The 72,089-nt window shown below is 35.0% G+C and overlaps 2 long non-coding RNA genes across 2 annotated transcripts; both read right to left on the reverse strand.

Moving 5' to 3' along the window:
- Nucleotides 1–21,396: 21,396 nt before the first annotated feature.
- Nucleotides 21,397–21,961, reverse strand: LOC122514103. Its single transcript, XR_006302942.1, has 3 exons — nt 21,909–21,961; nt 21,628–21,828; nt 21,397–21,447 (listed from the first exon to the last, which is right to left on the reverse strand). It is a non-coding gene; the product is annotated as an uncharacterized LOC122514103 (long non-coding RNA).
- Nucleotides 21,962–48,451: 26,490 nt separating this feature from the next.
- On the reverse strand, nt 48,452–49,734 carry LOC122514104. Its single transcript, XR_006302943.1, has 2 exons — nt 49,679–49,734; nt 48,452–48,516 (listed from the first exon to the last, which is right to left on the reverse strand). It is a non-coding gene; the product is annotated as an uncharacterized LOC122514104 (long non-coding RNA).
- Between the last annotated feature and the right edge of the window lie 22,355 nt (nt 49,735–72,089).

Consider the following 72,089-nt stretch of genomic DNA (forward strand, 5'->3'; position numbering starts at 1 on the left):
ATTTTCGTTTACGACATTACACCGTGAGCCTGTCCTTAACGACGAATCGGATATGTTCCTGTATGCGTAACTTTATATATATATATATATATTATGTATATATATATATATGTATGTAGAATCGGATGGAAGTTATATACATTGGTTATATACTCGAGTTTCCAGTTAGGACACGCGCGTTTACGCCGAACGATCGGACGAACTAATGGCCGGTGGCGCGATTAATCGAGCTCACGACTAATAACACTGCTTCGTTGAATGATTTAGCTCTACTACAAATGGCTAGTCGAGATATCGAATTTCGGAAGGGAGTCGGGAAATCGAACTCGAATTCTCCAATTCTCGAATCACTATATCGAAACAATAATTATAATAATGATGTTAATACGCTCTATCAGAGACAATTTAAAGGAGTAGGTGTATCATTGAAATATTTCATTATTCGAACGATCGTTTTTCATTTTATTAATGTGTTACAATCAAATTAGATAATATCGATTAATTGAATCTCGTAATTTGTAGAAAACATCGCGCAGAATTTGCGAACAACGAGAGTTTACGTTTGTTTCAATCGAAAGAAAAATGATACAATAATTAATTAATACTTCATCATCGTCATCGTATGATTACAAAAATGTATAAGAGAATTTACATAAGATATTAATAATTTCGTTCAAAGTATTAAAATAAAAAACTTTAAGGTAATATTAATTAATATTTACCAAAATACAAAAATGATATTAAGATCGAACGAATACGTAGTGATAGTGATCTAAGAAAAATCGTAAGTACAAGAAAGGATATGATAAAAAAAAACGAATAAATAAATAAATAAATAAATAAAAAAGAAGAAGAACATAATATTCCGTGGTAATTTCGTGGATGTTCAATAAAGCATCGGTCAGTGACAGTTGGGTTCTTAATTACCGGCATAGTCCAAAGGGACGGAAGATAGTTAGCCATAAATAACAGGGATGCTGTAGCGATGCACCGCTCGCATAAGCTCCCACGGTCGCACGTGCGACAAACTGGCCTCTCTCTAGTATCCCTCTCTTTCTCCCCCATGCCACCCCCTCTCTCTCTCTCTTTCTCTCTCTTCATCATGAAGAGAGTATAGTAGCAAACGATACGCTTTCCCTTGGTATAAACGAGCAGTAATAATCGCTCGTCGTGTCTTCGATAAGCTAGCTTCTCTTTAAAACTGATGTAGAAATACACCTACAGATACACATACACATACACACATATATACGACTGTGGTGATATATTTGTTCTTTTTATTGGAGAATTTGTTGAAAAAGTAACTATGCATTATATTTTCGTAAAATATCGTTGATTTTCTTTGGCGAAATAAGAAAAAAAAAGAAAAAGTCACGCGTTTATTATAATTCCCTTTTAGTACGTTTCGTTCTTACCCGTAGTTGCATCGGATTTCATTTTAACGATGAACAGCGATACACGTACGCACACATATATAGATAACACATGGAAAGAAGGTTTCTTTATTTTTCTTTGGTGTACCTTCGGTAGCTTATGGTTAAAGAAGTTGTACATTCGCGCGCAATTACGCGGAGTCGTGCGAGGTACGTGCGTTCGCGCGCGCGCGCGCACACATTTTATAACCGGTCCGGTCTCTTCCGTTCTTATGTCTCGTAGCATACTGTACAGTATGTATGTAAGTTCTATGTAAGTACTTACCTTTCTACGTAAGGTACCTACCAACCTACCTACCTAACTTCCTACGTGTTTTACCACGTGAAACTCAGTTTCATTGGAAAAATCGATCCCAGTGTACAATTTAACGCACGATCGGAGTCACATTTTCCACGAAATAATTAACCTAAGCTAACTGAGAGAGAGAGAGGGAGAGGTTATATTGCGTTGGATATGAAACGCCTTGAGATTATGATACTTGAAAATTATTCTTCTTATATTTTTCTCTTAGTTTGTGTAAACGTCCTTTGCTAAAAATCGAGATACCGTGGTTTAAATACAATCATTCTTTAGATGCATCAAGTAGATGCAAGTCGATCTGCATCTTATTATTAATTATATAAAATAATTTTATATATTTAAAATTAAATGAAACTTAGGTTCTATGTTTCTTGTTTAACAACATACATTAATAGTTTTAACATATAAATTATTAATTATATAAAAAAAACAAAATAATGCGATAGAAAAACGAATGACTGTTAATCGATTTAAAAAAGAAAGGGTAGGGAAGGAAAGGGTGAAAATAATTTGAAAAATTATTCCCGTAAGACCTTTAACGAGTTTAACCATCGGACGTATGTTTTAATTCCTATTTACGCGACAGAACGGTGGAAGTTCGTCGAACGAAATAGCCCAACGTCCATTTTGACGGTCCATCGAGCGAGATCGGCGCCATTACTTTGTACGAGAGGTAGAACCAACCCTCTAGGGCTCTTATATGTCAGAACGCGTAGAGGGAAAATTAAAGTTGGAGCCCTTTTTTTCCGAGGGGTCGGACGAGATTCATGTTTTACTGCTCTTTATCGTCCACCAACGCGTTCTGCCATTGCTGCCATTGCTGCCATTTCTGCCAATGCCACTAACACACCGAAACTGGCTTGCTGGAACGGTGCTTCTCGAATTACGGTGATCCTGCACCCGTGAGTGCATGAAAAAGGGGGGGATAGAAAAGAAAAAAAAAGAAAGAAAAAGAACAAAAAAACAAAAACAAAATCGTTTAACGAGCAAACTCGCGCGACATATACGCCCCCGCCCTGCCCCTCCCCTCCCCCTTCCTCGTCGTACGGTAAATCGATTTTTATTTTACGCGTTATCGTAAATATTTTTAATCTCACTTTCATTGGTATTTCATTCTTAACGCGCAAAGTTACGATACGAACTGTATCAGTGTGTAAATAATTAATACGAATAAATGCAACCTGTGTACTAACAAAAACGAGGGGGGGAAAAATATAAAGTCTAACGATTATTAATTAATTTTCTATCATTCTATAGAATTTATTCACGTCACTTCTCGTTAACTAATTCTTAATACAAGAATTCGATAATTGAATAACGAAAAAAAATACATTTCAAATATAACCGGTTTCCAAATAAAAAAAAAACAAGAAAAGAACTTCCGAACCACCCAAGTATATATAATAAATGAGAACGAATAGGAAATTTTTTTTCTTTTCTCTTTTTTTTTTTTCTTCTTTTTTAAAGTAGAATTTGACTAATAGGACTATCGTTAAAATATTTTCCAAACGGTGGATCATCGACGATATCCGTTGTCTATAATCGGTATAAAATCGTCGAAGATAATATTTTCTCTAGAAAACCTTAACACGAATTCCATTACGACGGTTGTTATATTCCAATCGTTTTTAAAGGCGCGTAGAAAGTACAAGAAAAGGGATCGTAAAATGTTCTCTCCCTGAGGAGGGAGGCGGGGAGGGCCGAGCAAAGGAGCCGAACTTCCGTTCCACGTTAAACGGAGAAAGAAAAAAGGTAAAAAAAAGGATAGATTAGGAGAGGGAGGGAGGGAGGGAGGGAGGGAAGATATGAAAAAGAAAAAGAAAAAATCATGAAAAAAATAAGGAGAAAAAAAAAGCAACCGAGAGGCAGCCGCCATTTTCGATCGATAAATAATATCGGCAATTATCCTTATGCTTAAACCTTAACGACAAAGTCTTCCGTTTGGCTTGCGTACAGGTACACAGGTATCCATGGCTATATTCTACTATAAATTCTAGCTCTATTACCTATTAGTCTAGTAATTATTTTCATGCCGACGGGACACCGGCTGTTCGATTCACCACAATCTCCCCCTTTCTGTCCCCCCCTCTCTCTTCGTAAGATCCCTAAGATCGCTAAGACCTCCTCCCCTCTGCCTTCTCTCCCTTCGCAACTTGCTTTTCCTCTATTCAAAGCGGATTTCCGTCGATCAGTCTCTGTTCAATCTTTCATAGTATTTTACTTCTTAACCGTACGATTATTATTATTATTATTATTATTATTATTATTTTACTCGGAACCGGCTCGGGGATATCTCCCCCCACCTGAGTTCGTTCAGTTTTCTACGTTTGATTAAAATAAAAATCTAAAGAAATATTTTATTATATTATATTAATAATATTATTATAATTATGTGTGTGCACTATTGTTAATGCAATCTTGTTGGTGCATTAATCGGTTCATTATGTTTTTCTTTTTGTTATATTGATTTCGACGATAGTTTTAATTTTCGAAGGATAATCGAATGTTAATTAAATATGTGTAATAATTATAATAATTGTTAATATCTGTTTTAAAGGATAAGGATGAGATATTTTGGGTTAAACACAGACAATATTATGAATATTGATTATATTTCGATTTGATTTATAGATTTCTGGTAAGATTTTACGCGTTCGAGATCGACGATATCGATCGAACGAACGTTGTTATTCGCGCAAAATTGCATCGAAGGCTCGGCCGACCTTTCTCTCTGTTTCACGCATTGAAAAGGCATTTCAACGGCTCGGTGAATCCATTTGTCTCGTTACATCGACGTTGGATTTCTTCTTATTCTCCATTACGTTCAACAATTTCATGAAATACTGTATATATATTGTATGCATGTGCAATGTGCATGGGTTGTGTGTGTGTTTGTAGAGTGTACGTGTATCGAGTGCATGTTCTTTCTCCTTTAAGATGTTTAATCATATTACGGTGTTTCATTAAGAGTCCCGGTAATTTAGTATCAAATGTGTGCGAGATCTCGTTCGTGTTTAAAAGACAAGTGTAGGGAAAAAATGAAAAGGAAGGTTTTATAAGCCTCGATCACGCGATCTTTACGACGTCATTCGTATCTCAGTGAAACATTTCATACGAATTCGATAATCATTTTAAATCATTACGGATATTTTGTATATTTAATTTTTTTATTTCATTTTATTTCATTCAACTTATATAGGATTAAATTAAAAAAAAACATATATTATTGTTTTATTAAAATATGACACCAAACTCTTTCGCGTTAGGATAGTTACGATGATACAATTAAACGCGAATTCATTTAATTTATCGTATCATAAAATTGGCAAAATGTTTTATTTAAAAAAACAAAAAAAAATTTTCTAATACGATTATAAACATTGATCAACATTTCGTTTATTCTTAAAATAAAAATATGATCGTGCTGTGATCGTGAATACGTTCAAAAAAAGGAATAATAAATATAATAAAAGAATAGAAAATAGAAACGTAGTAGGAGAAAGGGGGATGTAGAAAGAGCATAAGAATAAGAATAAGAAGAAGAAGAAGGGATTAAGTTGAAGAAACGTAAACATTTCCTTCCGCAGTAGCGGATCGTCCTTCGTGCGTGGAAGTTGAAACGTCGATAAGTTGCCGAGTGCCGAACGATGATAAGTCGCGAAGCGAGTAAAGCAGAAAGTCTTAGGGTTCTTCAAAGAGAACCACGAAGAAGAAAAAGAAGAAGCAAAAGAACCTAAAGAAGAAGAAGAAGAAGAAGAAGAGGTGGAGGAATCGTGTGTAGTAGTGGATTGCTGTAGAAGCCTGCGTTTCTCGCGTGAGAAAGACAGAGACAGAAAGATAGTCAGAAAGAGAGAGAGAATGAAAGAGAGAAAGAGAGAGAGAGAGAGAGAGAGAGATGAGAAGCATGATCGTAAATCTTTTACTCCGGCGGAACTGGTTATACAAAATAGGCTCCGCTCCCAGGAGTTATACCTGCCTACTCCGAATGCAAACTTCTCTCCACCGAACGCACGAATCGTTGGACCGACTTGAACCGTCCCTTTTCTGATATAGGATCAAACCATCTCTCTATTTTTATTCCCTTTTTTTTCAAAGTATTTTTATTATTTTTCTTTATAATTCTCTTTTTATTTCTGTTTGTTTTTTTTTGGTCCAATTTATAGTACGTATCTTGGATCTGTATCGGTTTTCTTTATTTTACATTTTTATACTTTGTTTTAAAAACAAAATTTATTTGTTATAGGATATAATTTTGGTTTGATTCTAAATTTTAGATTATATCATATATGGGAATATAATAATTCTATTAAAAAGAGAGAAGAATATATATTTGCGCGTGTATAAATTTAAAAATCGCATATCCATCGATGATCCGTCTTTTAGAATTTTCTTCTCTTCCCACCATAAAAGAAAAGAAAGAACAAAAAAATAACAGTTACACACCTCGCATTATCTCTCTAATTCTTTATCAACGATAAGTATCATACTTAATACCCCATCACACATATACATATATTCACATATACATATACACATGTTAGATTAAACGTCGACTGAGCAAAGTGCCGGTCATCGGTACCCTTCAATGACAGTTAATGCGTTAAAGTATGTTCCCCTTCTTGTTGTTGTCATTCCTCGTCTCGTACACACGTACCGTTAAGCTTCTCACGGTGTACCATCGTTCAAAAGAAGAAAAAGAAGAAGAAGAAGACTAGCAAGAAGAAGAAGAAGAAGAAGAAGAAGAAGAAGAAGTAGAAGTAGAAGTAGAAGTAGAAGAAGTTCAGGTTGGTGATGGTGACGGTGTGACGACGTCCCACGATGATGAGAATCTAACGGAGTTCTCTTTTGCCAGCACCACCACTCTCCTTTGAGTCTCTCTAATCGCGGTGAACATTAAGGCGAGCATTAGAGAGCCCTTCTCCCTTCTGTTTCTAGACCCCAAGAAAGGTCTCTCTCTCTCTCTCTCTCTTTCAAGTCGGAAAGCCGATCGAAACGAGTTAACGCATTTCGCGGATACGTCAAGCTAAGTTCTTCTTCCTGTCTAGTAGTGTCTGTCTAAGCTGAAACGTCTACTTCGATATCATTGTGAAATAATTCAAGAGGATGAGATTGCTTTAATCATTTCTTAACATTTCTACTACGTATTCGGTAGGGAATTATCATGTATTACAGTATTTTATATATAACTAATCGATTTAAAAAAGGCGTCTCAATTTAATATTTATTTTTATATTAGATTGTAACAGGTGTTAGAAATATATGTAAAACGATTTGATTTATTTCATTTCGATGTTACGAATTTAATATCGATGGTTTAGACACTTTCTAATAACAATTTTAATTGATTTGATATATTTGCTACAATAATTAGAATAATAGTATATAATAAATGTAACGTTGTTTTAAAATAATATGCAATCAAAGAGAGAGAGAGGTTGTTGTTAGATGTACATTTGAAAGATAATTATTTGGAAAAGTAAATAAGTGAAGGAAAAGGAGGAAAGATGAGAAGAAGGGGATTGAAAGAGAATCGATTAGGATGAAATCGGAGGAACCCCACCGAGTATTTATTTAAAATGACAAAAAGTCGAAGTTACGAGTGCAAGTACGGTAGGATCGTATTCGCATCGTTTATTCGCTATCGGAACGATTCGACGCGCAACATTTGCCAAGTATTCGAACGATTTGTCATGGACGTCCTGCTGCGTAGCCACGAAAATGTTCCGAGGACCCCTTTTTAATCGGGATCTCTCTTTCTCTCTTACAATTAGTATTATGGTGGTGTTGGTGGTGTCGGTGGGGGATGGGGTCGGGTGGGGTTGCCACCACTGCCACAGCTAATTGCTTCGGACTCGTGCGAACGTTAACATCGACTCGGAAAACGTACGAGACTCGTTAAGCTCGAACCCCTCGTCGTTTCAGCTGAAGTGCGATCGTTAAATCGTTCGCGACACCTTCAAATCCTAACTAAACTTACCGGGAATTAACTATAAAACGAATATTACTCATTTTTTTATTATCTACTCGTTTTATTTTACCAACATTTCCAGATCCGTGATTTTATTTAATATTTTTCGTCACGATTATTAGCTGTTGCAGCAGGTTTATTCGGATACTTTGATATTAAACATTAGAATTTTACGTTTTTTAATTTTTGTATTTTGTTTCAGCTGACGCAGAACGTTATTAAATTATTCGCGACATTTTCAAATCTTTAACGAAATTTATCGGTAATTAATTGTTTTTTATTATTTACTTGTTTTATTATATGATTAATATTTTCAATATATTTTATGCGTTCCTTTTTAAAATACACGCGATACACGTAAGAAGTTTCAATGTAACAGAATAATTGTCGATAATTTAATCGTTAAGAAGGACAAAATGTGAAATAAAATGAGAGCGAGGTCGTTTTAATGCAAACAACAAAAAAAAAAAAAAGAAAAGAACCAACTAAAAAATGGAGAGATAGTGAGAGAGAGAGAGAGAGAGAGAAGAGGCAAAAGATGCTACTATCTTTCTTTACCTTTATTTTTTTTTTGTTTTTTGTTTCTTACTCGTTCCTCGTGTATCCTTCGTGATAAAATTTACCGCTCGTAAAGTGCCGCTGCCGGATTAATCTAAAACGAGCCTTGGACTCGTAGTATACACGCGGAGATATTTTAGTTCGAAATTCCGCGAACGAAGTGCGAACGAGCAAGAAGAGATAGAAAGAAAAGGAGAAAAGAAGAAAAAAAAGAAAAAAAAAAAGAAAAAAGAAGAAGAGGAACAAGAAAAGATGGAAAAAAAAAAAAGAAAAGTTAGAGAAAAGAGAGAACGATGTTTCCCTTAGTGCGATATTATAACTTGGATTCCGTAGGCGAATACACCGTAAACGTAGGAAAGAATTATGACGAGAGAGCCTATTATGATGATACAAGTTCTCTCTCTCTCTCTCTCTTTCTTTCTTTCTCTTTCCTCCATGTATCGAGAAACTTGCGTGTATATATTCGTAAGAACGCAAGAACGATCGTAAAATTTTGTATGTTATCATTAGCTCTGAGCACGCTTTTACCGAGAAGAAAAACGGCATGTGTATAGGTAGATTAATGATAGTAAGGTATATTGGTCAATCATTATTAGAAAGAAGAAGAACTTTAATATATATGAATTATCTTCAATCCGATTTCTAATCTTATTACATATTTATTTTTTTCCTTTTATTTCATTTATTTTATTTATTTTATTTATTTTATTTAACTAGAGATTTGTAATAGACACGGTTGGATAAAAATTAATAATGATATCTTTTTATGTGCGATTATATTTAAGTTTAGAAATATTTTTGTAAATATTGGTAATTCGTTTTATCGAATAGTATAATGTAAAGTTGAAATAATCCAAGGTACTAAGAATAGAAGGTAAGATTACAGTACAGAGTGAATAAATTAATTCGATTATATCGAAATATCGAATATCTCGATCTGAATCGTGGAACCGAGCGTGTCGATGACAAATTAGCGATTGACGATTGCTCCCATTATACCTGGGAACACAATAGGGCGTGGGTTCGTGATACGTTAAGAGATCGTTGTTCTTTATTTCAATCGCAGATGTGTATTCAGTAGCACCAGGTAAGCGTTAAGATAATACCGTGCGATGAAAGGTTCTGACGCGTGCGCTAAATCGAAATTGCACGAGTCGTAATATCAAAGGTAAACGGCACGAATTTCTTACCAGCGCCACTTACGCGATCAAATTTTTTCCCATAATCGACTACAACCACACATACTTACGTGTATATATATATACTGTAACTCATATCCGTGCATGGATATGATCTAACAATAATATTTTGTCAACGGTATCTACGAATCATTATTCTTACTTACGGTTAAATGTTTATTTTAAATCGTATCTTCGTAAATTAATTTCTCTCGTAGAAAGTATAGTCATATAGATAAAATTGTTAAATTAATAATTATACAATTGCTTTTTTTTTTTTTTTATACGATATTAACACAAGTTTATTTAATATTATTTTGTTGAAAATATTTTAAGATTAGATCTTTGAGATTTTCTTCATTTCTTAACAACCATCGATTAAAATCTTTTTTTATGATTCAACTATTATTTTTCTTTGACGTTTAAATTTAATATAAATGATAGTTGGATTATGCGATAGCGAAACAATCGGATAAGATTGTGCGTGTACTTTCTAATGACACGTGTCTCGTTTCTTTTATTTTGCAGGTAAATCGTTGTCCCATGATCTCAATTCGTTCATCTTTAAATTATACTCGACGATCTAGGGGTGCCATACTTAGGAATAATTTCTCGAAGGATCATCATTCATCTCTACTGCAAAGTATTATAAATTTAAATTATGATCAAAGGATTACATGACTGATCCTTGTTACTTGTATAAATATCTCATTAGCGTAGTTATATACATTTTTCAATTAATCATATTTTACGATCAAATTTCTAATATTATCCGATATTAGAAATGATTTAGAACTAGTCTCGAAATTCTTTGATCACGCATAAATAGTAGATAGTTGTTACGTGGGTATAAGTTGCATAAAGATTACATCCATTTTACATTATAATTTATCATTAATCCAAGAATGATAAAGTTCCGACATTTGATAGCTAGGCTTATACAATTTGAACCAAAAAAAAAAAACAAATGAATATTCCTACATTTATACGTAATTTCAAAAGATTTTATTGGAATTTTTTAACTCGTATAAAAATTAATCTAAATTAAATATATATAATTACGTTGCAAATTTCAATTTTAAATCAATTTTACTTTTACAGGAACAAAAAAAAAAGAAAAAGAAAGAAAGAAAAAATAGACGAGTTCGTATAAATAGAATTACGTTAGATGAAAATATTCTATGGATATAAAATACGAGAGTTATAATTTGAAAATTGATCCTTAATTTTCAATGAGTCAAACGTTTATTCGTCATCACACAATAATATATAATACATACCGTATATCTATAAGTTGAGAAGAGAAACTAGAAATACAAGTAATTTTACTTATGACAAAATTGACTCGGAACGAACTAACTCATAGATATATGAGAGTGAAAGCTCTCGAAAGATAATAGACGAACGTAAGTGCAACGGGGGCTTACTTAACGATCCACGTCGTATTTTGCGGTGTAGGAAACCGCTTGCGGTTTTCTGTCTTAGCCGAAAATCCGAGACCGTGACGTCGTCGTCGTCGTCGTCGTCGTCGTCATCGTCAGTCTGCATCGTGCACGTTTGTGAACTTTGCAATTGTAGTAGTAATAGTAATAGTAATAGTAGTAGTAGTAGAAACGGAGTTTACGAGACTATGCGGAATTGAATATTAGCTTGCGCGTAGCGGAATGAAGGAAGGAAGAGAGAAAGAGAAAGAGAGTAAAGGGGGTGGCAGGGGGGTTGAAGGGGGAATTAGGGGGAGTCAGGAGGTTGGAAGGGTCGGCCGAGTTCTCGGTGCTGCGTTCACCGCAAAATGGATGCTCGGATGAATAGCGACTATGGTTATATAATTTATGCTCCCGTTCATACGTTTGCATATATCTCTAAGTGCATATGCATCTATGGATGCATGCATTTCTGTACGCGTGTGTATGTATATATATAATAAGTGGCTTTCGTTATTCCTTTTATCTTTAACAAAAGCGTCCAGTGGTTTTAAAATGAGGTTTCTCTGCTGTTACACTCGGTCTCTTTATTTTTCTCTCATTCTATTTAATCGATCCATAATAAAGTCCTTCCGTGTAAAACTAAAAGTTGTAATATAATTTCCAGAATAACGGATAAAAATATTTAATGGAGTAGGGGTAGGGAAAAGTAAATTGAAGTAACGATTTATTATTTGATTTTTAGCAATTACAACTAATATAATATCCGACGAATTAAATTGAATGAAAAAGTAATATAAACGAATTGAAATAATATTTCGTGAATAGATACGACATTTTACTATTACATCTTAAAAATATTCAATATAATATAATAGTAACATATTGGACAAATTAAAACAGAGAAAAATGTAATATCGTAATAAGTAAAAAAAGATAGAAACTAAAGAAAAGGAAATGTGATATAGTAGAAAGAGAGAGAGAGATAGAAAGATAGAAGGATTGTCCGGAACGGTGTTCCGGACGTTCGAGTAAATAACGTTACGAGATGAGGAGGAGGAGGAGGAGGAGGAGGACGGTAGTTGGGGAGAGAACCGGTTGGTACTTAACGGTGAAACCGTTTGCCGACTTCGGTCATCATTATTTTGTGACGCTGAAACAACCTACGCGTATTTTGCCCGTCCATCTACTTTATCGCGTGCATTTGCAATAGTTCGTTCACTTCGACTCCTTCGGCTCTGGTTTAACCTACCACCGAAACCGTGCACGAGTTTGCAGGTAAAATAGAGTTCAGAGCTTGGTGAAAACACATTCTATCTCTCTCTCTCTCTCTCATTTATTTTTTTATTTTTTTCTATCTGTTTTACATTCACTCGCTCATTCACTCGTACGTACACACGTACGTACGTATATACGTGTATATGTAGAAAATAGAATAAATGCGTTTATTGATAGATTCGAATAAATACGACTTCCTACGTAACTCCGTGTTGAACGTTAACGACCGAGTTGCGTTCTAAGTACCGTGTACCGTGTTATTCTAAGAGAACTTTATTAAAATGGTACTCGTGCATACGAATATATTCAACCATTCCTATGCCATAATTAACTTACTTACTAATTGGGCTATAAATTAAGATAGCTTCGAAAGGAGGCGCGAAGATAGGAAATATAGAAATGGCAATAGGATGAAAGAATAAAAGATAAGAAAAAAAGAAATAAATAAATAAATAAAGAGAGAGAATGAGTGGTATTACGAGTTCTAATGAATTGGAATCACTGTTGTTTTTTGTTCTACCTCTTTAATCTTCTTCTCCTTCTTTTTCTTATTATTTATGAGAAATTAAGAAGAAAAGAGAAAAAAGATTTAATGGGGGAGGGGGGAAATGGTATATTCGTCGTAGTTTCACAAATCTATGTTAACGGACTCTATTCTGTTTTATGATTGCTTCGAGCAAAATGTAAGTAGTCGATTATACTTCTGTCACGCATGTTGAATATAAAAAATAAAGAAAAAAAATATAAAAAAACCCACATGAGAAAGATAGTGAGAGAGAGAGAGAGATTGAATGGAAAAGAGAGATATGTACACACGCATACACATATACATATACATATAATATACACGGAGAGGATTATGGTACATAATCTATCAGCATGAGGAACGCTCGAAGGACGTCTGGAAACTCCGAAGGTATCGCGGTCGATCGTTTGCCGGTAGATCGAGGTGACGAAATTGTGAAAGCTCTTTGGCATTGTATTCGCGATAGGAAAATTTGTGACAGCGACATTATCGATCGTTTAACAATGAACAATCTTGACTTGTGTGTGTGTGTGTGTGTGTGCGTTAATGTTGGGTGACCCCATAGAAGTAACGCACCCACGATGTCAACGAGTATGAGAAATACGGCGTAAAAAAAAAGAAGAAATAAACGAGAGAATGAGAAAAAGGAAGAAAGAGAAAGTAAAAGAAAAAAACACACGCACACACACACACACGTGTACACAGAGGGAGAATGAGAGAAGTTGTGAGGAGGGAAGAGGGAAACGGAGAGAAATAATCTCGGTCGGATCAGCGCGAAACTTCGAGTTATTGCAAATGGTTATAACGATTCGAAGAAATGGTTTGATATTTACGAAGCCCCGATGATCGTCATTCGCACACGCGATTATTGTGAAATCGAAGAAAAGTACATCGTGTCTCGAACGAATCAGAAGGATTTACGTTGTTGAGACCATTTATGGGTCGAACGATGAATGAGAGTGAGAGAGAGAGAGAGGTCAGAACGTTAATTATCCTTATCGAAAAATAATCTTATCCTTTTTTTTTTTATCCATTTAGAAATAACTTTAACGCGAGTAACTTTATATATTTTATTTTATATATATATATTTCTACTGCACACGCTGTTAGGTTAGTAATAATCGCGTCGGTTGTTTCTAGTTAGATCGTTAGATTTTTTTTTTTTACGGAGTCATGGGGAATTTATGTCGACACAGCGAAACGTAGTAATACCCCGTGGTTTTGGGAGTTTGCGAACGAGGGACGACGACTACGATGGGTGATGGTGATGGTGATGGTGGTGGTGGTGGTGGTGGTGTTTGCGATGACGATGGGTGATGGCGATGGTGATGGTGGTAGTGGTAACACGTTGACCGAAGTGTACAACAACGTCGGAATCGTTCGCATCGACATAGCACTCTATGTGCGTTATTCCCCTCTTCGTTCGATCATAGCTAGTAAAACGTAGCGTACACCCTTGTCTGGTCTGCAACAACATAGTACGCGAGCAGGAGTATGAGAATGAAAAAGATAGATATAACCCCTCCCCTCCAACCCCCTTCTAAAATCTCCATAGCTCAGCAACGTTCCGTTTAAAGCTTCGCGAGTAACCCCCGCGTAACCCCTTACCCCTACCACCCCGTACGTACGCCCATGGGGTACGGTAGCAGGCCGAATTTTTATCCAGTCAATTTGCATATTTTAATATGCAGTTCTGTCGTTTATCGCCAATATAAATACCAGACCATCGCTTAAACGGATGGATATTTCCTGGGATGTCGATTAAATGGGGAAAGAACCTGGAGAATGATAAAGTCAATGAGAAATAAAGAAAGTAAGAGAGAGAGAGAGAGAGAGAGAAAATGTGCATTTGCATTTGTCGAGTTCCGAGTTCCTTAACGTAGGAGTCATCTTGAAAGCTTCCTAATTTATTGAGGATCCTTGGTCAACTTCGTGGCATTCAACGAAAAAGGGATTCTTGACTTTATCGTTCGATAAATGTACTAGTCATCGAACTTTAAATTATCCAGTTCGTGGTTTTAAGAGATATTAAACGACTTTCCTTCCCAAGTTTTTTGATTAAAGAAGTAGAATAAGAGTAATGAGTAAAGTTAAACGTTTAAGTATTCATAGCTCGATAACGATTTATTGATCTAAATAGTATTAACAAATGAATCCTTTGCGACAAAAGAAAAAAGGTTAAACTTATTTTTCAATTAATTTTATTCGATCGATGATTAATAAGAGAATGACGAATAAAGTTTAAGTATATTAAATATATCGATTAAGTAATTTTATTCGCGACAAATTTAATCGTACAATTTTTATGCATAAATAATATTAGATTTTGTTTGATATTATCCAATTGTTTAGTGATTCAAATGATTTCATTGGAAAGTATCGAAGTTACCACGTGTTAAGCAACAACTAATACGTCTACAAATTTCGAATACTTGACTACTCGATCAGCAACGTAATCGATCAAACACTTCCATTTGAAATAGTTAATTTGATCGAAAAATGACGCAGCTTAAAATATACAATACACAATATCGAATCCCCGGGTAGGGTTGTCGCCTTATGTTTAATGTCAAAGTTTATTCTAAGTTAACGACCGATAGTACGTGGATTTAATAAAGCAGATTGGCCCGGAGAGAAGGATGCCTTGGCTGTTAACAATTTTCGGATGCATCGTCGTCGTGCCGTGCGAAGTAGGGTGAAACGTGATTGAAAAATGGCAAAAGGGGGAACGAGTGAGATGGAAAAGGAAGAAGAAAAAAAAAGAAAGGAAGGAAAGAAAGAAAGAAAGAAAGAGAAGGAGAAAGAGAAAGAAAAGTTACGCACCCTGCGACATTAACCGTTGACTGTGTTCATCATTAATCAGTGTCGGAAGATGCTGTCACTGTTGCTGTCACCCCTCCCGACGTCCCCGACCTCCCCGACGTCGCCGACGTCAAACGACGACGTCAAACGACGACTACGACGACTACGACGACGAGGACGAGGACGAGGACGACGAGTCAGTGGTTTCAAAACTCTCATCTCTTTCGGTACCTTCTCTCTCTCATTCATTCTTTTTATCTTTTTCTCTCTCCTTCATTTTTATTTGATGCGTAACCGGAAACTGGGGTAGATAACGTCAAGCTTTCCTCGTCTTCCTTCCTTCTCGAGAAAGTAATATTCGAAATAATAGGGAATCGTAAGTTTTATTCGCAACGTTAGCTTTTTAAAACAGATATACACGAGTATGTATTATATATTATTATATATACATATATATATGTATATATGTAAGATTTGATTTGCGATATTATACTTGAGACGTTTACGATGCAACGTGCTTTTTATACGTGCTTTTTAATTAACAATTAGATATCACGCGAATGATAATTAAGCGACGGTTTGAAACAATTAAAGGATCATTTTGTTAGGAATTGAATGATTTCAAATCGTATACGGAATTGAATCGTTTTAATAAGTTGTCAATTTTTGTAGACTAAAAATACTATTGTATACGTGTTATATTTAAATGCTGAACACTATATACATATATATATAGGTAATAATTCTAATCAAAAAATTATTATAATATTTCTTAAATAATTCTAATAGTACGTTAGTCGAGAACAAAAATATGATTACATCTTTTTCTAACTATTTATACACCGAACCGAATTAGGTATTCCTGATATATAAAAATAAATGCTGTAATTTTGTATTAATAATTCTATTGACCGAGATCAAACATAGAAGACCTCATCCTCAAATAGACTAATAGTTAATGGAAAAAAAAGTGATAGAAAAATATTCGGTTAGGGCACGTTTGTTCGATGGAAAAGGTCAAAGGGCATTTGTGGGGTACTTTCAACGGGAATAGGAATGATTGATGACCATGATGAAGTTCAACGAGCGTGCGTTAGCCGCAACTGGAAAACCATCGCATATCGAGAGCACGTTTCTAGCCACCTACTAATTTGTTTATACAGAGTTATTCTGTGTTAGAAGGATTTAAATTCCCTTTTTTCTAAACCTATTCCCACCAATTTTCTCCTCACACGTATATACACTCACACTCTCTATGATGACGATGGATTATCTCGGTGTATAAATATAGTGACACGGGGAAAATATAAGCGGTTCTATTTTTTGTTTTTTTTTCTTTTTTTTTGGTGTATTTCTTTCCTAGAAATAGTTGGGTGAGTTTTCGTCGGCTTCGTTTTAACGTCAACGGTGTATATTTTTCTTATTCTTCTTCATCTATCTCTATCCCTCTCTCTCTCTCTTTCTATTTCTTTATTCAAGTGTATACACACTTATTTCTAATTTTATGAATCTCATAATATACGTTATTTTATTTTTTAATTACGATTAAGTAGTATTTTATTTCGTTGTCATTTTTATCTTATCTATATTATATTATTGTATTATTATCGTTTGTTATTAAAAAACAAATGTATTATATATTAATTAATTTTTCCTTCTAATGTATAATAATAAACTTTTAGAGCAAAAATTCGATAAAATAAAAATGACTGTATATCACAAAGATCGATAAAAATCGTTCGAATATTTCGAGGAAAAACGTATATTTGTTCGTTAAAATTTCGAAAGAAAGAATAGTTTATTCTCTCTCGTCGAGCAATAGGATATTTCTTTTTTTTTTCTTTTTATTTTTTATCCTATTGTTAAAAGACAACAATGGAACTTTTAACGGAGCTCGATGACCAAAAAAGAAAAAAAAAGAAAAAAGAAATATTCCGGGACGTGCTTCGGCCGGCATTTTTTTTTAATGAGAAAGAGTTTTCCATTGTAACGATTATATCCTCTCAAGAGAGAGGGAAGAGAAAAACGCGTGAGGAGGGAGGAGGGAGGAGGGAGGACTTTAAAGATGGGGTTGGAAATAAGAACGCCGACTACGCATAGTCGTGAGAGGGTTGCTTCCTTTGACTAGTCCGTAATTTCTTAACTCCCTGCCAAACAGAGATAGCATCTTTTCTTTTCTTTTCTTTCTTTCTTTCTCTCATATAAAGCATCGCGATGGAAAAGAATATGACGCGAAGGGGGTCCGCGATAAAAAAAAAGAAAAAAAGGAATGAAAAAAGTGAATTGGAAAGACTCCCACGAGAGTAACTAATTAAAATTAGCCTACGGTTCGTTGAATGTAACTTCTTAAGTATTTTTATACTCGTCGATGATTTTCTTGGTTAAATAAACCTCCCCGTTACCGGTCGATTAATTAAAAAACCTAACGAATTGACTATTCGATAAATATTTTCGAGATGTTAAAAAAAAAAAAAAGAGGAAGAAGCGCAAAAAATTACGCGTAAATTCTCGCGAACGAGAAAGCTATTCGCGATAGATTCTTAACGGTAGTATTATCCCACTTTTCTTTCCCCTTCTCCCCCCTTTACCCCTTTACCATCTCTTCCTCCTACACTTCCTTATCTCTTGCCAGAAGCATCTTCGCGTTTCTCACTCGTACGATCGTGAAAACGGTATCGTAAATTATGGTCACCTTTTATTCCATCTCTTTTCCTTCTCATTCTTATACTACTTATTTCTTCTTCTGGCATGAACGAACACCAAAGAAAAATAAAAAGAAATAGAAGAAGAAGAAGAAGAATCTTTTGAATGGGCAACGACGACCGCGTAACGAAGAAATAAGAGAACGAAGTGGTTGAAATGGTTTATTATCGGAGGAGACATGGGCTGGGAGGGTGGAGGGTGGGTAGAAGGGAGAAGGTGGTGGCAGTTATAGAAAAAATGAAAGACTACATTTTTACGAAAAAACTTACGTGTTATATTCTTTTACGTTTTATGTATACGTATACATATATATATACAAGCTCGTATATAATTTTCCTCAGAACTGATGTTAGCTAAATATAACCCATGAAATCCAATTTCTCAAGTTATGCGCGATTTCCATCGTAGAATTCCATGGGCTTGCGCTAATTACGAACGAGAGAGCCCAATGTGTCTCGTCGGTAGCACCCGTCCGCCCTTTTCGGGTCATGGTAATATTTATGCGTTGGCATTAACGGTAGGAGCACCTTTGAAAAATCTCGCTCGACCGAGAGAGAACGCAAACTATTTTTCTCCGAACGTTGAAGGAATTCGAAACGATATGCCGTTGAGAGATGCTTTCTTCCACGCTCGTTTCCTCTTTCGAATGTCTCTCTCTCTCTTTCTTTCTTTCTTGCTATCTATAAATTATACCACGTTGTATAAGGGTTATTCTATTTTAGATTTCAAGCGTTTTTCTAAAGATTCTTTTACTAATGAAAACGTTTACTATCTATCAAAGTCCTCCGATCGTTGTATTTATATTTTTCATCTTCTTTTACTCCTTCTTTAATATTTTTTATTTATAAAGGTTCTTTCTATTTCTTCTCGTTTGCTAATCTTTCTATATTTTTCTCTCTTAGGTAAAAAGCTAATAAAACTGACAAAGATTATTCCTGGCATAAGAAGAAGAAGAAAATTGAGAATAAGAAGATAAGGAAACACAGAGAAACTTAGTTTCGTAATATGGGACCCATTTCTATCTTCTTTCTAAAGTTTCCTGATACTAGGAGGATAATCATAAGACATTCAATGGATCAACACGCACAATGAATCAACCACATCAGTTTAAGAACAACGTACAACGTTTTTTTAATGAATTATTATAAATTATATCTTATTTATGTTAAAAATCAGATCTACATTAAAGAAATGTAAAAGAAACTTTCTGTACAAGATTGAAATTTATAAAATATACTTAAATTAAATCAAATAATTTGTTGAATTATTTATATTACCAAAAAACAATTCCTAATTCCTTTTTTCTAAGAAATGAAGATATTTAAAGAACAGGAAAGTATGATTTAAAAAACATAACGAAAGGATGGCGCGTGCCACTTCCTCGCACATCATGTGATCCTGTTACAAAATTAAATTTTCGACAAAATTTCAAAATTTTCTCAAAAATTGAGATTGTTAACAGGATCACATGATGTGCGAGGAGGTATCTCGATTATGGATTTTTCCAAGAAATGACGTCATCAGAAATTCCAAGAAATGACGTCATTTCCAAGAATTTCGGATTTTTCCAAGAAATGACGTCATTTCCAAGAATTTCTGATGACGTCATTTCTCGGAAAAGTCCGAAATCGAGATACCTCCTCGCACATCATGTTATCCTGTTAACAATCTCAATTTTCGAGAAAACTTTGAAATTTTGTCAGGAAAACTTTGAAATTTTGTCGAAAAATTAATTTTGTAACAGGATCACATGATGTGCGAGGAGGTATCTCGATTTCGGACTTTTCCAAGAAATGACGTCATTTCCAAGAATTTTGGATTTTTCCAAGAAATGACGTCATTTCCAAGAATTTCAGGTTTTTCCAAGAAATGACGTCACTTCCAAGAATTTCAGATTTTTCCAAGAAATGACGTCATTTCCAAGAATTTCTGATGACGTCATTTCTCGGAAAAGTCCGAAATCGAGATACCTCCTCGCACATCATGTTATCCTTTTAACAATCTCAATTTTCGAGAAAACTTTGAAATTTTGTCAGGAAAACTGAAATTTTGTCGAAAAATTAATTTTGTAACAGGATCACATGATGTGCGAGGAGGTATCTCGATTCCGGACTTTTCCAAGAAATGACGTCATTTCCAAGAATTTCGGATTTTTCCAAGAAATGACGTCATTTCCAAGAATTCCTGATTTTTCCAAGAAATGACGTCATTTCCAAGAATTCCTGATTTTTCCAAGAAATGACGTCATTTCCAAGAATTTCAGATGACGTCATTTCTCGGAAAAATCCGGAATCGAGATACCTCCTCACACATCATGTGCTCCTGTTAACAATCTCAATTTTCGAGAAAACTTTGAAATTTTGTCGAAAATTTAATTTGAAATAAAGATATTTAAAGAACTGAAAAGTATGATTTAAAAAACATAAAGAAAAGATGGGGCGTGCCACTTCCTCGCACATCATGTGATCCTGTTAACAATATTAATTTTCGAAAAAACTTTAAAATTTTGTCGAGAAAACTTTGAAATTTTGTCGAAAATTTAATTTTGTAACAGGATCACATGATGTGCGAGGAGGTATCTCGATTTCGGACTTTTCCAAGAAATGACGTCATCTGAAATTCTTGGAAATGACGTCATTTCTTGGAAAAATCCGGAATTCTTGGAAATGACGTCATTTCTTGGAATTTCTGATGACGTCATTTCCTGGAATTTCTGATGACGTCATTTCTTGGAAAAGTCAGAAATTCTTGGAAATGAGATACCGATTCTTAATTTGTTAGTTTTGGAACTCGTATTTATGTTTAAAGTTTAGTAACTAAAAAATAATTTACCTTAACGTTGCATTATTCTATATCTTTTTTTTCTGTTTACCTGTTTGGATTTTTTGTTTAGGAATTGGGTTGGTAATATAAATAATTCAACAAATTATTTGATTTAATTTAAGTATATTTTATAAATTTCAATCTTGTACAGAAAGTTTCTTTTACATTTCTTTAATGTAGATCTGATTTTTATCATAAATAAGATATAATTTATAATAATTAATTAAAAAAACGTTGTACGTTGTTCTTAAACTGATGTGGTTGATCCATTGTGCGTGTTGATCCATTGAATGTCTTATGATTATCCTCCTAGTATCGGGAAACCTTAGAAAGAAAATAGAAATGGGTCCCATATTACGATACTAAGTTCCTCTGTGTTTCCTTATCTTCTTATTCTCAGTTTTCTTCTTCTTCTTATGCCAGGAATAATCTTTGTCAGTTTTATTACCTTTTTACCTAAAGGAGAAAAATATAGAAAGATTAGCAAACGAGAAGAAATAGAAAGAAACTTTTTTCGATAACATGCCTAGATTCTAAGATAAGGCCATTTTTTACCCTTTTTTACCCTTTTTCTCAAAAACGATGGATCCTATTGCAAAAATATTAGCATCATTCGATTCAGCGTCGTCGACTTACCTTTAGATCAATTTCTTCCTCCCTACCCCTAATTTAGGGTGTCTGGAATTCCTATTTCAGTGGACTAGTGTTACATATTTTCTTCTGTGTCTAAGTTTCCTTTTTTTGAAGATAACAAATTGGCTTGGTTTTAGGCTAAGGTTTTATAATACAATGGCAGCAATAAGTAGTAATTCATTCAAGAAAAGCGTTGTCTTCGAGCTAAAAATTAGAGGGATTGAACTGGAGTGGTTTTAAAGCGAGCTAGTGGAAAGGATGCCACCTGCGTACAAAGTTATCACCTTGCTCAAGACAGAAGTCGTTTCAAAGTCTCTCTCCTTCTCTTCTTTTCTTCTTCTTCTTCTCTCTTTCTCTCTCACCCTCTCTCTCTCTCTCTCTCCCCCTTTTTATTCTCGTCGAGACGAGCACCGTTCTTTTACCGCGAGGATTACTCGGATCGAACGAATCTTTTTCTCGTAATCCTGAAGCCGTTTCCGCTTTAAGGCTTACGCTTAAAAAGGAAAATCCTAAGTAAGACTCTCTTTCTCTCTCTTTCTCTTCTTCTTTAGAGAAGGAAAAATGCGTATGGATATAGAAAAAAAAATACCGCTCAAATTTGTCATCTCGATTTTGATCAGGATCAAAGATTAATACGAAAATTAAGGTGAAAATAATTGCGAATATTTCTTCAATCGTATAGAATGAAATTGATTACTCTCGTTGCATATCTTTTAGAAATTTGTTAATAAAAAAAAGAAGAAAATAAAAAATAAAATGATTATTTCCAAAGATTTGTGTCGCAAGTTATTATAACACGTTGGATACAATGATACAATGATAACCGTGTTTTTTACTCGTAATTACTCGCGTTTAGTCACGAATTAAAATACGACTTTGCGGAAAGAAAAAAAACAAATCGTTTGATTATTCGTACCATTTCATAAAAAGATAAACGCGTGCGTGTGTGTGTGCGTGTATAAGTAAAGTACATATACGTGTATTATTTATTGTACGTAGCACGGTAACAACGGTGGCATTGTGTCACGGGATAAGCTCGATTATACTTTTAGGAACATAGGATTTTATTATTAGCCAACCGGTCCGAATCAGTCCACGGAAGGGATGATAGCGATAAATTTGAAGAGTTGAGCGACGCTCGAAATGGCCCCGTACTGAAAATGCAAAAAAGGGCTTTATAAAAGGCCGTACCTAGTACTACCACTACTACTAATACTACTACTGGTTGCTGTGTTATCGTAGCAGAGCTATTAAAAAAGTTGTGTCGTTCTCTCGCTCGTAAAATGCACGCATAGCCTAATCCAGAGTAATTTAAAGATGGGTGGGGGGGTTAGGGGGTAGGGGGATGTGGGAGAAAAAAATTATTGGGGTGGAGAGATGAGAGGAAAAGGAAGAAGAAGAAGAACGAGAGGGGGTGGATTTTGTTGGCCGTGTAGCTTGGCTTGACAGGCACGGAGAAGCTCCTGCTAATTCGCAACCCTTATGCGAGAAAGGGTTATTTCCCATCGAAAGGAAAATCTCTCTCTCTGTCTCTTTCTCGTGACGTCATTCTCCTCCTCCCTACGCTTTTTATCAGCCCCTTTTTTCCTTTACATTTTACACGCCGAATTTCGGCCGGTGCTTTAATCAATTTTTACAAATTAAATTTGAAATTACATATCCTCAAGGTTATATCATTTCATTAAATTTTTTAATACAAAATTTATGGAAATTTATTGTCACGTTTCTTTACGTAACGGATTTTTGTTGTTTTAATTTTACTTTGGGAAGTATATACTTTTGGTCTTTTAAATGTTATTAAAATAAAATGAAAAAAAGAAAAGTTAGTTACTAATATTTGAAAAAAAAAGAAAACCATGAACATTAATTATAATATTAAAATAAGACATTCAAAGGACTAACAGATAATCTTACGCATAAGTTAAGAAGTTCATTCTCTTTTCTCGCATGTACGCAGGTGTTACTTTAACGAAAGCTGGTTGTTGTCTGGTTGAGTGATTACGGGCACGAAAAAGACGTAGAAATTCGAGGCGTGAGACTCCTTGCTACGATAAATCGAAAGAGAAACGGAGAAAGACGCACGCACACTTATACAAACACACACACACACGCTAAGAGAAAGAGAGAAAGCAAAAGAGAAATATAGAGTGAGAGAAAGAGAGATGGTAAAGTGATATTAATGAAGAATAGTTAATTAGGGAGTGCCAACTGGCGGCTAAGGATTACCACCCTAGATCCACCGCGAAGCCCTTAGGGATATATTTATGTAATTGTCAAGTGGAGCCTGAGTGGATATTAATGGTGCCACTCCCATACCCCTCAGTACCGATGCGCGACCCGTCCATTATTATTATCTTCTTATTAGCGACACTATACCACCACTTTCTCTTTATTTTTCTCTATTTCTCTCTTTCTTTACGTGATTTTATCATTTCATCATGATTTCTCTATTCATCTTTCTTTTTTTTTTTTTTTTTCATTACTTATCGTTCTTTTTTCAAAAACGATAAAAGGTAGATCCGTGTATCTAATACTTTTTACAACACTGATTTTAGATTTTTCTCTATCATTTTTCTATCAGTCGTTTATCTCCGTGTTTTATGTTAAGAGTGAAACGAGAGATAGAGATTGATTATTATTGTATATCTTTCCCACGTAATCTTAATAGTTTTCTTTTTGTTACTCGATTGAACGAACATAATTTGCAAATTACGATAGGAATTTTGTTCTTTTTCTTTTTTCTTTTGGTTCTTCTGGTTCTCTTTTAAGCCATGTGTGATTTCAAATTCGAATCATTTATCTTACGACGAAGACACTCGGATACCCATTATTTTACTCTTTTCTTTTTTCTATTCGTTTTAAAACGAAAACCATTCGACGTTGACACCCTTCTTTGAATTTTTATGAATTTGGAGACACGTATATTGGATAGATTTGTATGTATTTATATATATACGTTTAGAACACACCCCACCCCTTCGTTATACTACTATACTGTAAATGATTGTAATCGACTTTGGACTATTTCAGTTGCGATATCGATAACTCTTCTAAGACAGCACGAAAAAGAGTATAACATCGTTTGTTTAATCAGTGTCATTTTGTTACTAACTTTTTTTTAAACTCGTTACTATACTTCCGGAGGGTAGCAGTCATTAATTATATTCAACGTCTTACCGATGTATTTAAATATTTTTAACACCGAGTATCAACTTGGGTGGTGTATTAAATTTAAAAGAGAAAAAAATCCAAGAAGAAAGAAGAAACGAGTTAATTGAAACTTTTCAATCCTGCAATTCACATCATTACTATTATATAATAAAAATAATATTGTTCATTGATACAATATAATCCTTCAATCATTTATATAATCTATAACAAACTTTCCATGACTTTTTATCAATCTATCACAATTAATTAAAATCCTAATTCTAAATTAACTTACACGAGTAACTGTGAAAATTTAATCTCTCATCGATCATTTCCTTTTATTATTTTTTTTAAAAGAGAACACAGTGAACGCAAAGAAAATCCCCGTTCTTATTTCTTTTTGTATAAATTATCGTAAGAAAAAAAATAGGATGATAAAGATAGATAGATGAATGAGAACGAAAGAAGAAGAAGAAGAAGAAGAAGAGGAGGAGGAGGAGGAAAAGGAAGAAGAAGGAAAGGGGGGGAAAATTCGTTGAAATATTTATGACGGTAACTGCGAAATCGTTCGTGATAAAGACAAGTCGACTCACGGCAATTTGTATTACAGGGAGGAAGGGAGGTACCTTGCTTGCTTGCCTGCCTGCCTGCTTACGGACAATTAGTCGTCGCAAGCGTGTTCCCTCTTTCTTCCTCTTGGTGAAACTGCAAAGTCACGAGAGTGGAATCGTGTCTGAATAGAGAAGAACCTTAGAGCTGATAATTCGTGCGAGAAGGATACCAACAAATAGATGGATGATAGTACGACTGAGAAAGTCGGATATCAGCTTAGACAGAAATAGAATGAGATAGAATCAAAGAGAGAGAGAGAGAGAGAGAGAGAGAGAGAGTGAGAGAGAGATGAGAAATCTTGAAGGGAGAACATTGTTCGTCCGAGTGTAATGCAGCACGTAACGTAGCTATCTATATTTTAATCAGTCATAATTAAATGAATATTTCATCTGACGCTCGAATGAGAGAACGAGAGGGAGAGGGAGAGGGAGAGGAAGAGGGCAAAATCGTTCTATAGAGTTTTCGGTCATAACAAGCGTCGGTCTCGAGAAAAGGGTTTCATGCAAATTCGTGCCAGATTGGGAACGATGAGGATGCTGGAAGAAGGGGAAGAAGAAGGGACAGAGGACGACGGTAGTAGCATGGACTTTAAGGGTTCCGTAAAGGATATAGATATAGAAATAGTAAGTTAGAGAGAGAGAGAGTGAGAGAAAGGGTGTTGTTACGCACGAGGGATGACTTCGAGGGGGAAGGAAAAGGAAAAGAATGGATGGATGGATAGAAGGAAGGAAGGAAGGAAGGAAGGAAAGTAAAAGCTAGGCGTGAGAAAAGAGTGATTGAGGGGTGGGGGGTTTGTTCGAAGAAGTTATTCGGAATAACGGTGGTGGCTTATGCGAAAGATAGAAATATATATATTTGAATAAAAGCGTGATTTGTTTATAAATCAGAATCGGAATTGAGTCCGTGAGAGTGCATATTAAAATGCATGGACGTAAGAGGGATGAGAAAGATGGATAGGTGCGATACGAGTTTAAAAACTAAGTAAGAAAGAGAAAGGCAGGGGGAGAAGAAAATGTAAGAAAAGTTTTTTTCTGAATGACGACGAATAAGCAAAAACGAGATAAGGCAGAAACGTTAAGATGGAGGAAGGAGATGCTTCGATCAACATCCTTCGAGTTTTCTATTATCGTCCAGCCTTACTCTCGGTATTCCCCCTTCTAAAGAGTCCTTCTTGTCCCGAAAGTCGAAGGATTTTGCATAAGAAAATCGTGACCTCCGTCGTCGTCGTCGTATCTTTCTTTTCGTCTTAAACTATGAACGAAAAAAAAAAGATAAAATGCATGTACTTTCGGTGTACGTAGAAATGAGAAAAGGATTCATACATATTTAATATTTATTTATTTTGTTGTTGTCGTCTTCTTCTTCTTCTTCTTCTACTCTTATTCCTACGAATTGATTCAGTTTTCGTTTGAAAACAGAAAAAAAGAATAAGAAATAAAAATTGAAGGAGGAAGAGGAAGAGGAAGAGAAAGGGAAGGGAAGGGGTATGAAGGAAAGAATAAAAGGGAAGAGAGGTAGATCTTACATTTTTTTTTTCTCTTTTTTTTCACTCGACTTTCTAAAAATATTTCCGGCCGGTGCGTGTAAAGCTTAAGGTCGCGGGTTCGATCCCCTCCGGCGGAAAACACATTGCTATTTCTAGAATCGGCCGAGCCTAAGGTGGTTTTAAACGTGCTACATACGCGAATACGTGTGTCTCTTTATAAGAGTGTAGAGAATTGTAAAAGTATGACGACGACGACGACGACGAGGGTACGTTCAACCTCTCGTCTCGGTTCACCGCAGTTCCACGTGCGGTTTCTTATTTTTCTTTTTTCCAAAAGAAACGGAAAACACAAAAAAAAAAAAAGGATAACATTCGTCAGTACCGGACGATATAAGAGAATTCTTTTATTATTTTATTTTATTTTTCTAGCGTCAAACGTAAGTCCACTTATCGAGTTAACTTTTACAACAGTTAAGAATAATTAATAGAAAATTATGATTTAATTATATTCACGTCAACAAAATTTTCTTAACAAATAACAATTGTTTGAAACAGATAAACGAGTGGCACGTTTGAACGTATAGATAAAGGGTGGATAGAAATTCGTATTAACGTGAAAATAATCAAGAAAAAAAGTTTAAAGGGATAAAGAGATTCAAATAAGAATAAGAACGAGAGAGAGAGAGTGAGAGAGAGAGAGAGAGAGAGATAAAGAGTGGGCTAAAGCTAATACCTTGGCTTTTATGCATGTTTCAACGGATTAGTACTATAATTTTCCCCGCGAGAAGGCGTCGGCTTTCGCGATAATGAGAGAGTACTTCCACAGGGTAAGACGAGTTCCGTGCTAGAATTAGCTGTGAAATTCATTAGAACTTAACGTAATGCTTATCGCTTATTCCACTAACGGCTCGTCGTTTCACGGGTAAAAGGGAGATAAACGAAGACTAAAGGTGTAAGATGGGGGGTGGGGGGTGGAAAGGGGTTCATGGGGTTCGAGGGGGAAAGGAAGAGAGAGAGAAAGAGAGAGAGAAGAGTGAAGACCGAGCATGAATATTTGAAGCTCTTACTTCCAAATCTATTCCCGATCATCCGAAATTCGCACGCGACGTTCTTTATTTATTCATCATCTTATATCTCGAATATTCAGATGATTTTAGACGTACTTTGGGATACGTATGTATGTACGATGTTACGTACACGAGTCATCCCTTCCTCCCCTCCCCCACCCACGTTGAAATATTCATTCGTGAATGAAAATGTATGGTGATATTCGAAAGGGGAAAAATTTAATTTTCATTTATTTCGTGCGTATAGTTGTGATATTTATCATTCTATAGGAAATTAAAACACTTTAATAAATTTCTTTTTCAATATGTAGATAATTAAATATTGTAAATATAAACATTGTTAAGAGAATTGTAATTGAAATTTATCAATTGATCGCATCGATGTTTATTTTAAGTAATTTCATTTTGTTTTTTGTTTCGATGATAAATCAAACGACAATGATTTGTCTTATTTGTAACGTAATCTTTTTGATCGATGATAAAATATTAGAATATTGAGTTTATTATAATATTGGTCGTTTACAAGGGATAGAACATTTAGAATAGGAAGACGTAAGCGTAAAGTTTAGAAGAGCTTTAAAGCTTTTGGAGAATAGACAGGGGTGATATCGAGCTATCGCGTACGTTAAACGTTTATAGGGATGTTTGAAATTACTATCTATCGGGGAAAGGGGAAATGGCATGGAACGAAACAGCCCGAGGCATTTAAGGGCTCGTCCTTGATTGGCACGGAGATTGTTAAGGGGTTACCAGGCCACCATGTATCTAGATATCTGGGTTTTCCCTATATCGAGTTTCCATGGCAAGAGATTAAATGAAAATAACGTCATATTTTTCTTCATTATCAACGTTATATTCGAGCAAACGTCGCTATAAATAATAATTAAACAATTAAAAATATGTTTATTTTCAAATATACAAGATGGGTGTCATAGTTTGTTATAAAAATTAATGACTTTTGTATTAAAATATGATTCGTATTATATATTAACGAAAAAATATATTATATACGGGAGAATAAATTTCATTATTTAAATTCATAAATATAATCCTCTAATCGTAATATTTCGTACAATAGAGTTTTTATTAATCGTCGAACGTAAATAGTTCATTGGAAAGATTGATCGATTTTCAATCACGAACGAGAGTACTAGAGATTTCAAAGTGATTCTCTTGTTGATCGGAAGAAAAGTGCACCACCCGTATGTTCGACGTTTGAACAAAACCGAAATGCGTATGTAAAGGTAATGATAGGTAGTGTAGAGTGGGTGGTGGTTTGTACGGTTCAAGTAGTATAAATAGATTAACGTACTGGTTGTTAGGTGGTTCTATTCAATGGAACGTTTAAAGGGTAGTTTAATTGGGGTAGTAATTGACCACTAAACCTACTCATGCAAAACATCTTCATTTCTTTCCCTCTTTTCTTTTTTTTTTTCTAAAAACGTTCATCAATTATTGTTTTACCTTGCCTCATAAAAATTGTATTGTAATGTCACGTTTTTGTTTTTTCTTTTTTTTTTCCTTTTCAATTATATTTCATTAAAAGCACCGACACAATTTATCCAACCAAATCGTATTATTTTCTCATCAATGTCATTTTCTAGTCAAAGAAACGAGACAGGAAGAAGGAGTCATCTTCTCGTTTCGTCAAAGTCGAAAGGGAAATCGCGCGTGGCCGATACTTAAAGGAACTTCCCGACCCTTTGCGATCGGATAGAAGAAGGGAGAAAGAAAGAGAGAGAGAGAGAGACTTTGGCAAAGCTTTTAGATCCGAAACTTTACGGAATTAGATTCGGATGGAGGGTGGCATCTCCGACGGATGGGCCGATTAATCGAATTCGAGGGTGATAATTGACGTGCTGAAACCAAATGCGAGTCGTCAAACGTTGCTAACTATGTCGAGTTGTTAAATATACGTGTACACCGTATATATTTATCGTAATCAAGTACTTCAAATCAAATTCTAAACTATCGCTATTTTTGTCGAGGAATAAAAATTAATCGATCGAATTTTAATCGATAGAAAATCGATCGTGTTTATATTATTATTTTATTTAACGGTAAAATATATAAATTTTAAATGGAAATGTAACTTTTATGTATGCCAATTTTTGTTATACGAATAGTTGTATTTTATTTTGTAATTTTTATTTGAACGTTTAAAAATCGATATGAAAGATCAGAGTTAATAATTCTACTCATGGTAGTGCGTTTATAGGGATATATTTTAGTTTAGTTTTAGCTATGCGTTCTCTCAGTGGGATCGACCTACATTACCATGTCGTGTTACTCTTCGCAACGACTTAGGAGTCCAAATGAAAGAGGAAATACGAAAGAGGGAGAAAGATAAAATAGACGAGGATGGAAAGTTGAGTGCGAGTACGTTGAAGCTTTTCGTCCTTCCTAACCACCCCATCGTTTCCTCGAAACTCTCTTTCTAAAGCACCCTTCGAGACCCTACAACCACCCGGCAAAGTGTTGTCGTCGTTAAGATTCTCTAGAAACTCCCTTACGCGAAACGCACCCTCTTTGGATACTTCTGCTCGTCTTCTCTCTCGAATAGACACTCTTTTTCTTTTTTTTACTTTTCCTCCCTCCCTCCCTTCCTCTCTATCACTCTTTTTTTCTTTTATTTCTAGTAGTAGACGGAATATTAGAATTATTAGTAAGATACGCTCGTGAAATTGTTTAAATTTGTTTTTAGAATTTTTATCTGGATAATTTTGACTAGGTTTAATGTTAGAAACATTTGAATTTTCGGATTTTTAAGAAATTTGAAGAATTTATAAAATAAACGAGGACAATGTTTGTGTAATATTTTGTATCAAAGTTTTGAGGATTATTATGTTTGTCTTTTTTACAATGAAATTTTGCGATAACAATTTGGATAATTAAAATTTGATATTATTACAATGTATACGTATATAAAATGATTTGCGAAACTTTGATTGAGACGTTTTTATTTAATTGTATTTGTTGATAAAGTCCAGGAAGAAGAAGATCTCAAGTATATGAGAGATATTTGATTGTAGTAAAGGAAACTTTTAAGTAATTGGTCTTGTGCTATTCCAATCGAAGAAATCTACTTTTAAAACTACTTTGGAAAATTGAATGGTTCTTCAAACTTTGCTAGATCGAATATAGTAGAACCTCCATTATCTTGAACGTTCTACTGTCCGAATTTTCTCTAAGCTGGACTATCTCCTATTCTTTGAACTATGTATACTATTTTATGAAACGTTGGCATTTCCTTTTCCTTTTAAATTTCAATGTAATCTCTCCAAACGAATTTATATAATTAAACGCGTAATACAAAATTTAATAATATGTTTTTGGATCAGAAAATAATCGTTTCAATATTTAAACTTAAATAATACAATGATAATCATCGCACACACATTTTTATCCACAATTATTAATAATGTGATAAGAATGCAATTTTCTGTAAGTCCACATTTATATTTCATTTTATTTTATTATATTGTTATTTCGTTTGAAGAGAAATTCACTGTCAAGTTGTATGAGAATTAAAAAAAAAAAAAAAAAAAAAATAAAAAAGAAAAAAGGGTAGAAGAGTCGATGTTCCAGAGGGTACTCGGTTTTTCTTCATTGTTCGTCGAGAAAATTCAAAAGCTTCGTGGCTCTTATCTTTCGAAGAATAAGGAAACACAAAAAAAATGAAATAAAAAGAGTGAGAGAAAGAGAGAGAGAGAGAGAGAGAGAGGGAAGGAGAAACTGTGGATTCTCTTCGACCACAATCATCTTTCTTTTTCTTTACTTTTTCTTTACTTTTTCTCGGTAAGAAGAAATAATTATTTAAGTGAGCGGAGGAGCTTTCGGTTGGCCTTCATCCATTTTTGCATTTGATAATCAAAAGAATAAGGAGGAATGAAGGAGTTTCTATTGAAAGAATGAATTGAAGCTCGACCTCGAAGACAAGTGGTTATACTTGCCAACGACAGTAAAATCATAGTATTCTATTATATATATATATTGGTTGTATTTTTTAATCCTAATTGCTTTTTTTTGTGTCGCTCGACCAACCGAAACTCGTTAAAACATCTTCCTTGTAATTTTAAGTATATACATCAACAAGTATTATTATATTATACATAATTATCATCGTATAATTACGTCGTTACTTTCATTCGTTGTACTTTTTATTAACGTTAAATTCTATTTTTCTTTATCGTCATCATTTATCCCTCTCCCCCCCACCCCTATAGCTTATTTTATTCGACATTTGGCTGATCTTTATATTCCCATAGTTTCATTTATTCGAATTAAACGTGCTAATTACTTTTTTTTTAATGTTAATTAAATAAATAAAATTGACGAACGAATCTTGTCGTCTGATTAAATTAATTGACGATTCGTTAACCAAACTATTATCTTTCCTGAAGAATAAATCTTACGTTAAAATCATTTGAGCATGAAATCCCCGTGCGAGATCAAAGTCGATAGACGTAAACACGAAAAACGTTTTGGGAATTGCGTAAGAGATTCCCATAGGTCAGCTCCCATAGGTCCTGTCAATCAGAAATCGGAAACTGCGAGGAAGTCGATGAGTTCTCGATTAATCCGTCGGGAAAATCCTTCTCTCTTTTTTTCTTTTTCATTTCATCCTGCTCGTTCATTCGTTTCAGTGAGTAAAAGCGAATGAGTGAGTGAGTGAGTGAGTGAGTGAGTGAGTGAGTGAGTGAGTAAGTGAGTGAGTGAGTGAACAAGCTAGCAATCCCTTTTCTCTTCTTCTCTCTCTGTTTCTCTGGTACACTCCGGTCCACTTGAGGTCCTTATAATTCTCATCACGAGCAGACCGCACGACGGACCACACGAGTTTTTGTTCGTGGTGAGGATAACGACCGAGCAAATTACGGTGATCCAAGTAATGATCGACATGGCGACTTCGTAAACCCGACAATGCAGTCATGAGAACTCGTACAACTACTCTCGGTACTGATTTTATAAAACAACAAGTATATTCTTGAGGAAACACGTTTTACTATTATTTTAGGGAAAATTTTTATATTCAAATTGTTATATTCAGAGTTGTTATTCGTTTCGTCTATTATATTTACAATGATTTTTAATTGAAATCAATTTTCTGATTGAAATATTCTTAAGGATTTTAGATAATCAATTTTGTAGGATTTTCTATATCGATTGAAGTAATATTTAAATTCGATCAATTTAAATCTAATTCATTTTATACAAGATTTAAACATAATTGACAGTACGAGGAATAAAAGTTTAACAGTCGAAAGAGAAGAAATAATCACGAGACGGAAGGAAAAAAGGAAAAAGAAAAGGAAGGCGTCCTCTCGTGGAACAATGAAAGGGGTATAAGATGATTTCCGGACAGTAAAAGACGAAAAAAAGAGGAAAATAAAGAGAAAAGGAAAAAAGCGAGGAAAAAGGGAAGGAAGGGGGAAAGGTTGAATTAAAAATGTCGACGTGAAGGCGTACCTACACTCGGTAAGCAGCAGGTAGTGTAGTAGGCATAGTCAGCTTCGTGAGGTTTCTGCTCGTACGAGTGCGTGCTCGACAGGATGAAAAAAAGCTCTGGGATCGAGAATGGTGATGCATTATGAAGAAAGTAAAAAAAAAAAAGAAAAAAAGAAAGAAGAAAGAGAGAGAGAGAGAGAGAGAAAGTTGAATTGGTGTTCCTTGTTTTCTTCCTTTCCATTTCTTTCTCTTTTTCATCTTCATCTTGTTCTCCTTCATCTTCCTTCATCATCATCTTCTTCTCTTCTTCTTCTTCTTTCTCCCGTTCTTTTTCACCGTTCTAGCAAGCGGAATCTTTTGTAAGATCCCCGTTACGACACGGGGATTAGTTACTTTGTGCAAGTACCACCCTTCCCTCATCTCTTATTCACCGACTCGAAAAAAAAGAAAAGAGGAAAAAAAGAAAGAAAAAAGGGAGGGTGACTCTTGCTCATTTCATTACGACGCACCAAATGTGCCCTCTCAAAACGAGAGGCACATCTACCTATCTACTACCCTATCGTGATCGTCTCATCTTGGTTAGATTTTAACTTCTTATCGATCATTTGCATATTGCTAATTTGTATTTATATATTGTTTATTTGAATTTTCTTTTTTTTTTCAAGATTTTATCTTATCGTTCGTGATAAGGTTTTATAAAAAATCTGCAATTCGAAGAATATACTTCATACATCATTTATTTAATTATATATAGGGTGTCCCACATAACTCTAGTCACGATTTTTCAAGTACTTGCGATAACCTGACAAAAAAAAAATACTTTCAATAAAAGTTGATCCGTTTGATATGTTGAAAATTGCATTACTAAACATATAATAAATGTTTGTTCTCATAAAGCAATATGCTCGATAAACAGTTTTACCTATTGTTAACGATAATGATTTATGTCAATCGCGAATAAAATAATGATGCATCAAGTATATATATATAATTTTAATATATTCGATATTCTCGAAATATGCAGAACACAATTCAGTATTCAAACGTGACTATAGAAACCGCAGGACGTATTATTATAGATAGAAAATTTCGCATGACGAAGAGAAACGTGCGTGTATTGTTCGAACGGATACACGCATTTCGATCCACCAATTATCGGAAAAGAAATTCTTTCTAATTGGTCTATTTCGAACAAGTGTATTGCGTTTTGTTCGCGTATATATAATATTATATTCCATATACTGGGTAGTAATAGAAAAAAAAAGTAATAATAATAATATTATAAATTACAAATAAGAGAGTTTGACGATTATAGATATTCTTCCCTTATTAAATAAACATTTTATTAATAATCTCTGTATTAACCATAAACCCTTTTACAATTTATTTTAATTAACCACATACCTCGGTGCATTGTGGAAATCAAAATCAAATCATAAATTATAAATAATTCTCTCGGGATTTCGGTTAACTCATCGATTATACATTTTCGTTATACTCATCTCGATGATTACCGTAATCCCTCTAAAGAAAATATCGAAACCGTATTTTTTTTTACCGCCCCGTATATACGTATGCGTGTACACGATACAAATCCCAAGAGAAAGGAAGGGACAACGGTGGTAAATACATTTTTATCATCGCAAATGCGATCAACTCGTCCTTTGGCCCAACGACCTTTACCGTCATCATCCTAACAATGCGAATGCACATTGCACCGGTCGTCGTCATCGTATTCAATGAGGTACTTTGGTATCTTGCTTGCTTGCTTGCTTGCTTGCTTGCTTGCTTGCTGCTTCCGTTGTGCGTATTCCGTTCCGTCTTATTAACTCGCACGAGTTAATTTCCCTCGGCGAAATCTTCTTGAGAAAATTACGACGTCTCTTCCTGGAAAGTATTAAAATTAACCTATTCACTTAATTCTCCCTCTACTCTTTTTATTCTTCCCATCCCCCCCTTTGTTTTGTTTTTTTCTTTCACATTGTCCCAATCTATCTATATACATATTTTTTTTTCCTCATTTTATTTCTTTATTCCGATTCGTTATCCTGCCATTTATTTTTATCGAAAGGATTCTCCGTTTAATTTTACATCACCGGCCTGTGCTTTATTTTCTCTTATTTTTCACTTTTTTTTAAAATCTTTTCTTTCCTCTTTTAGTAATTAATTTTCTTGACTTCGTTAATCTTTTCTCTTATTTTTTTTTCCTGGAATGGGGAGGGGGTGGCAAGGGTATATCTAATTTTATATCTCCGTCCCTCTCTCTCTCTCTCTCTCTCTCACTTTCTCTTACTTTATCCTACTTATTTAAGTTTCTTCATTTATTTCCCTTTTTCCAAAATTTCCAACCTGTTTTCCTTTTTATTCTATCCAACATGTCTCGCATGTAATATCACTTTTTTCCCTTGTCCGTGTCTCATTTCAATTTACATTTATTCGATATATATATATCTATCTCTCTCTATCTTTTAATTGTTTTTTATTTTAACAATAGACGCGGGAAGCAAATTCGTTGGAATTGAAAAGAATTCCGAGAGAGAAAAGATCGAAAGAATTTAATTCGTGCCTAGCGTAATTTGGCATTTCAGAGCCCAATAGATTACAGGGCTAATGTCCCATACCTCCCTCCCTCCCTTCCTCCCCCTCTTTCTCTCTTCTACAATTCAAGCACACGAGTGGTCCCCAAAGCGCAAGACGAGCACTCTCACACATACATACATGCATACATACACATATATATACATATATATATCACGTCAGTGAGATAGTAGGTAGCAGAAAACGCGTAACCGACTAGCATCGATCCGTTCGTCTATCTTTTTTCCACCTATCAGACGATCCCCCTTTCCCCCTTCCCACCCCCTCCTCCTCCTCCTCCTCTACCTCTCTCTTTCTCCCTTTCTTTCTTTCTTTCTCTCACTTTCTCTCTTTCTCTTTTCTTTTCCCTTGGCAAACGGATAACACCATCCTTGTCCGTGGGCTCTCACATATAGAATCTCCCCTTGTTTATGGGGTGTTTGCCGCTAGCGTTACCCTCTCCGCGATCGAACGAGCCGAGCAATATTGAATCCGGAGGTGTAATTGAATTTGCTCTTGTTTCCATGCGCTGATCGAGGAGCGACGTTAAAAGGAATCGAGCTATGTTCAACCGGGCACGTGGGGGTATGGGGAAATGGGGGTGGGCTGGCTCGGAGAAGGGATTCTTCACGGAATCACCATCTCTTCTCCACGCCACCCTCCTCCCACCAATCGAACGTTTTCTTTCTCTTATCCTTCCTTTTTTTTACTCGAGAAGATTTTCACATCAAACACGTGCACATGCACATGCACATGCACTTGCACACGTTAACGTACACATGTACGGGATCTCTCGGTTATGACGTTCTTATCGGAATAAAGATTTCTTCTCTTTGATTTACTCTACATTCTCTTTTCGATGAATTTAAGATCAACTTTCTAATGGGATGAATTTTCTTCTTCTTCTTCTTCTTCTTTTTATTATTATTATTCTTCTGCTTCCGATTCTCTTCTTTTATTCGAGATATAAAAAAAAGTTATGGTTTAAGTACCGTGAGATTATTTCGAGTCGATTGATTTCTACTATCTTTCCTTACTTTTAAATCAAAGACCGAGAAAAATAATCATTCGGAAAAATATACATACTTGTTGTTTTACAACGCATTGTGTTCTTTTCTCTGTTTTTTTTTTTCTTTTCTCGTATTTAATATTCTCTCTTTAGTTTCTCAACAATTTATCGCGTTTTTTTACTATTACGAAATTTACGATTCTTCCGATGTACCTTTTTATTTCCTCTTATCATTATTCTCGACTATTTCTAATGTGACAAACGTTTTGAAAAAGAAAGAAAACCTCTCTCTCTCTCTCTCTCTTGTAATATATTTCTACTTGAACTCGAGATACGCGGACCACCGGATCTTCATTTATCCAAATCACTCGTCGAGTTTTCTACGATGCCCTGCGAGAACGTTGACGACAACGACGACGACAACAACCGTGGTATTCCCTTTGACGAGTGCCAAATAGGGGGTGTAAAAGGGAAAGAGAGAGAGAGAAACCACTTTAATTATGAGTTTGGCTCCGGGCACAAAAGTCATCGGCATTATGCTTTACACCCTTCTTCTTCTTCTTCTTCTTATATTCCTCCCCCCTCTCCCCTCCCCTCCCCCCCTCCTCCTTTCTATCCTTTTTATTCCACTTTTTCATTTCTATTCTACCATAGTTTACTTTCACTTACATGTTGTAAATACTCCTATTTCCAATTGAATTTGTAAAACTTATTCTCAAGCGCATATTCGCATAATGCAGCTCGTTTATTCGAACGTATTTATACATTTTATTATTCTTAAGTTAATATAAAAATTGATTATGGTAACGACGACCATGTGAAAAATCTTCCATAATGATTTGTCGAAGTGTAATAAATTTATTCTCTCCTCTCTATACGGTTGATAGATTCTAACGAGAAAGAAAAAGGGATTTCTCTATTAGAACGAAATTGCTTTTTCATGGATGACAATGAACGAATGGATTTTTCTTTTTTTTTTTTTTTTCTTTTGCCCCAGGGAGAGAAGATATTACCTAAAAGGATAAGCAGTTAAAATTGTTCTCTCTCTCTCTCTTTTTCTTTTCTCTCTATATATTTTTTTTTTTACAATAAAACACATGAGATTATTCGTTAGTTGCTCGAACGTGGTACTACGTTAGTGAAATTCAATTTTTACATAGGCGAATGCAGTTCTCTTCATGGGGGGACAACATATGGCCTGAAAACTAAATCGTTCAATAAAAAAAAAAAGAAAATTCGCGCCTAGATGCCTCGTTAGTATATAAAAGGACAACGTGTTAGATGATTATACTGAAAATCAATGGTTTTCCATTACTCAAACATGAATTCATATATATTTTTTCTACCAATTTGAAAATTAATTCGTAAAACAAGATCCGATGATATATAAATAAATTGTATAACGTTACGATTATTAAAAAAATATGTAAATATATTATTTATAATAATTTTAACATCTATTATCGATTTTATGATTTAATCATCATTAAAACAGAGATAAGGTATTTTATTATTCGTATTAAATTATTGAAAGAAATTGTAAAATAATTGAAAACTATGTACGTTCGAAGCCATCGCTAGAAGTAACCAGTGCGATGTTCCACGCTTCCATTTGCTGTGTAATACGCGTTATAGAGAATGGGCAGATGGTACACCGGAGGTGTCCAGTAGGGTGATTCGTATAGGGCACAGGGTGCTGAGTGATACACGAAGCGAATCCCAAGCATTCACGATTGAAGAGGGTGGACAAAGATCCTCGAGTACCCCCATCGACGTATGAACTGTTTTGTTCGACTCTTGCAACCAATCGTTTGATGCCAATTATTTGCGATAACTGAACCGTATCGACAACACTTCACCCAATTCAAAAAGTATTAACATTCGTACATATATTTATAAATCTACGTTAATCGATTTAATTCCTTGTTTGAGAAATCATTCCGTCAACTTTCGTTGACTTTTCATTTTACAAATTTTATAAATTTTTTTAAGTGAGTTTTCTTTAATTTTTTCTTCTTGCACTTTCTTTCATTTAAACCACATCCTTTCAACGTTTTATTATTACTCTAATATCATGTTTTTCTAAACTTTCTACAATTGTATCTTCGATCATTTCTATATAGTATAAAAATTCGTATAATAAATTCGTCGATTGTAATCAACAAGTCTAACAAATAGAGACTCGTTTTAAAAAAAAAACGAAAAATACGCGATTAAAGATTGATCTATTCCACTGATTCGTTGATAATTGAAATAAAACAATTTGAATAATACGTCTACGGTCTATCACCCCTTTGATAATTTCATTTTCATTGAAGGAATCCGTTTGGCCTTTGAAAGATTAAAGGAAAAAGGAAAAAAAAAGGAGGCCATTTAATCCTCTTTTCGATTCTAGAATAAATCGATGAAACGAAAGCACAGTGATTGTAAACAGTGTCGAACTGTGAACGCAGTAGAATTACAGATTTCGATCTGGCAAACTGCCAAGTACACTTGCACTCGGCCCTATTTTCTCTTTTCCATCGTTTTCTGCTTGTTCCCACTACTACCACCACCACCACGAGCATCATCCCATTACCACTACCATCGCCATACCACTCTTTCTCTTTCTAACCACCCTTAGAAAGTATAGGAAAAAGCAGGGGGGCAAGGGAGGAGCGAGAAAAGTTGCGAACGAGAGTGAGTCTTTTCGCGAAAAGTGAAAAGCTTGATTTATCGACCCCCGCAAACAAACATACACGCATTCCCAATTTTACTCTCTATCTTTTTTACATTTATTTTATATTTTTTTTAGTTAAATAACGTCAGCTCAATAAATCAATAAAAAATCTTATACGTTAAACGCATCGACGAAGTGATTTTAATTTTAATCGTTAAATTCAATCGATTTTATGTTACAATTATAATTAAGATTGTTTAAAAAGGCTAATCATAATTATATTATTTTTAGAATAAAAAACAAAAAAATTATCTTTAATTTACTGTCATAATCACACAAAGAATACACGCGTTATACGCAGATCAACTTTTTTCACTTTCTCTCTCTCCCTTTTGAAATTCATAAGACTTATTTCATGATTAATATAATTCCCCCTTTTAATAAAAAAAAAAGAAAAAAAAAAAAGAAAGAAAAGAAACCAATAATATAATAAATAATGCAGAAAATATGAAGAATAAGAAATCTCCCCGTTCTTTAGATTCGATCGTTTCGAAGGCATCGTTATCTGATCGTCGTCGCATAATGAGTTTCATATTTTTTATTACCAGAGGCGTCGTTCGAGAGAAATAATAAAAAGAGACAAAAAATACACAAAGATAAAGAGATAAAGAGAAAGAGAAAGAGAGAGAGAGAGAGAGAATAAGATAAAAAGAACAAGATTGAGATTTAAATAAGGTACTTCAGAACGTCGCGACGACTTCGAAGAATAAGAATAAGAATAAGAATTAAGAAAAAACAAGAAATAAGAATAAATGGAATAAAAGACATCATCGTTCGTCTTGTTAAACAAATAATAATTCCATGTTTTTATCCAACACCATGCTTCTTCCACCGATCTCTCTCTCTCTGTCTCTCTCATTGGTTATTTTTATACGTGGGACGACTATATTTTTCATATTTAGCGAACTACCAGAATGTTAAAGAAAAGAAAGAAAGAGAGAGAGAGATGATTCTTTCGATAAGATAGAAAGAGACATATATTTTAAAAGAGAGAGAGAGAGAGAGAAAGAAAAAGGACGAGATAGACCCGTGAAAAACATTATCCGTCAAGATGAAAGATAGGAGTAAAATAAGGGAAGAGAAGAAAGGGAACAAAACTAGGAGGAATCCGAGTGGGTGGAGGAGGGATTGAAGGGACTTATAGGGTTGGTTGGTTGGTTGGTTGACTGGGTGGTGGTGGTGGTAGGGGGGGGGGTTGTAGGAAGAAGTAGAAGCCGTTTTAGAGAGACGGATCGAACGCATAAAAATATTTCAATTTCCATTTCGATTACCGCGATAAGATATCTTCAAACTGATTTCTGGTGGTGGTGCCTTGCTGAAGCTAAAAAAAAAAAAGAAAAAAGAGGAGTGGAGTCTTCCAAAGATTCTCTCGTTCTTATCGATAGGAAATAAAAAAAAGGGCCGTCGTCGCAAAACGAAAGTGACTTTATGTCTCTTTATAATGCGAATTCTCATCGCGGTGGTTCCCAACCATCGAACCCTATAGCTATACCATAAAGATTTCTTTTCTTTTCTTTTCTTTCTTTTTTTTTTCCTTTTTTCTTTACGAGTTCCCACCCCCTGTATCGTTCTTCATATTTTATCGGTTAAGGAACCAACCTTGGGTCTGATCTATTTTGAACGAAATTGAAGCGTAACCATAACTAGCCCCCTCCCCCATGCCCCCACTAGTTCTAAATTGTTAAAAGCGAGATTATGGGTCTAGGACGGTGTAAATAATGGTATTATATTTATATTAAGAATATTAATAAATAACTCGAGATTTTTGTCAAGATCGTTAACCGTAATGTCACACGGATATTATGATGCATTATATGTAATCTATACATACACACAGACACGTATATAAATACAGAAATGAATTTTCATTATTTAGAAATAATATAATACGTCACGTATGCGGTACTGAATGTGCAGTACATTTCTACGTATTTCTGTTCAAATAAAATATGCAAAACGCGTGAATTATAACAGAGCTCGTAGAATGGAAAATACATTTTGGAAATAAATAATTGATTTAATAAACCACCGCGACAGAGACCAAATCCCCCATTCCCGACGATCTTTATCTTTCCTTTTGACAAAAATATATAAATTTGCATAATCATTTACAGTCTGGTTATGTTAAAAACGCATATATACATATCTAGATTAAAATCAATCATTTTTTACAAATTATATTTTGAGAAAGTAGCTAAAGAAACTCGTTCCCAAATGTTATAATCCTTGAGTTTGACTAATATTAATTGTTTCTTTCGTGTTTTTGTCAAAATCTTTTTCGATATATTAATAATACAATCTGATCGTAGATTTCTAACACGTATAAATGAATACAACAAAAGATACGAATATTTCATTAATAATATATTTTTAATATAAAAATCAAATAATAATATCTTTTAATCAATCATACCTACAAAATTAAATTCATTCTCGTACTTAAATATTATTTATGGATAAAAAATAAATAATTTTCCTTTTAAAATCGATATATACAAAATGAGTAAACGTATTTACTATATATATATATATATAGTATATATATATATATATATATATATATATCATCGATTTCCATAGAAAAAAATTAATCGACCTCAAATTTCCGATCTCCCCCCTCCGTTCCCCATAGAAAGAAACATTCTTTTCCTTACCCCCTGGCACGATCTTACTGTCTCACAACGTTTAAAAGCTTAAATCACTGCGCTGACAGCCGCAGAGTGTAATTGTTACTCCTCCTCGGACCACCCCCCGGGCGTAAAGCAACCATAACTCAAACGTGCTGGTGGGCATGCTTTTTCTTTTCCTTTTTTTTTTATCCACCGTTACTTCCTTCCTTCCTTCCTTCCTTCTCTTATTTTTTTTTTTTCTTACTCTTTCTTCACGCGTATTCTACCATCCCCTTCTTCTCATCCTCCCCACTCACCACCATCACCATAACCACCATGAAGGTGTGTGGAAGCTTTATTTCTGAACGAGGAGCGACCATTTAATTTCCATTCGCACTGTGAGAACTCAAACTCTAGCGACGAATGGCCAAAACTTTTCTTTTGCTCGTCCCTTTTTTTTTTCCTTCCAAGTAGCACACAAACACACACACACACACACACATTAGTTCGGTGGTTCAACCACCCTCGATTCGGTCGAACGATCTTCTTCTTCTTCTTCTTCTTCTTCTTTCTCTTCTTCTTCTTCGAGTACCCTATTAATTAAGAAAATCAACGGTGGAAAAGTTTTTCCCTTTTTAACGTTAACGTAGAAAACCATCGGTGAGAATGAAGGTGAAAGGAATTCCCTCCCAGGGTTCTTTTTTTCTTTTTCTTCTACTTCTTCTTTCCTTTTTTCTTTTTTTTAATCGAGATATTTATTTAATGAGATATGAAAGTATATTTAATTGATTGTTGATACATTAACGATGGCCCATTTTTTTTTCATACTCTATCATTTATTAAATGGATGTAAATGAAGAGAATGAAAAGAATAATTATTAATATTATCAATAATTTATAATATAATTTATACAATCACTTAAATAAAAACTATTTATTAGATGTAGATGTTCTAAATAAATATTTCATTAGTTTTAAATAAATATATCTAATAATACAATTTTTCCAAATATTATATCACAAATATATTATATTATTTCAAACTAAGTGACTATAAAGAATTCAGATTAAAATGTTATACCTATTTTATTGATAGAGATATTCAGCGTGTTTTGTGACTTACGAATTAATTCAATTTAATTTTTTTTTTTTTTTTTAAACCATATGTTTATTGCTTTGAACCAATACTACTATACTACTATTATAGAACTATTATACTTTTATTTATTTATTATTTACTATTTTCTTTTGACATTTATCTACTTACTGTGCGTTACTACTAATATAATGATAAGTTTAATAATAATTACATACATATTAATTTACATTACATTGTACTATACTGTAATTAATGGCCTTTAGGAGGGAGCCTAGGCTCTAGGGTCAATAAAATATTATTAAATAAATAAATAAAATAAAAATAAAAAACTATAATGAATATAATGATAATAAATAAATTTCTCATGAAATGGTACAACGATATGCACGTGGGCAAAGTTAAACGAAAATACTTCGATGAATGGAGGAGGGTTGGTCAAAATGAATGAGAAAATGAGAAAGAAGATAGGATAAGTTGGTTGGTTGGTTGGTTGGTTGGTTTGTTTGTTTGTTTGTTTGTTGGTGGTGGATTAGTTTCAATGGATCATCTGCACTCGACAGATTCTCCACTTTTCTTTCTCTTTCTCTTGTTCCGTGTCAGAAAGCAGGCGTGGAAATCTGTTTCCAAACGAATACACACACACACACACACATACACATATACAAACATATACGTACACTCAAACAGATATCTTCGCAAGAAAGTCTACTTTTGTCGCCAGCAGAATGCCACCGAACGAAAGAAGGTACCGCCCTTTTTACGAAACCCTATCGACGAGGGGATTTTTGCTGGCTCTTATGAAAGAAGAAGAAGAAGAAGAAGAAGAAGTTTTCGAACGAACGAGAGAACCAAATACGAACGAACGAACGAACGAATGAACGAAAGAAAGTACGAACGAACAAACAGGAGAATGGAAAAACGGTTAAAGAAAAAGAAGAAGAAAAAAAAAAGGGAAAGCGAAGTGGGCGTCACGAACAGATACGCGATTCCTTTCTCCGTTTATTTTTTTGCTTTTTCCTTTTTATTCTTTACTCAATGATAAAACCTTCGAGCAAATATCGAATACGCGGAAATCTTCCTCCTAGATAAATATATATATATATATATACGTTTTTCTATATGTTCAACAAATATAATATATTTTCTATAACGAAACTTTGCGTGTTTTATTTTTCATTTTTTGTTTTATAAAATTTCATAATCTTTCCTTCGTATATTTTTATATTGTATAATATATATAATACTTAATTAATTTATTTGTTTTATTTTAATTTTAATATACAATACTACTTACCTACTTTTAGTTTACGAATTTTAATTTTATACCAATGCTACTATATTACTATATTACTATATTACTATATTACTATATTATTATATTACTATATTACTATTATAAAACCATTATACTTTTATTTATTATTTACTATTTTCTTTTTACATTTATCTACTTACTATGCGTTACTACTAATATAATGATAAGTTTAATAATAATTACATAATTTTCATTTCCGTTTTGTTTTATCTATACATTACATTGTACTATACTGTAATTAATGGCCTTTAGGGAGCCTAGGCTCTAGGCTCAATAAAATATTATTAAATAAATAAATAAAATACGAATCGAGTACAATAATTATTTTATTCGTGTGCATTCAATTAATAGTATATTTGATTAGAAGAACGTTGATATATATATTTTATAGATTAATTTATATTTCTAACCAATAGATAAATTACTTTATTGTAAAATTCATTCATACATATACATATATATATATATATATATATATATATATATATATATGTATTTCAATTGAATATATACACGCGTATCGATAAATAAAAATATAATTCAATCGATAAAATCATATGACTCATATTATCATCAACTTATCATCCTGAATAATCTCGAGGAAAGATCAAAGTATTAGTATCTCGGTATAGTTGACGTTTATACGTAATTACCTTGCTGACCGTCACCGTTACCCACGTAATTATGTTTGACGATACAACGACGAGTTTCTCATTTTCTTTCTCTCTCTCTCTCTTCCACCCCTCTTCTAATGCAGACTCGTAGATTAGCCGGAATTGCCTCGGAAAGAAGAAAAAAAAAAAAAGAAAAGAAAGGAAAAGAAAAAAAAAAATAATATCAGTAATACGTCCGAAGCCCACGTGCTCTTTGCTCTACGTCACACAACGTATCTTAACGATCGCAGTAACCATAAGCGTGCTCGCGCACACCACCTCCTCGCATAACGATCGTTATTTGTCTACGCATAACACTCCGATATAAAGCAGACTACGAGCACGTTCAGGCCCTTCGTTCGACCCTTCCTACGAATTGGACGACTTTTCTTTTTTTTTCCTCTCTTTCCGTTTTATCGGTATATGACAAATATATATATATATATGTGTGTGTGTGTGTATAGATGTATGGAAACATCACTATAGATATACAACTTCGTACACGAAAGTATGATTTTATTTATCCATGGGAAACCAAAATTAACACATTCTTTCTATTTGTTTTTATTCGTTTTATATTATATTATATAATGTTTTAATTCGATATTAAAAGTAATGGGGGAGAAAAACGGGTGAATTCTATATACGTTTGATTTTTTAAATAAATATTATCGATCACGATTAATAATAAGATAAAACAATCTATACGTTCTCGAAACGTCCAATTACAAAACACTTAATAGAATAAATATTTTATTTCGCAATTTCATCGTACGTTCGTAAACGATAGGTCATCGAATTTTTTGTATTATCCGATTAAATTGCATACCACATATTTCTCTACGGTGTCCATGATATGATGGAAAAAATAAAATAAAATAAAATAAAAGGAAAATAGGAAGAGATACGGAAAAATAGTTCGTTCGAAAAGCTACGTAAGATTGTCAGAGGGAGAGTCAAAGTGAACCAATCTCTCTCTCTCTCTCTCTCCCTCTCTCTCTCTCTCTCTCTCTCTTTCTTAACCCTCTTTTCTCTTTCTCAAAGAAACAAATGACAGTTGGGAAAAGTTTCTTCTGTTTTTCCCCTTCTACTTTTCCTCGCGTTCCAGTCTCTGATTTCCTCATTAATTTCACGGGATCAATACTAATGTCTTTATTTTTTGTGTCGTCCTAAGAAGAAAAACAACGTCGCCGTTTGCCTTCCCGTACCACCCCCCCGGCCCCTTCTACTCCCCCAACCATGTCTTATTCCTTCAACCACCACCCAGATCTTCTTTCACCCCACTCTTCAAACCCCTCCTCCTCCTCTTCTTCTTCTTCTTCTTCTGTAGTTTCCTTACTCGTTTGATTTTCTCGTTCCTACAACCATCTCAGACTTCCCCCTTTTTCGCTTTGGGGGCTGGGAGGCTGGGGGGCTGGGGGGAGTAGCTGAGGGAAGGGGAAGGGAAAGGGGGAAAGCAAAATTTATTCCCCGTTCTCGACGTTTAATACATTTCGCGAGAGTAACATGGCAAAAGCTATCCTTAAAGACGAACGAAGACGTATCATCTCCTTCCGTTTGACGAGTGTACGATTTAACCGAGAAGGATCAAGGATAAGGTAGAAGAACAGAGATGAAAAGGAAAGGACGAAGGATTACTGTTAGTTCCGTAAACAGATAACTCGTATCTTCCGCATCGGGGATCAAGTTACCGGAACTGGACCCTCCTTTGCGGTTTAGTTCATTCGACTTTACTCATCTTGTTCGTCCTTCTATTTCCTTCCCGTTTCTGTTCTTACTATATCTGTCTGTCTGTCTGTCTGTCTGTTTCTTTTTGAACTTTCTCTCTTTCTCGCTCGCTCACTCACTCGTTAGACCTTTCAACGAAACTTCGAGTACTAACGACCAACTTCCCGTTCGAGAAACTTAATCTACGAATTACGAATACGTTAACATAAAATAAAGAAATTTAATCGTGACAAGCAACGGTCTACTACATGGTTGCTTTTTTTTTTAAAACGCAGACCGATTGATAAGATTTTAAAAAAAATGGGTAATGCAAATGAGATTTGAAAGCGTTGATACGGTGGTATAAGTTTTGATTAAACGATAAGTAGAATTTTAGTCAAGATGAATAATATGTATAATAAAAATGACTGACAACTGAATTGACAATTATTAGCGATGATTGATTACGCGTAATGGTAATGTAAATGAAGTTTCAAACGTTGATTCGGTGATGAATGAGTTTTGATCAAGATAATATAGTAGAATTTTGATCGAATGAAAAGTGACAAGAGAGAGAAACAAACGAAAAAATTACGATAATTAATAAATAATGAATATTTGAGCAAGTTATTGTTTTTTTTGCACGATCAACAAAATCAAATCGAAACGTTAACGCAAATAATAATAATAATAATAATAATAATCTAACGAATTCGACAAATTAAATGAAAAAGAAAAGAAGTAACAAAAATCTAGACAACTTGCACAAACCCGTTGTAGAAAAGATATTTAAAACCGGTATTAGATCGAAACGACGAATGTTAAAACCGTAACGAAACGAAATAAGGGAAAAAGGAACAAAATGTGAACAGGAAAAAATTGACGGAGAGAAAAGGAAAAAGTATCGTTGAGTGGATCGGAAGACGATGAAGAGTTTCAGGATAGGAGGTTAAGAAGGTTGAGAATTGTTAGGGGCTGTTGTATTGGTGTTGGTGCTGGTACTGGTACTGGTACTCCGTTGCTGTTGCTGCTTTTGCTACTGTCACTGTTGGGGACTGCGGGTGGTAGGAATGGCGGCTCTGTCACGCAGAGAATTAGTTCAGGATTAACTGGTGGGGCTTCAAGGTGATTATTGGAGCTTTGCCAGTTGGAAGACGATAAGACCCTGTTAATCAGCCGGCCTTCTCCTTATTCCTCCTCTTTGACGATCCGGGCAAACACTGTACCTTTATCCACTTTCTCTTTCCCTCTTTATCTCTTTCTCTTTCTTTCTTTCTTTTTTTATTTCTTATTTCGTTGCTCAACACCGGACAATAGTCTTCGTCTCGTAACGAAACCTTTCCTATCTCTCTCTTGCTTTCTCTCACTCTTGCTTTTTCTTTTTCTCAGTGTCTTTGAATATCCCACGAGCTCATCTTCCACCTTCTCAGGGTTTGGGTCGTTCCTGTAAAAAAAAAAATAAAAAAAGAGAGAGAGAGATGGGATGAAAAGGAAACCACGTCTCGAATCTCTTTCTGTAGTGAAACCTCTACTTTCTCTCTCTCTCTCTTTCTTGACTCTTTAACAAGTATAAAAAAGAGGATTCTTATACTTGGTTCGATAGTGGTGAGATGATTACGGTGAACATTACCTTGTATACATATATATATATATATAGTTTTTTCCTTCTTTCTTTCTTTTCTGTTTTTTTTTCCTCTCTTATCGTTCTTTTATTCTTATTATTATTATTATTATTATTGTTATTATTATTATTATTATTATTCTCTCATTATTATCATTATTGTCATTTTATATATCGGTGGACAAAGGGCAGCAACCAGCAATGTTTCCAACGTTTCCTGGCAACTCGAGCGAACTGTTTTTGCCAGAAATATATCCGGGAGGGTAAAGTTAATGACGGACGGTTATACAGACGGTACACGAAAGGTCGTAATCTTCTCGGTTTGCTTTGCTTCGATGCGTAACGATAGAGAGAAAAAAAAATAATACCGAGAGAGAAAGAGAGAGAGAGAGAGAGAGGAAAATAAAAGTAGGATGAGAATTTGTGTGTTTTACCGAAAAAGAGGACACGCGTGTCCAACGAAAACAAACAAGTTGAAAGAATGGGATGAGACGAATTTTTGGAATTATGTTAAAAATGTCAAATGATACGTACCAGTGTATCATCCAATAATCAAAACGCACATATAGACTGTACAAACCTATGCAATAATTATTAAAAATAAAAAGATACACATTGATGAGTTACAATTGACCAAACAATATAACAAAAAACAAAATAATAATTAAGATAATTATTAATTAGATCAATTAATTAGACTATAAATTGCACGACGATTATTAATTATTAATCGTAAAAATTAAACGTATGTATGTGTGCACATTTACGTGTAGATTTGTGACGTAGGAAAAAAGAAAAATAAGAAACTCTAATAAGAAAGATAGAGAGAGAGAGAGAGAGAGAGAGATAGTGATAGAAGGGAGGAGAAGAGAAGTACGAAACGATTAATTTCCTAGGCGGATGGGTCGACGATAAATTTGTTCGTGGAACGTGAAAAGAATGAGCCACGATTTCCTCGACTGTGATCAAGGAGATTCTCCATTACCTGAGACAGGACCGATCGCGAGTGAAACACTGCCAATAAAAGTTCTCTTCCGTTCTTATATTCTTCCGTCAAAATGGAAGGTTATACTGTGGAAAGTTGAGCCGACAGAGGAAGTGTGTCCCGGTAACGATCGATGTCTAAAATAAGAGCCAATATAAGAAGCTGTTTTATACGTCAACTCCAAAAGTTCCACCACCCTCCCCATTCCCCACCTTCCATCCTCCATCTCTCTCAACAACTCTCCTATACTTGACAATTGATTCTTTTTTATTTTTCTATTTTTCTATTTTCATTTATATGAATAATGTGTCAACCACGATTATTAAAATTCATTATTTTATTCTAAAATCTAAATGTTAGATTAGTTTAATCGACACGAGTGTATTTTAGTACGATAATACGTTCATCATTTGACTTGATTTTCAAGATGTTTCATAGAAATATCGATAAACTTCTAATGCTACTCTTTTGTGTGTAATAAAAATTATATTTTTTTTTTTTATATTGAAATTGAAATACTCTTCGATACATCGGACAAATATTGTAAACATTTAAAGTAAATCAAAGAGTTGGTGTAAAAAGTTGGTGTCATAGAAAAAAAAAACAAACAAAACGCGAGGAGGTAGAATTTACATTGAATTTTTGGTGAACCTAACGAGGAAAATGGAATGAGTATTATAAAAGAAGTGGAGATGAACGAAGGACGAAGGAAGGGAAAGTGGGTGGGGTGGGGCGGGGGTGGGGTGGGGGTAATAACGCGTTGGTGAGAAACGATGCGTCATTCCTTTTCATAACTGTTTCTCCCGCAAACATCCCCAAGGACCGGCAGGAACCCTCCTACGAAAGATATCGGTTAGTCGCGCGAAACGGGATACGTACCATTCGTCTATCTCTCGCTTTCATCTCTTTTGATATATCTAAGAACCGTCATCGTAGAACACAATGTAGATACTTATGTGTGTGTGTGTATGTACATTTGTGTATCTGATATTTTTTTGTAACGGTACTCGTTAATCTCAAATCAATTTAAATAACATTTTAACGTTTCAATGTTTAATTATCCTAATCCATATAAAATGAATTTTATTATTATTATTATTATTATTATAGAGTATATTAGATATACCATCAAATGATTAAATTAATAATTGATTAAACGTCATAGATTAATACTAGAAACAATATAATCGAATTTATATATAAGTTTAGTTGAAATAAATCTTATCAATGATCTCTCGGGAAGGATATTTTCGTTCGATATTACATAGCTTTTGCATTCCTGACACGACTATGGGATCCCGAAACAAAACATCGATTAAGGTCGTGTTCGTAAACGTACTAGGACTTGTATGCGTGTATGGTGGCCCATGATTGACGTTTCTGGTCTAGACATCTGCCATGAAATGGTTCAGCGGCTGGTCCGATATATCTACGTTATTAGCCGCGGATTTAAGCCCACCCCCGCATCACCCCTCCCCACCACCTTCCATCCCGTCCACGTACACACATTGAGACAAATATTGGTGCAACATATGCAGTGCACATGCGCAGACTATCATCGAGTACGAGCTGCATATTAATTACTATGTGGTAGGAGGTAAATTGCACGAGTCCACTTACGTATTGCCGTTCGATTCGTTTGACACAACGCTTATCTCTAATGTTGTAGACGAGAGGGGAAACAGGAAAGGGGAAGGGGGGTGGGTGGTATAGGAGTTGGGTCCAGTCAATGGGGGTGATCGAAAACGAGGGGGGTTTGCTTTCGAGGCATCAAAGTTACCATCGAAACGTTGCGGTTTTCGTGTGTTGTTATAATAGTGTGTGAAAACGGTCCTATGGGACAACCTAATAAATAACTATACCACCAACGTTTGTTAATTATGCTCACGTATATTAATTATTAGAAGTGCAACCTGTCGTAAAATTATTTTCATTCGTTTGCGTAACGAAGTATATTGTATAATATTGTTTAGGGAATTTCTATTTGTCGGATGATCGTTATATTTTTAGTAGGAATTGTTTTTTATCGTTATTTTCCACTTGTTTGTTAATAATTGATTATTTTATACAGGATTGTAATTTTATTCGTAGATGATTTTTGTTCTCCACTTTTGAGGGATATATTTTGTAATATCATTTCTCGAGATTCCGAGTATATAGTTACGTAAAATTAATGGATTATTTGTTTATGACATCTATATTAGCATTAAAAATAGATAATGCATTATTGTTTACGTTGGTTAAAACACAGGTGGCCGGTTGTGGATTTGTTTATTATTATTCTTCAATAAGATTTCTCGTAAAAGCTTTTCTAGTATCACGTAGATTTGTAATAACGATTGTGTAAGAAGAAACGCGATTGAGTAGCCTTGAAAATTGATCAGTTTTCAGTAAGGATGGTCCTTGAACGATTTCCGACTTGGCGTCTCGCCAGTTTACGAGGTGAACGTCATTGCATCCGAGGTAAAACGGAAAAAGAGAATCAACGTGCACGGCATCGTACTTCCAACTTTATTTCCGTGCGATTAGTAATTTCCGCGTGTGTGTTGTGCGTGTTTGTTGTGTGTTTAACATTGTCCGCTCAGCAAAGGTAGACCTCGAGAAATAAAATTGTCCGTTGCGTTTAGAAAAAGAATAAACAAAAATCACGTCACGTATCTTCTTCTGGTATAATTATAAATTTAAAAACGTTACAAAAGATCGTATAATTTTCGATTATATATTCATCCAGTCGTTTCAACAAAATTTCCTATCGATATAACGTCAAATAAATTTTTAAGATAATAATATAAAATATAACTCAACTATCGCAAATTTTTCTTACACACATTTGTTTTACTGTAAATACTTTCCTTTCAAATAAAAGTCTTATATTTTCTCGTAGAGAAAGAAATAATATAATACAATAATAAAACCATATATACATATATATATATATAATCCATAAAAAGAATTGTCACATAGCAATTGACACTTTAGTGACTCGATATTCACCATTCTCGTTTCCATACCCATAATATAGGACAAAAAGTATGGTCTTGGGAAAAAGGCAAGAGCCATATACCAACGGGGGTTGGGGGGTGGGTAGGTATATTATAGGTATTCATCCGTAATATTTGTTTATGTCTGAACATTTTGCGAATGGTTCGTCAGTAGATTTTGAACCCATGGTGGGTCGTCCTTAAAATTGTTCCTCGTCGTCAACTTCGTCATAGTCGTCGTCGTAGTCGTCGTAGTCGTCGAGGGGACGTTAAAGTGGCCCCGTTTCCAAGCCGCTGCTTCGAACCCCATCCACCCTCTTTTCCAACCCCCTTCCACCATCTCTTCTCTCTTTACTCCTCTCCTCGTTTCTCTCCCCCTATCGAGAAGTACATAATCCTGAAGGCCTAATAACATATTCCTCTGGGGAGAGCAGGTATGGACTACACAAATACGCACACACACACACGCGCATACAGATACAAACGTGTTAGTGTATGAGAGGAAACTATGTTGGTGTGGTACGCCAGTAGGAAAGCTTGTCCACCCTCTTCCACGAGCGGTTCTACCCGTCCGATCCAATTCCATCTATCCGTAGGGGTTGTCGGATGTGCCGTGGCCACACGAAAAGAGGGGGGGGATAGGGGTGGATTGAGGGAGAGAACGAGAGAGAGAGGGATGGTACTCAACGTCGTGCTTTTTCCTCTTTCCCTAACTTCCTTCTTCTACTTCTTCTTCTTCCGTTTTCTCTTTTCATTCGCATACTCGGTGGTAGCATTAGGGTAGGGGAAAGAAACGTCTATCGAAGGTCACGCGAAATTGGGTAGTTCACGGGCTATTACCTTGGTCGATCGACGTTAACGATAAATTTCGCGATCTCGGTTACTTTGACTTTCTCGATGAAGATAGAAAGGAAATGCAGTGTGTAACAGAGTGGGTAGGGTACAAGGTTGAAAGTCAAGAATCTTAAAAGGTATAGCTGAGTTTTATAAAAATGATTACTTACGAATATCGAATTTCTATTCGATGAAAAATCATTACTTTATCTTTTTTCGAGTGATCCCGAAAGATAATAGGACGGGAAAATGGATGATAGATTTCTATCGGGTTTGATTTCGTCAAATGAAATTCATTAAAATGCTAATACGCAAGGTGCGAGGATACGAATTTCATTCGATCGAAGAGAAATATATACAGGGAGAATGAGAGAATAAGAGAAAGTGAGTATGAGAGAGAGAGAGAGAGAGAGAGAGAGAGAGAGAGAGAGAGAGAGAGAGAGAAGTTTTCCCTTGGGGCACGCGTGTAACAACGAAACACATAGAAAGAGAGAAAGAGAGAGAAAGAGAGAGAGAGAGAAAAACAGATGAGGGAGGAGTGTAGAAGAGGGTATAACCAAATTAGTCGATACTCCGATTTATTAGCCACGTCCCTACTAAACTTCAAACTCGGTTCGAATCTTCCTGACTCTCTCATCCAACCAGGCTCGTTCCAGAATATCGAATTAAAAGTTGTACATTATAAATGTATGAAATATAAGTTGACTAGCGTGATTGCTTTAGAACGAATCAATGAAAATTAGAAAGAAAAATAAAAGAAGAAGAAAAAAAAACAGTAGAATATAATCGATCAACACAACTTATACTCTAAAAAACCAAAAGCCCGATCGCGATGGCCACTGTTCTAAACCATTATCGAGATTAAACGAGAAGAAAGTTTTTCGTTGAAATTTTCTAGACATTTTTCGAACGCTTGGTAGAAGAGTATACTTCTTGATTAGGGGGATGCATCCGAAAGCTAAAAGGGTTGTTCTTCCTGATAGAGAATCTCGAACGAGGGTAGAACGAACGAGACATCGATGAAAATGGATCCATCCTGCGTTTTCTCGATGCTTCTCCCTCTCTCCCTCTCCCTCCCTCTCTTTCTCTCTCTCTTTTTCTTTTACTCACACTCTCGTCAAAGTGTGAAATGTCTCTACGAAATTGTAACTTATAACGTGTTACGTGTTTCGTATGTGAAAGACAAAGAGAGTGGGTGAGCTTGCTGGATCCAAAATCCATAAAGATGGAAAGAGAAGGAAATATGGAGGAAAAGAGAATGGTATAGTATGCTGATAATTTGAGTTAGAACGCATAAAAAATGGGAACGAGAGAACGTGAACGTAAACGTAAATCGTAATATACGAGGTGAGACGGTCGTAACGTGAAGTATATACATATACGTATGACTAAAAGAGAAAGAGAGAGAGAGAGAGAAAGAGAGAGAAAGAGAGAGAAAGGAATAATAGGGAAAGTCAAGCTGATATTATGATACATTATTAAAGACAACCCCTCTGAGCCCATCTACGTAACGTCGTTTCTAACTCACACACTGAAGTACACTCTACTATTGCATACAATATCGACCAAGAGTTGGTAATCGTATGATGATTTCAGTCAAAATCTAATCGATCTATTTTTAATACGTTTTATTTTCTTTATATCAAATCAAATTAATTTATGTTTGAAAATATTTCGTTATTTTTTACACACACTCGGGTTAAGATTATATTATATTTATTTTTACTGTATAATAGTTGTATTACTGTTTTTTGTGTTTTACTGTATAGTTTTGTTACTGTAGAGTATGCTTAAGGTTTTAGTTTCTGGTCTCTTCACCCTCGACCAATTTTCCTTTACCTTTTATCTTCCCTTTTTTTTCTTTTTTTTTTTTCTTTTTTCTTATTCTTCTTCCTATATATATCTCTCTCTCTCTCTTTTTCTCTCGTTTACTCTTACTCTCTGTTTTCTCTCTGCATCGGTTCTAACTGTTATTTCCCTTGGGAAAAGGCAAAAGGTACTAGTAGTACTGCGCGGTCTGCGAAAAATCAGGGAACTAAAGATAGAAAAAACGTTTCGCGTTTTTGGTTGGCCAGAGAAGAAAAGTTTTACAAGGCCCCTTTTACTTTTTTGTTGTTGTTGATTCTTTTTCTTCTATTTGCAAATTAATCTTCTCAATAGGACATTGTATTCGATGTTTGAAAAGTTTCCAATTTGCAATATTACGCGTCGGTGCATCGAATAATATTTTAATAGCAAATAAAAAACAAATACATTTCTATATTATTTAACACAGTTTCAATAATAATAAAATTGAAATATAATTAAAATAAAATCACGCGTGTATGCAAATGACGAGACACGTAAGTAAAACCACGATAATTATTATAAGATGAAAAATTATATTTAAACTTCAACGAATTTTGTTACATTACGTTTCAATCGTCCCGAAATAGACAAAATATCAAACTAAAAGGTTCGAAAAGGAAATGGAAAGCTAAGGAAAAGATAAATAATAATAAAGATAAGAGACAACAAAAATAGTTGCGATATTAACGAATAGGAGAAACGTTTGATGACGGCAGACCGGTGCAACTTTGAAATCGTTTAACCTTCTTCTATATTATACTATACTATACTATACTATACTATACTATACTATACTATACTATACTTTCTCGGCGTAGAAAGATAAGTATCGTGATATCGTCATGGACGATAAATCCGTCCCTCGCCTTTTACGCTTTTAAACGCCACTGAAGCGGGATCGTAATTGCGCCACGGAAACCTTCGAGTGCCCTAATCGCTTCCCTTTGCTTCTTCTTCTTCTTCTTCTTCTACTTCTTCTTCTTCTTTTTCTTCTTGCGTAGTTCGTTAACCATTATGAGTCGTTAAGTGAATCTCGCAGGTTTTTAAAAAGTTCCACCGATGTTGGCAATGAAACAGTAAGAGATAGAAATATATATAAAGATTGAAAGAGGGGTGACGGGAGGGGGGAGAGGGATGGGAGGGAACACTTGCTTCTAAAAACACTGATATGACGAAGTGTTTAAATTGAAAAGGGAGAATTCTGTTCTACAGATCGTTGAAATTTTCCTCGTAGACATTGTAATGCATTATTGATTTTAATAGGAAATTATCTATCGAAAAATATTCGAAATATTTTCATAACGTTAATGCATATATTATTTTTATAAACTATTGATTTTATAAAGTAATACGAGACACGTTACATTTATTACACGTTTCGTTTAATATTAACACGCTTGTCGATACTAAATCTTTGAATCTTCAGCCCCATAAAAATTCTGATTCTTTTAATATTTGATATTAATTGAATGATTAGATTGATTATTTTAATTTTGATATATATATATATATATATGTAAATGAAGACAATAGAAATTAAAGATTGTTGTAAAAAATTGTTTTCTCTTTTGAACTTAATGAACGAACGGTAGAAGTTTATCGCGGAAAAGAAAACCATGGTCCCATGAAACGAAGGTATATTTGTCGGTTCTCCAAAAGAGGTACCTACACTTTAGAGAAACGGTAAATCCAGTTGAGAGATATCGTTTAAATATTTAACTCTCCCTCGAGAATAAGTCGCGGCAACGATTCTGACAGAAGACCGATCCCTCCCTCTCTCCCTTTCTCTCTCTGTGTGTGTGTATGTGTGTGGTAAATTTCGCGAATGTAAAAGCACACGCGGGTTATACACTTTTCGAAAAGAAGAAAAAGAAGAAAAAGAAGAAGAAGAAGCCCTCGACCCGTACGAACCACAAAACGTCAGTGTCCTCTTCATCTTCGTGGGTTTTCTGTTTTTTTTTTATTTTTTTCTTTTCCTTTACCTCTTCCCCCGTCTCTTTAATCTTTTTCTTCTTCTTCTTCTTCTTCTTCGTCCTCTTATTTCATCTTTTTTTTCTTTTTTCTTTTCCAACCCATCTTCGTTAGTCTCACGAAACGCATCTGTAAACATCTCTACGATCGTTCTTACGCGTTCAGTGAATTCTTTTTTCATTGGATAATCGTCCCGAGGAACTTAATGTATGTAAATAAATTGTCAAAGAATAACACATTTATCTAAGAATATATTGAACGAGCCTAATCTCCTTTCTTTCCCCTTCTTTCACACAGCTCATACTTTTCTATCCGCAAACGAGAGTACGCGTATGCGCGTATAGTTCGAAAATAAAATCAAGAAGAAGAAGAAGATGAAGATGAATAAAGACAACATGAATAACAACAACGAAAAAAAAAAAAATGAACAAGAACAAGAGGAAGAAGAAGAAGAAGAAGAAGAAGAAGAAAAAAGATATAAAAAGATAAAAATAACGAGGTGATTCGAACGTTTACGAAAAAAGACGGCACCGTGTGTTACGGTACGGTGAACCCACGTGGAAACACAAACACACGCGGAAATATTTCGATGGGGGAAAAAAAAGAATATCTTTTTCCCTTCTCTCTTTTCTTCATATACATATATATATATATCTTATATTTCTTACCTCCTTCATTTTTCTTTCCTTTTCTTTCGTTCTACATCGACGAGAAAAAAAAAGAAATAAAGTTTGAAAAAACCTCGAGCAACCTTACCAACTACTACTACTCCCCCTTCTTCTTCTTCTTCTTCTTCTTCCTTCTTGAAAAAACGATCGTGACACCTAATAAGCTTTCGGTTCTCTTCTTCCGGTACGAAGCAGAAGCCCTTATTCCCCGTTTCTTCTTCTTCTTCTTCTTCTTCTTTCTCGGAAAGATTATATGCCCGAGAAATTACATACATTTTTAATGGCCACGCATGGCTGTGCTCGGCCGACTTGGTTCCTTCGACTTTACGACCCGGGAAATACGTTCGAACGAAAAGGAGAAGGGAAGGGACGGTGAGGAGGGTGGGGGGGGGAGGTGAGGGGGGATTTGGTAAAGGACGAAAAAGGGCCTCGACACGAGTCGAGTAGGAGCAGAAGCGCGAAGGAACCTTCTTCCGTGACGCCCCCGTTCTATACCTTCGTAATTTATCTTCCTCCTCCTCATCCTCATCCTCATCCTCCTCCTCGTCCTCCTCCTCCTCCTCCCATCTTCCTCCTGCTGCTACTTCTGCTACTGCTGCTTTTCTTCCTTTAGGCCTAACCATCCTCTACCCCTACGTAATTTCAAGGAAGTCTTTCATCCCCGTGTTTTTTCCTACCAAGATCGACGACCAAACAACAATTGAACGGGTCCTCTCGATTTTTCTCACTTTTCCTACTTTTTCTTATTTTATTTTCTTTTTTTTTTCTTCTTCTTTTTCTTTTTTCCCTAAGAAAGTTTTTCCCCCGAACGATCTTATATAATATGGTTTTTTTCTTTTTTTATGGATATTTAACGTATATCGTTCGTTTAACTTTTTTTCTTATTTTTCTTCCATTTTACTTTTAGATTTAATGAAATATTCACATTGACAACAGTTCTTATCTGCCTATCGTCAAATAAATCATTTGAAAATTAATCTCAACGATCATTAAACAACACCCATCTCGATTCTATTATTTAAAAAACAACAAAACAATTTATATTTAACAGAAGAAGAAGAAAAATAAGAAGAAGAAAAATCGCAATAAGCAAATGTTACACAAACTGTTCGTATTCTCTCTCTCTCACTCTCGTATGAAAGAAGAGATAGGAAAAGGAAAATGAAAGGAATGGAATGGAAAGGAAAGGAAAGGAGGAATGAAGGGGGCACGGCATGGGGTGGCATGGGGTGGTATGGGGTGGAGTTAGAGTAAAGGAGGAAAACGACCGGCAGGAATGGCAAACGCGCGATGTAGGTCCAAGTACAAGGGTGGGCTAACCGGAAAAAGGAAGCGAACGTTATTAAATCGCGCGGAAAGCCAACAGTCCCATTCCGAGTCGATTTATGCACTGTGAGAGATAATACTTCGTGCTAGCAAACTGTGTGCTACGTCGTCCCTAGCCTAATATTTTTTTTCTTTTTTTCTTGCTTTTTGTGGATTTTTTTTTCACATAGGAATGCACGTACGTTTATTTAAAACACGAACTATACGACACAAGTTAACGATTGTTCTCAAACGAATTACGAATTATATCTATCTTAATTACGTTCATCTATTTATCTATCTATCTATCTATTGATATTAATATTACATATATAAGTATATTTGAATATTCGTCGAATCAATTTCTTTTTCGTATTTTCACGATTACTTTAGGATCACGTAACAGTGGTAATAATAATCCTGTGCATTTGAAATATTGCATATTATAATGCAACGCTTGAACGAACAAAATGCTGTGATATATTTATTAATATATCGTCCCTAGCCTAATATTTTTCTTTTTTTTCTTTTTTTTTTCTTTTTCTTTTTGCGGATTTTTTTTTCACATAGGAATGCACGTACGTTTATTTAAAACACGAACTATACGACACAAGTTAACGATTGTTCTCAAACGAATTACGAATTATATCTATCTTAATTACGTTCATCTATTTATCTATCTATCTATCTATCTATTGATATTAATATTACATATATAAGTATATTTGAATATTCGTCGAATCAATTTCTTTTTCGTATTTTCACGATTACTTTAGGATCACGTAACAGTGGTAATAATAATCCTGTGCATTTGAAATATTGCATATTATAATGCAACGCTTGAACGAACAAAATGCTTTGATATATTTATTAATCCTTTATTATCCGATTTATTCTGGAAGAAAAGAAAAGAAAAGAGAAAAAAAAAAACAACACAAAAGTATAATACCAACTAAACGAACGTATTCAGAATTCAGCTCGATTTCGCAACTTCTAAATAATAATAAATCGTGAGAATAAAGCCGGTCGATGATCGGTCCCGAAGAAAGCCGCTTTTGAAAAGATAAAAAGAGAAAAAACAGCAAAAGAGAGAGAGAGAGAGAGTATGAGATATGTAAATACATACGTCAGCAACGATAACTCGATCATTCCGTCTCTATCTTTCTCGTGCGTTTAAATGCACGCGCACAGCTGTCATTTCTGTACAATAGTAGCCCTGTTTCGTCACCCCGTACTTTTTTTTAACAACCACCGCGTCCCGTCGACACGTTTTTTCAGGCCCCTAAGAGAACGATCGTAAAATGCCACGTGTTTCTCGAAGTAGGTCGTTCCTCGTTCCGAGGGAAAATAAAAAAGCTTGCCGTAAACTGGATTCTTCTTTCGCTCTCTCTCTCTCTCTCTTTTTCTCTCTTACTCTTTCTTCTCTTCTTCGATTCTCTCCTATCAACGTAAACGACTCATTTTCCTTAGATTTTCATCGTCACGATTTAAGACTTTCGTAGATCTTTACAACGTCGTCTTGGGATTACTGAAAGTTAAGTTAGAATTTGCCGAGGGTTAGAAAAAAAAAAAAAAGATTGCTAATTAAATTCTTTATTTTTATTTGCCCAGTTAATCCACGCGGAAGGAACGGGGGGGAAGAGGGGTGTGTGCCCATGATTTTTTATCAGATTTTACAAGTTTCACGATTTAAAAGGAAATAATTCTCAAAAATCAGCGAATAAATTATACCTATTAATTAAAGAATAATTATACCTACGCGTGTATAAATCTTAATGTACGATAAACATTTTTGATTCGAATTAATCATCGCCGAATAAATTAAATTTAATATAAAAATTCGTAAAATAAAAAGATGTGTCTTCTTAATTTACGCGTACACGCGACGTACCAAAACACTTCACACCCATTTTAAACGGATAGAGACAAATAAATATCCACACTTAGTTAAAGACAAATATATAAAGAGGAAGAAATCTTTCTTCATTTGAAAGATAAGCATGCTCGAATAATCGTCGGTTAGAAATCCTCGCACATCCAAAGGATCCAACCATTCCCGACATTATGAAGTACGATTCTTGATACTTATCTTTCTCGTAGCTTGAGATCTCGTAGATCAAAGGATAAACCCGAGTCGTTTACACAGTAAACGCGCGTTTCTTATACCGTATAAAGACCTAAGTCATAAATACGAAAGTTTTATTTCGCGTAGGGTGTCTTACGTTTTAACGGAATCATCGTATCGCGCAAAATACATCGGCAAAACCGGTCCTCGAGTAACACTTTGAGTCCTTTTCCTCGTCATCCTACCGAAGTTAATTATCCTCCTCCTATTCCCCTACCCTTCCCTACCCTTACCCTTTCCTTGTCTTCTTCGAATCGATGACGTCAAGTTTGTAACGAGCAAGGATACTCGAAGACGAAGGTCGCGACCAATTGAACGATGCTTTTTTCCTGAATGCTATGATGCTGAGAGAGAGAGAGAGAGAGAGAGTAATCGTAAAAAATTGTGACATGGGCAATTAGCTGAGACATTTAACGACCTTCCAAGAGAGAATGATAGAGAGAGAGAGAGAGAGAAAGGACACCCTATGGAGAGTGGTCGAGCACCCTCCGGATTTGTTCCACCCTTACCACCACTACCACCACTACTAACATCATTACCATCTAGCTGCCCTTCTTAGGCGCCCTTTCGTCCTCGTGAGACCTCGACAAAATTATTACCAGTTATTACAATGGCCGAGTTAGATTTTTTTGTTTTGTTTTTTTTTTCAAATATCTTCTTGTTAAATGCAAAGTACAGTGAATAATGTATCGAAGGAACCGTACGATTAAAATGAACAATTTGCACGATTAATCGTTGTTAATTCGTTTAAAAATTATTCTATGGTTTTCTATAATACTTTCGCAATTATTTAATTGAAGTTATAATTTTTTCTTTTAAAATTACAACGATTGTATGATTCTTTTTTTTTTTGTATAAGAATAAATTCAAAAAACAATCGACGAAGGGAAGAAAAATAGAAAAACCAAGAATCGAGCATTTTATAACAGTTCGTTCGAGTTAATAAAATTGTCGAATAACCCCTGTCGTAAATAATACTGATAAATAAATAATAACGCGGTGGTTTTGGCTTTAGGAATTCGGTACGCAGTTTGAGGTTTATATTTATCCAACATTTCGCGGAACCTTGGACACATACATGCGAGAAGAAACGAGGAAGCTACGAGAAACTGTTGAGGGAAAACAAACTAGGCAGAAAAATAACAAGAAATAAAACAATAATAAGATGAAGAAGAAGAAGAAGAAGAAGAAGAAGAAAGGGAGAAGAGTCCGAAACACTGGGCAAGGCCAGTGACATGTCAAAGCTCGAACAGCTGTTTGGTTTCGCGAGAGAACGAGCCGCGAGTTATCTTCTTCGAGTTGGTTAGAGAAAGATAAAGAGAATCCGAAGAGAAGAAAGAGAGAGAGAGAGAGAAGTAAAACGATAGCAAAGAGTAGGATTACGGGGTCGAAAACACGCGACTTGGATTTTCCTACTCAAATGAAGAACGTGTACAGTCTCAAACGTTCTTATTCTCTTGTTCTCAATTCCGATCTGGGATTCCTTCGATTCTATCTCAACGAAAATAAAAGCCCAAACTCGAGAAACAAAATTAATCGTAAAAAATAACACGTGTAGATTGATTTATTTCGTTAATCTCGTTGTTTCGACCTAAACTAATAAATCTCGACAAGATAATAATGAAAAAAATATATACGACAAAAAATATCTGTGTATATAATAAATAAACGATAAATGAATTATAATGAGAAATTTGGGATTTTGAACGGACTATACTTTGTGGCACGATGCATGCGAAGGAACGTGTGTACTCTACTCTGGCGTGTTATATTTATCTAATTCTAATAGTAACCCACCCCGCGTTTGGTTGTACTACGTACGTGAAAGAAGAATAAGAATAAGTAGAGTAGAATTAGGGTGAGGGTGAGAGGCGGGGAAAGGGGAAGAGGGTAAAGGGGACAAAGCCCGCGACTTTCCCAGTGTGTCACGCGTACTCTTCTGGTCTCTCTTCTGGCTTCTCCCAAACGTGCTTTCTGCGCAGTTCCGATCGTGATCATCCCGAGTTACGTGGATTTGTCTTTCTCTTTTTCTCCCGTGGGATAAAGAAAAGGAAGGAGGGTGGGAGTGGGGGTGGGGTGGGGTGAGGTGAGGGCACGTTCCTCACAGATACTTAGAACCATCGTCGAGTAAAGAAGCCAGTCTTGCTTGCCTTTGTCAGCCCTAACGTTTTCTCTGCAGGGGGTAAAAGCCAAGACGTTTAACGCTCAGTTTCTTCTTCCTTTCCTTTTCTTTTTTATTATTTTATCTTTTTCTTTCTTTCTTTCTTTCTTTCTTTGCATCTTATGTCTTCTCGTCTCTTGGCATTTTCTCTGCTTCTTATTTTTCCCTCGTACTTCTTCTCTTATAAATAGAGCTCTCGCCAAATTACCAATCCACACGCACGACTCCAACTATATCTTCTTTTCTTTTCTTTTCTTTTATTTTATTTTTATTTTATTTTATTTTATTTTATTTTATTTGATGATTCTTTTTAACCAACTACCGTGTGTTTTTCTTTTAATCGTTATCTTTCTTTTTAACGTATCCCTCTTTTGTTGGGGAGTTTTATACTCGTGGTTGTTTGTATGTTTGGTGGTAACTCGATAATCACGTGTTTTGAGTTTTAACGTGATGTTACCCAGATGCAATGAGAACCAAATGCCTTGGGATTTATTTTATTGTCATTTTTATGCCGTGTGTTCTTTTCTTTTTTTTTTTTTTAATGCCTCTCTCTTTTACTTTGGAAATTATTTTTTCGATGGGATAGAAAAAATAATACTTCCTTAGACCATCTAATGGGAATATTCAAATATTATTATAATATATAATGTGCAATTATTAAAATATAATATCATATAATAATATATAATCATTTATGAAAATTTTATATATTTATCAATTCGTATTATAATAATACCCTACAATTATATCATAATATAATTTAATATACATCGTTTTATCATATACAACATGAAAAAACTTTCGCGATAATTTATATGGCAAAGATTTTCGTCGTACGTATGGAACATTTAGAATACGACGATAAAGAATGGAAATAAAGAGGAAATGGTAAATAAAAGTCACTTACGTTAACGTTAACGTGCTCATTGGTAGAGAATTAATTGTCTGCCAGCTCTACTGCCGCCATATTTCTTTCCGTCATGCGAAAAAGTCCGTATAGGCGCCAGACGAGATCATGGCGTTTTTACACGTTGTTTTCCTGGCCCATATATATCGTCCTGCATGTTTTCGTAACCCGGAATCTCGCGTTACGGGTCATCCGAGAACCCATGTTCTTCTTCTTCTTCTTTTTCTCTTCTTCTTTTTCTCTTCTTCCTTCTCCCCTTCCTCCCCCTCCTCTCGGAAATAAGTAAAACGATGGAAAGAAAAAGAGAAAGAGAATGGCTGTCACAGTTCTGGAAAAAGACGCACTTGAAAACACGTGCACCACAAAATATATCTTAGACACTAGTCTTTTTTCTTTTTTTCTTTTTTGGATTAAGAAAACCCATGATACCTACCAAGTATGTGTAATGGAAAAATAAAGAAATTGTTTTGAAGAAAGAAAATATCGTAATATACCACCACGTGATTTATTTTTAAATGATATAATATCCGAGCTTGATCATACTTTATTTTTTAATACTCTTATCGAATTGACCAAATTTCGTATCCATTGTAAAAACTGTGAAAAAAATAGATATAAATAAATAAAAAAAAAAAGAAAGAATCGAGAAGAATGAGACAGCAAATAAGTATGATCTGAAAAAGAAGTACAATGGAAACTGCGGTTGCCTCTGACAGCTAAAGTAAAAGCTCCGATGAAAGGTCATACGAGATTACAAAGAATAATAAGATAATCGTTCTTATTGTATGTAACTCAAACGAATAGTATGCAGTTTCTTCATGGAGGACGTCCACCCGAGTGAGAACTGACCAAGGACGTGTAAGAACACCTGCTGCTTTTAGCAACTTTTACGATCGACTTTTAGTATACAAGTATTACAATGTATGACGTGGCGAATTTCCAAGGTCATTTCTTAAGTTACTTTGAAGACGAACCTCGTCTACCCTAAAAAATCCTTCTTTTAAATATGCACGCACGCACACACACACACACACACACATACATAGATTAACACGTATGTATGCACAAGTAGACATACGTGTACGTGATTAAAAAAAGATTTTGTCGGATACCCAACGAGGTCAGGCTCTTTCATTTTCATTCGAATCGCCTTGAAAGTTCTCTTCTTCTTCTTCTTCTTCTTCTTTTTCTTCGAGATAAAAGAAAGAGAAATAAAAAAAAAATAAATAAAAAAAAGGAAAAAGATCTCGTCCACGTGATAAGGTTGCGTTGACGCTTACAAAGTCCAGACTTATCTTCCTCTAGTACTAGTCGATCAAGCTAGTCCAAGTACTATACTACTACCTAGTACTCTAAGTGGAACCTCGTTGAAACATAACAGATGTTGGAATTAATCTCGAAGGAAATAAAGGAAAAAAAGAAAATCGAATAAAATAAACGTACTTGGTCGCAGTCGTCGTCGTCATCGTCATCGTCGAGAATCGAGATCATTCTAAGAGTTGTGTGAGTCTGACAAAAAGATAGACAGATAGATAGATAGAAAAATGATTTGAGATTTAAGAGAAACGTGATCGCGCATGTTCATTTCTATTCGGATCAATCAATGTGTTAGGGATTTCAAAGTGCACAGTTATATATTGTTTAGATTGAAATGACTATGACTATGACTACGATTTTAAATATCTAACGCAACTCCCGCCTCTTCCACCCCACCCTTTAGGAATATGAAAAATAATCATTTTGATTTATAAAGTATAATTCTTCTAATAATTAAAATAGTTGAAAGTATTATTCAGGTGGCTAGTCTCAGCTGACTCACCCTGTATAATAGATGCTCGTACATGTTCGTTAACTATGTTCGTGGTACACCACCACCACCACCACCATCAGCAGCAGCGTGTTCATCGTTCCTTTCGACGTAATACGTGCTTAATCGTCGTCCTTATCGTTCATCCAGAAACTATCTCGACCCTCGAAAAGCTGCTAACGGTGCTACGAAGAGAGAAAGAGAGAGAGAGAGAGGTTTCGGTTCACGTGAGTTCCAAGTACAATCGGCACGCAGGCACGCATTGTATGAACACAATCGGCCGCGTTCCTCTCGAATGAAGAGAACTCTGCAGTCCTATCGCTTTTTTCTTACCTTTTTTATTTTTTCTATTTCTACTCTTTTGCTTTCTTTTGATTTTATTAAAGAGTAGGAGTAATAGTTGTTGCGTCAGTTTAATCAGCATGTATTATTTAAAACAAATATAATAAATATGTATTAGGATTAAAACTATTTCATTGTGATTAATTAATTATTTCATATGTTTTAACCTTTTTTTAAATTCATTAGAAAATATTTATAGTATCATGTAGAATTTTGATTTAATTGCAAACTTATTAGTAGATTACTTTCTTATAATAAATCATTATAAATCACATCGATGTATCTATAAATCAATGTATCTATCTAATCTTAAAATTCCACACGTAGCAAGCACCGAAAACTATCCTAACATCGATCACAGATTAGACCATCATTTTTCATTCCCCGGAAATACGAAGTTGGAAAATCGTTCGGTATTAGAATTCCTCGTTAGAAGGTAAGCTACTCACGTAGGTAACCCTTTAATAAATGGACAGATAGGAACACCTAAGCAACGGGATGGAAAATTGATTATAGCAAATAGCACGAGTTAAATTCGCAGCGTGATTCGACGTCTGTTAAGTAAAAAACGTAAAAAAAAGAAGAAAAGAGAGAAAAACACGAAGAAAAAGAATTTGAGGTCTCGAAGTTAGGCGTTCCTAACGTGTCACTCTTCTTCTCTCTCTCTCTGTCTCTCAGGCTTTCCTAATGCCTCAATCACGAACCCCCGAAGGAGCAGGAGGAGGAGCAGGAGGAGGAGGAGGAGGTAGAAGAAGAAGGTCTGGGTGGTCCCAAAACTGGGCAAAAATTGGAGCACGCCGAAAGTTATGCTCCCCCGGAGACAATCTCGCTTAGAATCTGGAGTATTCGCACGTACGAAATATCCAAGCGCGTTCCACGAGTTATCCTCTTGCCGTTCCCTTCCTTCCTTCAAGGAATCCAAAGCTCTCTAAATCTAATAACGTTATCTCCTTTCACCCCACCACCACCACCCCCACCCCCAACCCTTCTTTCCTCCACCTCCCTATGTGTATACACCTGAAACATCATTTCTCTTTTAACCTCTATCATTCTTTCCTTTACTTCTTTTTTATTCTTTCCATCTCTTTACGTTAGATTTTTTGATCGAATCATGTTTAGATTGAAAAATAATATATCCTCGAATTATAAATATACAAATTTAGATCGTTTGACACTTTTCTTGTTGATTTTAAATGTTTTTTTTTTTTATATTTATTTCGATACAGGATGTCGAAAGTTTTCCTTCCGAAAATGATATGTTTAATAATAATAATAATACTAATAATAATAATAATAATATACTAGAGTATTATATTCGAAATAGAAAAACTACTAAAAATTCTGACACATTATAATCCCCCAATGGGGAATAAAGATCAACGTGATTTGAAAATGTTCGTATGATTGTTGTCATGTCACACCAAATTCCTCTTTCGAATAATAAAGCACGTTTTCACGTTTTGATCACAATGAACACGTCGACCGACATTTCTTAGTGTAAAGAAGACGCTACAGGTAGATGACGATGAAGAAGAAGAAGAAGAAGAAGAAAGAAGGGAAAAAAAAAATATAATAAATAAAAAGAAACTAGTCCTCTCTCACTGAAAGAGGGGTAGAGATCCGTATCGTTCGAAAATATCTTTCAAACCTCTTCCAGTAGTATTAGTTATAATAATACTGGCATTAGTATTAGTAGTAGTCTGGAACACGACAATGAGACAACCAGAGTATAAAATAGAAATGTAAGAAAAAGAAGAAAAAGAAGAAGAGGAGGAGAAGAAGAAGCAAGAGGAGGAGGGGGTGGAAGGAAAGTAGTATGATTTCGTGCATTTCTGGTTACCGGTTGATTCATTCTTCCTTTATTTTCCCTTCTACTCTTCTTCTTCATCTTCTTCTTCTCCTTCTTCTTCTTCTTTCTTTCTTCCTTCCTTCTTTTCCTATTCCACATCTAGCAAGTTCCTTTTTCTACTGTTCGCGACTGAGGGACCAAGGATTGAGAACTAGTCTATTACCCAGTCCTGATTGGGGGGTGAGGAGGGAATGGGGGAGGGGGCCAGGGTACAAGACTCGAATGAATAAGTTGAATAGCATCGTACATCGGAAAGACTGGCCCTTTCTTTCGGTCCACGTTCCTTTTCATAAGGATATCCTAGGAAGGTACGAGAAGAAGGCTATGCTTACCGAACCTGAATAGCACCAGCCCCATCTCAAGAGTCTTGAGTTTCAATGCATCGTCCGATCTCTTACGAACTACTCCGAAAAATAAGAAGAAGATGGAAAAAATAAAATAGGACGAGGTACGAACGTGAAGAAGTAGAAGAAGAAGAAGAAGAAGAAGAAGAGGAAGTAGAAAAAGATGAAGATGAAGATGAAGAAAAATGATGAAAGTGAAGAAACAAGATCTAGACGTATGTGTGTGTATTGGAAAAATAAAAGAAATGTGTATGCATGAGATATAAAATGAAGAAAAAAAAAAGGAAATGTAACAGATCGACATTTTTCTTTCGCGCACCGTAAGATCTGTGAGTGACAGTTGCTCGGACGAGGGTTTATCAAGCGAGAATCGAATTTTCCTTTTTTTTTTCATTTTTTTTTATATCTAGAGCCCTGAAGATTCTTCAACGAAGGGGAAAATAAAAATGTTAGAAAGAATAGGGAATGTCTCTCCTATTGTACGAATTCCGGGAGCATTGTAAACACGCTTCATTTCATTTCTGAAGAAATTACAAATTTTCTACGTTCAAATCTTACCTTCTCCCGTCGTTTTAACGCATCTACATTAAACCGGTTAGAATGATTAGAATCTTTACGTAAATGTATTCAAGGGAATAGAATATTTGTTTTAAAACAGATGTGCGTGATTTTAGAATAATCGAGGTATCGAATTAATTATCTTTGATTATGGTTGAGTTGTATGTAAAGTGTATAAAACTTGTACGAGAATATTATGTATTAAATATAAAAAAAATGTTGAGAATGTTTTAATCCTTTTAATGTCAAATACCAATCTATATCAATATACTATAACATATAATTATTACACTTTTACTTTTATATCTGTTGTTCTCTTAAACCCTACTAACATGGATCATTATTTTTTACTTAGGTACATTAAAAAGTATTGAAAACATTATTCAACTCGTTAAAATATATGATATTATTAACGATAAATCATTTTGAAAATTTCAATCGCATAATATTCAATGTTTACATTGGAAAAATCGGTAAAAAATATTATTCCAAAAATTCTTGTCGGGTTAATGCATGAACGTGTTAAAATTTGAAGGATCTATCTATCGCGTGTTGCATATATTCTTCAATTCCGATAGGAATCTCTAATAACGCGAATGCGATGTCAACGGCCGTGTGACGTTGTTGTTGGTGAAATCGGTAACTCTACTTGGGATTGCCAAGCAGTAGCAGTAGCAGTAACAGTAGCAGTAGCAGCAGCACATTTAGCTACGAGAGAAGAGCAAAAAAGAGTAGAGTGGTGTATTGCGCGGTGGTGCATGCGCGAGGGTGGGTGAGCGTTGAAAGTTGGGAGGGGAATGAACAGAAGAAAAGAGAAGAAAAGAAAAGAGAAGAGAAGAGAAGAGAGAAGAGGATGGGTTGAGTTGGGTTGGGGGGTTGGTGATGAGGGGGAAGGGACGTAGTATGGACGTAATTTTCGTCGTCGGCTCATCGCAGTAATGGGAGAGTCCGCGCAAGGCCTACTTGGAAAAAAGGAGGAAGTGGAGAACCCGAGAGAGGGATTGGACTTTGTTCGAGGGGGGTGGGGGTTGTGTTGGAAGAAAGGGAGGAGGAGGAGGAGGAGGAGGAGAGTGGTGAAGAGAGTCAGAGGTAAGGGGAAGTCTCCAAAACAACACGAGGCAAGCCACGTGGCCTCTGCTCTCTGGTGTTCACTCGCTCACTCACTCACGCACTCATACACGTATACGTAGAATAGTAGTACCCATGCAAAGGCAGAGAGAGAAGAGAGAGAGAAAGAGAGAAGTACGTCGAGAGGAAACACACGGAGTCCTTGTCATCTGGCCAGCAAGTGGTCGACGATGCTGAGTCGCGTTGCTAGCTACTAGCCGACTTGCTATGTCAAACGAGCAAAGAGAGAGAAAGAGAGTATGTGTGTGTGTGTGTGTGAAGAGAGAGAGAGAGAAAGAGAGGGACTTGTTTTTCGAGTGCGTCGACCCAAGAACTCGACTCGAGTGAGCTTTATGGGTCACATTTTTGCGTGTCGTGTTCGAACACAACCTAAGCTCATCTCGCATATATCCTTGGGTTTATTCTTTTTTTTATTATTCTTTTCTCTTTTTGTTTTTCTAACTAATTCGCGCAATAAAAATGAGAAAATCTTGATGATCCGTCGTTATCGAGAATCGTTAAACGAAAGGAAAACTTTGCGTTTGTTTGAGAAATGTTATATAGTATGGTATATATTTTTGAATATTTTTATCTCTCATTTTGTGTATCTTTCTTATTTTAAATATTATATTGGAGACTAACTTTGAGTACAATAACGTTGATTCATTTCTATATATTATTTTTGTTATTTTTTATTACTATACGGAATAAAACGATCCTCGTAAATTTATGGTTAAGGTAAAAATCGAAATAAATTCATTGTCAAATTTATTACCAGATAAAATATAATAACACGAATGTATTATAACTGAATCCTGATACTCCAACATTTTTGCCTTATTTCTACTTTTTTCTTTTTTTTTTTTTTTCTTTCCCCCAGTAATAAGCCAATGACGTTGATTATCGAAAAAAGATCGAACCCGTGCGTTCATCCGTGACGGAAATCGTGCGAATCGGTCGTAGTGGTTGCTCGAACGGTCATCTTTCCTTCCGCCCTTTCTCTCTCTCTCTCTTTCTCTATCTCTTTCGAATTGCCATAACGCATAAATTTTCTCTACGTCGAAGGGGGAAAAACGTGCGATCGAGGTAACGGCCGTGAACGATCATCGCCGTGAAAGTTTTATCGGACGAGCTCGTGCCAACGCTAAATGCGATTTCAATGGGGAGGGAAATAGCGGGGGGTTGGGCTAAAGTAAAACCTGTCCTATCCAACCACGAAATGGTCATCGTCATCGGAGTTAGTATATCGTTTATAACTACTACGTTATATATATATATATATATTCAACACGTTTACACGTATATAATCATAAATATAGAATAAGAAGAACGGATCCGGAAGAGAACGGGACGGACGAGTCCCGGGGTAAAAGGACTGCAATTTCGACAAATTTCTTTTCTTCTTTCTTTCTTTCTTTCTTTCTTTCTTTCATATTATTAAATTCTTTTCTTCTTCTTCTTCTTTTTTCCTTCCTCTGCTTCTTTCTTCTTCTTCTACTACTTCTTCTTTCTGCTTCTTTTTTCCGCATCGGCTGCAATACTCTCCCGTACGATATCTGATTTTGTCGTTCACCCGAGTCTCACATTCGTAGCTGATTCCGCTA

The sequence above is a fragment of the Polistes fuscatus genome, unplaced genomic scaffold (assembly GCF_010416935.1).
Source record: "Polistes fuscatus isolate 324 unplaced genomic scaffold, CU_Pfus_HIC Scaffold14, whole genome shotgun sequence".
Taxonomy (NCBI): domain Eukaryota; kingdom Metazoa; phylum Arthropoda; class Insecta; order Hymenoptera; family Vespidae; genus Polistes; species Polistes fuscatus.